The sequence below is a fragment of the Triticum urartu genome, chromosome 3A (assembly GCF_056163025.1).
Source record: "Triticum urartu cultivar PI428250 chromosome 3A, HENAU_Tu73, whole genome shotgun sequence".
Classification (NCBI taxonomy): Eukaryota; Viridiplantae; Streptophyta; class Magnoliopsida; order Poales; family Poaceae; genus Triticum; species Triticum urartu.
In genome coordinates, this window is record NC_141875.1 from 156,918,770 (window position 1) to 156,990,858 (window position 72,089).

Here is a 72,089-nt window from a genome sequence, read left to right on the forward strand (position 1 = left end):
AATCTGCCCAGATTCACGAAATAGCAAAAGTAGAGCTCGATTGACTCAAGCTAGTGTGATCCATAATTGCAAACAAAGAGATGGATGGATAGAGCACTACAAGATTAACAAAACATCCTTACTGATCATCCTCAAAAGAGGCATGGATCACTAGGAAAGAACATGAACATATGGCATATTGACATAAACAGATCAAGGACTTAGTGGAATTGCTAAGTCCCTGAAATCAGCATTAACGAATGCACCACTTTGCAAGCTTGTGCTAGTCACCACACACATAACAAAAATACATGGGTTGCACCTCTAGAAAGATGGCAAAACATATAACAAAACACATGTAGAGCTCAGGGGCATATCATGCACACATTAATCATGGCAAAAATGACAAATATCTAATTGGAGCAGCAGATCTGACAATTATCTCAAATAGCATTCTTCCAACAGCATTTCGGGCATCAAGATGAACTCAAATGAAAATGATGCAGTGTGACGAAATGATGTGCTCTCTGAGGCGAACAGTTTGATATGCTATATGCCCAAAACGGAGGTATGGATGCGGAGTTACGATGCGTCAAAGTTTGCCAAAAATCTGAGAAACTAGGGACTTAGAGAACATATACCCTCCGGATCTAGGGTTACTGTTCACCCGGATCCAGATCCAGATCGAGCAAGCATGAAAAACGAGGTCTGCCGGGGGCCGGCGCCGGAGTAGACGAGGGCGGCTGGAGCGAGGGAGGCCGGCGCCGGAGTGAGGACGCCGGGGCGGAGGCCCATGGCGGCGCGGGGCGGCGCTGCCGGGGTGGAGCGCGGCTCCTGCCGCCGAGGACGAGGCGGTCGCCGGTGGGGGCGCGCTGCGGCGCGGTGGCGCGGGCCGCCGGTGATGGAGGCGAGGCGGCGCTGGTTCGCCGCTGTCGGAGAAGACGAAGGCGCAGGCGGCGGGAGGAGATGGGCCGGGGAGGGCCCGGCTCGGGCTCGCGGGCCGGCAGCGCGGGAGGCGGCTATGTGGGGCGTGCGGGGACACGTGGCGCCCCAGGATTGGTGGCGGCAGGTGGCAGACGCGTCCGGCGCCGTCTGGATGTGTCCGGTGGCGGCGGAGACAATTTTTTTTAGGGTTTGGGGTGGAGGAGATCCGGGATTTCGAAAGGGGAAGGTTTATATAGACATAGAGGGAGCTAGGAGTGTCCAAATGAGGTGCTGTTTTCGGCCACGTGATCGTGATCGAACGCTCTAGATGATGGAGAGGGTTTTGGTGGGTTTTGGGCCAAAATGGAGGCGTGTTGGGCTGCAACACACACAAGGCCTTCTCGGTCCCTCGGTTAACCGTTGGAGCATCAAACGAAGTCCAAATGGTACGAAACTTGACAGGAGGTCTACCGGTAGTAAACCAAGTCCGCTTGGCAAGTCTCGGTCCAATATGGAAATGTTTAATCCCCACACACGAAAGAAAGGTAGAAATGACCACCGGAGGAGAACGAAGTGCCAGAATGCAAAACGGACAACGGGGAAAATGCTCGGATCCATGAGACAAACACGTATGCAAATGCAATGCACATGATGGCATGATATGAGATGCATGACAACGACAACAACACACGGAGACAAAAACCCGAACCCGAGAAAATAAAATAACTTAACGCCGGAAACGGCAAGAGTTGGATTACATATTAGGTAAATCATATCCGGGGTGTTACATTTTATTAAGCATTCTCAAATCTGTTTACCTTGTCGATCTCACAGCACACGATCTGTATAGCTAACTTTACTGCGATCTTCGACATTATTGCACACAGTTGGTTTCTTCCACCGTGTGCCCTATAGAGCGCAGAATAAATTATCGCACTTGAGTATCCATCATATCCCTTCTGTGTAACTTTGACCTTATCACCCACGGGTAAACTTATGACCGAAGTCATTCCACACACTACGTTTTTACATTGCTTTTTGCCAATAAACGCCCACAATTTGTCCCTCTTCTAGCGGACGTGTGGACAAACTAGCAGGGCGGGAACCTTGCGTGGTAAACTGCACGGTAGCGCGGGAACAGGCTCACCGACGATACATTTGGCGCCTCTTCGAGCCCACGCGTGCGGTGTAGTGTTGTCAAGCGTGCACTGGAAACCTCCACTATGAACGTCGTGACAAAATGTGATGATTACAGGCTGGCGGGCCCCCATTTATTACAGCGGGCAACCTGTCAATCGCGCCTCACAATTGCAATAAGCACACCCACCACGCGAAATTCTTAGAGGGTATCCTGCGCGACTCTAATGGCGCTCCGAGCGGCTGCCGATGATGAGCAGTAGTTCATCATGCATGGCATGGTGGACACCCACAGAAGGTTCATGGACCTCTCGATGGTGTACACCAACGACCCGGTCTAGGTGGAGCACTCCATCCACATGATGGAGATGTTGCTTGCCGAGGAGAAGTTGAAGGTGGTCGGGTTCGACCTCGAGTACACCCGCGCACGTGCCGGGTCTCATCCCAAGGTCATTGTTGCCCATATGTGTGTGCGCCACCACGTCCTCATCTACCACTACTGCCTGGCCACAAGGCCTTGCGAGCGTTTCGCTAGGTTTGTCAACAGCCCCCACTACATGTTCGCTACAGTGGACATCACCAACGATGTAAAGGCGCTCGAGAATTCGGGCATCGCCTGCCAGAATCTTGTCGACATCCAAGGCCAATACAAGATCTAGGGTAGCAAGGACCATGAGAAGGATTCAATGGTTCACCTCGTCGAGGGCATTATCAACCCCTACTACAGAGACATAAAGGATTTGTGCAACAAGGACAAGCGTGCCTGGCACGCGGCCTGTGTAACACCCCAAAAATTTAAACATGATTTGTTTATTAAAATTTTGCCATGAAATTAAATCTTTCATTTTATGGATTTTCTTTGATTTCAGAACCATTCTTTTCTTTGATATTGTGGAGTTTCTACCAAGTGGAAACTTTCCAAATGTATTGTTGGGCTTGTAAACCCTCTCAAGAAAAAAACATTTCCTTTATCAGTACAATTATTTATACAATTTTTTCCCCTGAGTTTTATTTCTTTAAAAAATGACTTTTCCTAAGTTTTAGAGCCTCTTTTGCACTGCAACCCTATGATAAATTTATTTAAAATTCCAACCAAAATTTGGGGATGTCATGTGATGTTTTAAAATCACTTTTATGCAAAAATATCTTCTATTCATTGGAGATTTTTAGCTCTACACCAAAATTTCAAATCTGGTCCAGTTTGCAATTTTGCACTACAACCTATTTAAATAATTCTTTAAATTTCTTTCTTGATGTTTGGAGATGACAGTAGATACATATAATTCATCTTTATGAAAAACCCACTAATGTTCTTTGTAAAATTTGAGTAAATCATCCTCATCTTCATTCTGGTCCAGCTTGGTGATTTGTACTGCAACCATATTTTAACTTGCCCTTTCTACTGTGATTCCTTTTCCTGCTTATAGACCACCCTACCAAACCCTTAAGTCCAGGAGGTTGGACCCATTGAAGCATTTTTGGTACATGAAATAATACCATTTTCTTTCTGTCCAGATTTGATTTTCTCAAGAACTTGCACTAACAAGTTTCTAGCTTTGACCAACTAACCTTGCCACCATCACCTACATCTAAAGAGACCCCAGTCTGGAGATTTTGGCCACCCCAAGAGATGCCTAGATGCCCTTGGCATTTCATCGAACAGGTTAGGAGCATGGCCAGTTTTGGCATGCTTTTAGGCTTGCATTAGGATGATGCTATAATGACCTTACCAACATGTCTATTAGCTCCCTTGTGATCAATAACCTAGTTATGTTTAGTTGTAGAGGCATCAGAGAGGCCTAGGGAGCGTTGGCATAGCATCGAGCACCTGGCGTGCGTGCTCTGGGCGCGCCCAGAGCGCAACGCACGCGCACCGAGCCGCCGCGTCTTGCCCCTGGCCTTCGCGCGCCCGCAGAGCCACCCCTCATTCCCGTCCACTCACCAGAACCCTCCAGGCCACCCTGGCGCCCTACAGCGCCACCGTCAGAGCCCCCTTGGCGGCACGCCGGAGTCCACAACACACCCCTACCGTGGACGGCGCCGCCCGAGCCATACACGCGTGTCAGCTCGCCCCCTTGAGCAGTAGGGAGCTCGTCAGGATGCGCCGACCAGCCCCAACCGCCTCCACATCGCCCTGCTGCAACAGAACGGCGGTTCGCCGGCGTTCTTATCCACGGCCATGGGAACCGACCTCTCCGGGCTATATATAGCCCTCCCGATCATGCCTAAGCTCGTCAGCAGCCTTGTTCGAGCAGTAGGAAGCCTCCCCTCCTCCCTAGTTGGTCAGAGGCCCCTCCCTTCCCCATCTCCGATAGGTTCGGCCGCTGCCACGCTCTGGTTCAATTAGTCGCAAGCAGAGCCTCCCCCGCCCACCAAGTGCCACCATCCTCTTCCCCTGGACCTTGCGGAGCCACCCAACCTCTCAAACGCGATCAGGAACCATCGTAGTTCAAACCCCCAATCCCTCCCGAAGCCATCTCCGCCACGAAACTCGCCGCCGTCGACTCCCTCCGTCCCTACCGGCCAGTCGACCACCGGAAGGACTTCCCTTAACCAGCGGATCCATCCCCGCCCTCAGAACCCCGCGGGGAGCCGCCGTTCGTCGACGGCGATCGCCGGAGCTCCACCTCGGCTCGGCTAGAGGAGAAAGAGGGCGCGGGCGACTGGTCAAACCTGACCAGTGGGCCCAAGGGACCCACTGTCAGTGACCCCGAGCTGGCCCGCGCTGTTTTAAGTGGAGGCGCATTTCACCAAATGCGCCTTCGCTAAGAGAGAATCGTAAGCCCCCCCGAAACGTTTTCTATTCTAATTTTTTTTACTAAAAACAGATTTTTGACTAAACTTTGACTGGCTATAACTTTTTAAATATAAATCCAATTTACTTGATTCTTTTTCTGTTGACCCTCAAATTTGATCTAGTTTATTTTCATATTTATTTGAAAATTTTCCAAACAACTTTTTTGTACTGTTTTGAAACTATGTGTTGATTTCAAATTTTCTTAAATGGGATTTTTGAAGAAGAAGGAAAACTTTCAAAAGTTTTGGAATGCACCCTGCCTCTCCACAACTTGAAGGCAAGCATCCTGAACCCTGGCATAATATGTTGTGTGTTGTTTGGCAACGGTTACACACCACCGTGACATGGAGCATTCATTATTTGTTTAGTGATGGTATAATCATAACGCATGGGTTCATAATGTAGATCCTTTGTTGTTGGAAATAGATATGCTTGTGATAGTAATCACCCTCGTGTGGCTCTCATGCCTACCGGATGGAAGCCGAGAGAGTCTCTGTCTTGGGTAGACACGAGCTTATCCCTAGTTCCCCGTCGAGACGGTTGTGTCCGGTATGGCATGATGAGGTATGCGGACCGGTGACTCTATCTGTTGGTTGATATATATTTGTTATGCTAATCATGCAGGGAATACCTAAACCTCCTGAGTCGACCATAGATCGAGTCTTGTTCTAGTAACCCCCATACTTGATTCATACTGCCACTTGTCCCTGCCATAGGTAGGGTACGGTTTAGTAAAATGTCAACCCCTTCCTAGCAGACACCGTACAGAGAGGCCATGGTGGAAGATACCAGCTGCATCCAGTAGGCATGCCACCAGGTCCGGGGGCATGGGTGTTTCGGTTGGAGCCGAAGGGGGTAGCTCCCCTAGTTTGTGCGCGTTATAAATTTTGTGATCCCATGCTAGTCGAGGTTTTAGCCTCCCCACTTAGAGTTTCGCTTAACGGGTGTCGTGGGTGATTCCAGACACCGGTAAGTTAGGCTGGTGTGTGCAGTCAGGTGTGTTTTCAATTAAAAGTCCATAGACGGAATTAGTCCCGGTGGACTAAAGGAATCCGTTACTCGTGGGTAAAGAGTACACCCTCTGCAGAGATTATATCTATTCGAATAGCCGTGTCCATGGTTAAGGACTACAGTCTGGGATGGGTCAAGTGTCGGTCTTCAGAGGAAAGATGGCTAAACCAAAACATTGATCATGACTGGTGACTTATGATGGTTATGATTATGATTACTGTGGACTAACCATTTGTATTATTTGGATTATTGAGTATCCCTGGGATGATTCTACCTCTTGGATATTCACTATAACTATTCTTATATAAGTCCTTTATGTGGTGTCGCTTAGACGCCCGACTATGGCATGCTTGTTATTTAATTTACTTATAAGCCCTTTATGTGGTGTCGCTCAGACGCCCGACTGTGGCATGCTTGTTATTTAATTTACTTATAAGCCCTTTACGTGGTGTCGCTCAGATGCACGACTTTGGCATGCTTGTTATTTAATTTACTTATAAGCCCTTTATGTGGTGTCGCTCAGACGCCCGACTGTGGCATGCTTGTTATTTAATTTACTTATAAGCCCTTTGTGTGGTGTCACTCAGACGCCCGACTGTGGCATGCTTGTCATTTAATTTACTTATAAGGCCTTTATGTGGTGTCGCTCAGACGCCCGACTGAGGCATGCTTTATATTACTATCCTTTCGGGGCATCGCTTCAGACACCCGATCGGTGTATTCTATTTCTACTCTCTGATTGCATAGTCATATTTGACATGAATAACCTGCTTGCATGCATCATGATTTTTATTTATGACTGACGTTGTGATCATAGAGAATTTCAGAGCATGTTTGTCTTTTTCTATATTATACCCGTGTTCATGATGTTTGCGAGTACATTCAAAGTACTCATTGGCTTGTCCCTGGCTATTGTCTCGGCCAGATTTCTTGCCTGGAGAGGAGCGTTGCGATCACAGCCCCGGAACATGCGCAATGGTGATAGCAGCCTCGCGAAGATAGGAGTTATCCCGGTCAGCTATTCTTGTGGGAAATGGAGTCCCATGGCCACCGATGAACCTCAAACTGCTTCCGCCATCAACCACTAGAAACCATCTGTTGTATTCATAGGCCAGAATGGCCTTGTACTTCAAATTCTGTACTTTGCTTGGAGTTTCTGTATCAAGTTGGTGCCTCATCAGCTAACAGTAAACCTGGGGCTGGTGAGCACAAGGGCCATTTTCTGGGAAATTAATATCCCGAAAATCCGGTCCTGATAGCCTGGATGGAGAAAGTCGACAAAGCTCACGTCGTGTACGCGGCCAAGGAGGTATACACGAGCTACGACATGTACAGGAGGATCGTTGACATTAGGAAGTGCCTCCTTCCCCAAAACGGACAGGGATCCAGCCGGAAACAGAGCAATGACAAGCGTCATCGCAACAATAAGTAGATGATTAGATCCTCGTTTCTCCTAGTTTAGTATGCATGTAATTGCTTACTTTGGTGTGTGGAAATGTTATGTGTGTAGTCAGTTGTGTAATTGTATGCTTAATTTGGTTATGCAATGCTGTATTTTTAAGTATATATGTTGATGCTCTGTAGAAAGAGTGTACATGTTGTGTGGACAAATAAAATCACATCGCACACGGACTAAACAATGGAACCCGTCGGTGATGTTTTCATCAATCACTCACAATTGTATACTAGCAATCGTTTGCTCACAACACACACGGCTTGTTAGCAGTAATCATCTATGTTGTTATCGGTGTTCGCACACGTTTCTGATTACAGGCCTGTCTGCCACGTATCACACACATCTTGTTAAGTTGAACCGTTTCTGTTCTCATGTCTCAACGCAAACAGTTCATCCAAGTGAACCGCATGTCGTATATTGCACACACCTTTGATCTGGCTGACCATTTCTTTTGTGTTGAGTAATCACAAATAGTTCATCTGAGTGAACCGTATGTTGTATGTCGCACACACCTTCATCTGGCTCCATGTTTCTTTTGTTTCTCCTCATCGCAAACAGTTAATTGAGCTGGACCGTATGCCCTGCATCGCACACGCAACTAAAATCTGAACCATGTTTGATGCATCCTCCATCACAAACGTTTTGCACCTTTTGACGGTTTTTACACCACCGTTTGTGATTATGGCATCACACACAGTTTCGTCAAAGGGTCTCTGATCGTAGTGTCGCGTTAGAAGCATCCTGCAGTAGTGATCAAGATCTATAGGGATAGATTAAGACGCTTAATAGAACTTTCACAAAACACATACCTTGATAAGATTTGAAGAATTTCAAAATGGTTAAGTCCAAGAAGGGGTTCTAGCCTGTATTACAAGGTGCGATGTTGACTAAGACTCAAAGCCCGACCACGGTAGAAGATAGATAGAGAATGAAAGTCATTCCCTATGCCTCAGCCATAGGTTCTATACGATATGCCATGCTGTGTACCACACCTGATGTGTGTCTTGCCACTTATCTGGAAAAGAGGCTACAAGAGTGATCCAAGAGTGGACTATTGGACAACGGTCAAAATTATCCTTAGGTGCCTTAAAAAGGTCTAAGGAAATGTTTCTCGGTTATGGAGGTGATAAAGAGTTCGTCGTAAGGAGTTACATCGATGCAAGCTTTGACACTAATCTAGATGACTCTAAGTCTCAATCTGGATACATATTGAACATGGGAGCAATTAGCTATAATAGCTCCATGCAGAGCTTTGTAGACATAGAAATTTACAAATACATACAGATTTGAATGTAGCAGACCCGTTGACTAAACTTCTCTCACAAACAAAACATGATCACATCTTATTACTCCTTGGGTGTTAATCACATGGTGATGTGAACTAGATTATTAACTCTAGTAAACCCTTTGGGTGTTGGTCACATAGCGATGTGAACTATAGGTGTTAATCACCTGGCGATGTGAACTATAGGTGTTATTCACATGGCGATGTGAACTAGATTATTGACTCTAGTGCAAGTGGGGGACTGAAGGAAATATGCCCTAGAGGCAATAATAAAGTTATTATTTTATATTTCCTTATTCATGATAAAGGTTTATTATTCATGCTAGAATTGTATTGATCGGAAACCTTAATGCATGTGTGAATACATAAACGTACACCGTGTCCCTAGTGAGCCTCTACTAGACTAGCTCATTGATCAAAGATGGTTAAGGTTTCCTAACCATGGACATGAGTTGTCATTTGATAACGGGATCACATCATTGGGGGAATAATGTGATGGACAAGACCCATCCTTAGCTTAGCATAATGATCGTTCAATTTATTGCTATTGCTTTCTTCATGTCAAATACATATTCCTTCGACTATGAGATTATGCAACTCCCGAATACCGGAGGAATGCCTTGTGTGCTATCAAACATCACAAAGTAACTGAGTGATCATAAAGATGCTCTACATGTATCTCCAAAGGTATTTGTTGAGTAGGCATAGACAGAGAGCACACAATCGATTTACCCAGGTTCGGGCCGCCGCGAGGCGTAAGACCGTACTACTGGTTTAGTGGATTGATGGAAGAATGAATGTGGTGGAGTGTAGTACACTTTCCCGGCAAGGTTTGCGCGTGGCGACTACGTGCGTGTGGTGGCTTGGGGTTGTCAACTTTTCAACCTTCTAACCCCTCCTACGAGTGCCATGGGCCTCCTTTTATAGACTAAGGGGTCACCACAGTGGCAAAGTGGTCATTATCCACTGATATGATAGCAAATAGTGCTATCATACGTAACTCTACGGGCTGACAGAGCGCATTAAATGCGCCGCTTAGTGTCACATCACTAGGCGCCTGGCAAGGCCTCTCGGGCTATCTTGCCAGCTCCGCTCCTGCTCTGTTGACACGTCGCAGGACGGGTGTCATCTGTAGGCTTCTCTGTAGGAAATGGCTGCCATGTGGCGAATGGCTACCACTTAACCATCTTGCGGCTTGACACCGCACTCATTGACGACATGAGTCGTGCTTGAGTGGTTGGTGGGGCGGTTCTGCCCCCGCGAGCCCCGGCAGGCTCTGCCAGGGAGCCTCGGTTGCTTGCTTCTGGTGGTGGCCTCGCCCCTTGCCGGGCTCGCCTGCCCGGCAAGGGAGGCCCTTCTCTTGCCGATATCCCGCTCCTTTGACTCGATCTTGGTCCTTCTGAGTTGCATGTTGGTTCTTCAAATCTCTTGGTTTTCCAACCTCTAGTTTAAGCTGGTGCTTCAACCTGATCTTGTGCCTGTGCACAGTTGGTCAACAGACCGCAGATTTGTTGCACCGACAGAAGCCCCAGGGGCCTCCTCCGAATGCGCTGTTGAGCGTCGTCAGGGTAGGGCCTAATAAGTGCACATGCAAGGTTCCTAAAGGGGTTGGCCCCTTAAGTTTTCCGTTGCTGCTTCATCAACCTTGATTCCAGGCCAATTTCTGGTTTTCCCGCGTGCGTTGTGCACGGCGTCGTGGAAGAACTTGGATCGTGGCCCGCGGACTCTCCTCACACCAAGATCATGGGGCGGAAACTGCTACTCCACTCGCCCCCATTCCGCACGCACTCTGCCACATGTCCTGCATGCATTGGGCGTGGTAGGTGGTGGATGCGGAGGACACGGGGGAGAGTGCCATGGCTAAAATCTGATCATCGACGGTTGGAGCAAAAGGGCAGTGTCGGTGTGAAAACCGGCGGATCTCGGGTAGGGGGTCCCGAACTGTGCGTCTAAGGCAGATGGTAACAGGAGGCGGTGGACATGATGTTTACCCAGGTTCGGGCCCTCTCGATGGCGGTAATACCCTACTTCTTGCTTGATTGATCTTGATGGTATGAGTAGTACAAGAGTTGATCTACCACGAGATCATAGAGGCTAAACCCTAGAAGCTAGCCTATGGTATGATTGTCTATTGTCCTATGGACTAAACCCTCTGGTTTATATAGTCCCCGGAGGTGGCTAGGGTTACACAGAGCCGGTTACAAGGGAGGATATCTACATATCCGTATTGCCAAGCTTGCCTTCCACGCCAAGGAGAGTCCCATCCGGACACGGGACGACGTCTTCAATCTTGTATCCTCATAGTCCAACAGTCCGACCAAAGGATATAGTCCGGCTGTCCGGAGACCGCCTAATCCAGGATTCCCTCAGTAGCCCCCGAACCAGGCTTCAATGACGATGAGTCCGGCGCGCAGATTGTCTTCGGCATTGCAAGGCGGGTTCTTCTCCAAATTCTGAATATCTGCTGAGTAGTGTCTGGCTCCCCATAAATGTTGCACTTCTTGGCTTCCACGCCCAATAAGGGCTATCTTCCACGTGTCGAGCGAATGCGAGGAGCCAGGGCATTTTTACATTCGCCACCCTAGCCATGTAAGTAAACCGTCTATTAAAGAGATGGGGGTTCTTATATCCAGATCACACCATCCTCCCACGGCGAGTATCCATCGGAGCGCGCTCGGAAAAATCCATTCCAACATGGCCGGCCATCGCAGCTCCTCCTCCCGCTCCTGTAGCCCTATGCCCGGAGAAGTTTTCCATCCCACACAACCAATTAGAAGAGTTACAGACCAGGTATTTCTCCCTCCAGTGTATATGGTCCCCGTTCGAGCCGGGCTCGCCACCTATAATGGCGGGGAGCAAGCGGAGAGCTTCCCCAATCCCTCCAAGGGGTGCGGGTATGCCTTGTCCCTTTTTTACTAAGGGGACTTGGATTTCCAATCCATCCGTTCCTCTGCGGGCTCCGGGAGTTTTATGGCCTCCAGTTGCATAATTTCACCACCGCTTCTATATTACACATCGCTGGTTATGTTGCCCTTTGTGAGCTGTTTCTGGGCTGCGAAGCTCATTTCGAGTTGTGGAAGAGGCTATTCTGCCTTGTGCCCCGTACACAGAAGGGGTCAATATATCAAGTGGGCGGAGCCGAAATATGGCGCATCACCGGGACCGGATACCTGTCCGGTACCCCGAAGAAGACGTCCGAAGACTGGCCTTCGGAGTGGTTTTACATGGAGGACGTCCCCCTTCCAGATCCCATTCGGATGGGTCTTCCTGAGTTCAACAATGCCCTTTTGAAGAAACTCCGAAGCTGGCGCCCATGGATCCCTCAGGAGGAAGATAACGGAGAAGTCCTTTACCTGATGGGCCGGATAAAAGTGCTGGCTCAATCAGGACTAACAATAATCAAGGTTATGTCAATATGTATAATGTGGGGGGTGCGGCCACTTCAATATCGAGGGCACCCAATGTCGCGCTTTAACGGGGAAGATGATGCCACCCGCTGTGGGCGTAAGGGACCGGACTCAGATGATGCTCTAGCAAAAAAATTTCCAATTTGTTCAAGGGAGAGGAAGAGTAGTTCATCCGTATTAAGACACGGGAAGGATTCTCCATGTACAACCCTCCAAGCTAGGTGAGCTGTCAATTTTTACTCCCAACCTTCCGGCATTCTTCGTCGTAAATACTCACCTTGTCGTTTCATGGCAGGAACTGCGAAAAGCCGTAAGGGAGGTCATCAGCCCACCTCCACAACTGGAGGACCCTGACCGGGCCCTCGATCCCGGACTCAAAGAGGATCTGGACATATTTGTGGAGCTGATCGACATGACATTCTATCAATTGAGCTGCGATGATGCCATGGTGGCCATCATAGCCGACTATCCTGGGCTACTCCCTTCGTCGCATGTAAGAAAAACCAGAGTCCCAACTTCTGAGAAGGATCCCCTTTTATGCACTTCACCTATCGTACACATATGGTGTTTTACAGGGAAGGCCCTCGGGACGCCATGCCGAACCCGCAGTGACTCACCAACAAGGGACACCGAAGCCGGGTAGGCTAAAAAGGAAGGCGGTCAGGACTGAGACGTCGGCGCAGAGGTATGATACAGAACCTTGGTCCGTGGTTGTCGACTTTCTTAAAATATAATGATGTCCATGTTTCCTAGTAGGAAAAACGCTCGCCGGACTATATCCGGAGAGGTTGCCGATCACGCTTCCACCAGTCGGGCTCCAGGGTCGGACATAGAGGCAGAAGCTAACACAGGGCGAACTCCGGATGCTCCTCCTACAGAGGATGCGGATAGAATATCCGCTACAAATTCCGAAGTGGAGAGCGCCATGAATCACATGCATCGCCGAGCCGTACTCCGTGACGCTTGTTTCTCTTAAGAGGCGTTCGATGCCTTCAACTCAGGAGACGCGTACATCTGTGCTGCTCAAAACGGTCTTGCCAGAGCCACAGACTAGTATGTAAAGGATATACGGGTAAGAAAATCTGACGATTATATATATCAGTATCCCCTGAGACTTGAAATAGTTGACACAACTGATTTAAGGATCATTATTTGTGCAGGTGCTTACAGAGAAGAATACCCAATTGTCTCAAGAGCTGGAAGAGTGCAAAGCCCAACTACGGGCCACGGTTGCCGTGTTGAAGGAGTCCGAGAAGGCCCCCTCTGGTAACACTTGTTTCCATTGCAAAGAATGACAGGTACCAGATAGTATGCGGCATGCATGCAGATCTAACAATAGATGTTGCAGATGACTTTGGAGTGAATCCGGAGGCTGTGCCGGAGAATGCGCAACGTGCTAATCGATAGCTAAATGCTAGCGAGCGTGTGCTTACGCGGGTCAGGCATGAGAAAAATAATCTCCAGGACGCCAATATCCAGCTGGGTGTGGAACTGAAAGATGTCCGAGCCTAGCTTGTGGACTCCGTGAAGGAGAATAAGCAGCTTCGACGCGGCATTTTCAGTAAGTGCTTGAACAAACTTTTGAGAGAGTTGGGCGAAGAATCCGGCTAACAGAGTTATGTCTACAGGTATGCTGACGGGTCGTCCCGCGGAGGAGATGCCTGGGTCTGCGGGTGATCTTCTACCAGAGCTCTCGCAACTGCACGAACAAGTTCGGTAGGTGATGCAGGGTATTGGCCAAGCCTTGTGGCCATCCGCCTCCCCGCTAGGAGGCATGGGGGAGCTTATAGAGAAGATCAAGGGAGCGCGGCGGCGCTTCCGATTATGGAAGATATCAGCCTGCCGACAAGGTGCAAGGGAAGCCTGGGCCATGGTGAAGACATGATATACAAAAGCTGACCCAAACCACATGGCCGAGGTCGGACCTGTGGGGCCCGATGGGAAAGAGATCCCCGTCAGTTTGGTGTATGACCAAGTAGAATTAGCCGCCAAGTATTCCCAACAGGATTGTAGGCTACACAGCCTGTTGGATGGTATAGAAGAAGAATTTAGTCAGTCTTAGTGACCGTGTACTTTAAGTGACATATATAATGTCCCTAGCCAAATTGTAAATCATTTGTCATGGTGGACCTTTTCACTTCGACCTCTGGACCCGATAGTCCGGAGTGTATTCGAATACCTGCTCAGTTATGTAAAAACCGGGGTATGCGTGGAAACTAGGAGTAGGGGTCATAAGTGCTTGAACAGACAAGTACCCAACTAGCTATGTTATATTACATGGATAGCAAGAAACATCTTCCAGGGAGGATAGTTCCGTTAAGGGTTCCTTTCCCTGGGTACGCATGCCCTAATGTGCATGTCCGAACTGCAAAAAGAGACGCAGGCTATAAACATCTGGGGGCATGTATCAAAATAAATAAAAGTCATCTTTTGTTCGCCGGCCGAATATTCCCTTAAGAACGCTAGCTTTCGGCTTCACCCAGTTCGAGGTACACATCCGGCTGACCTGGCAGTAACAACCGCAGAGGTGCTCCCCTTATGCCCTAGCCGAATTAACGGGAACGTAGGGCAGAAATACAAGAGTCAGGCAACCCAGCTTGGCCAAAACTTAAGTCATATCGATGCATATAATGGCGAAGAAAGGTACATGTGGAAGAATAACACATGTGTGGGGCGTAAAGCCCAGAAAAATAGTTATATTAAGCTTATGTATAAGAAGCCCCCATGTATAATGAGCGTGGTTAGCGCGTCAAGATTGTGTAGTCAAGACACTAGTTAGCCTTTTAAGGCCTTGAGGAGAAGAAAAAAAGAAGAGAGAAAGAGAGGAAAGACAGATAATAGATATGCAAAAAATTGACGGGGGTAAGGAGACGAACATAGAGTCCGGCACTAGGCGTAGAATCTTCGGAGTCTGGCCGTGTTCCATGGGTTTGGCTCGAGTCGATTGTCCGATGCATCCCGAAGACGGTACGCTCCACCGGTCAGAACCTGGTCAATAATGAAGGGACCTTCCCATTTGGGCTTGAGCTTGTTCTTTTTCTTCTCCGGTAGGCGTAGAACTAGTTCTCCAACGTTATAGGTTTTGGCCTGTACTTCTCTGCGTTGATACTTTCAAGCCTATTGCTGATAGAGTGCGGAACGGGCTTTTGCCACATCGCGCTGCTCCTCCAGGGTGTCCAAACTGTCCTGCCGATCAAGCTAAGCCTCTTTTTCTTCGTACATGCGCACTCGAGGTGAGTCATGAATTATGTCGCAAGGCAAGAACCGCCTGTGCGCCATACACCATAAAAACGGTGTGTATCCGGTAGTGCGATTCGGCGTGGTCCGCAGCCCCCATAGTACGGAGTCGAGCTCCTCTACCTAGTGTGTGTTTGATTCCTTTAAGGACCGCACTAATCTGGGTTTGATGCCGCTCATGATAAGACCATTTGCTCGCTCGACTTGACCGTTAGTTTGCGGGTGATAGACAGAAGCATAATCGAGCTTGATGCCCATATTGCTGCACCAAAGTTTTACCTCGTTGGCTGTAATGTTCGTGCCGTTGTTAGTGATGATGCTATGGGGGATGCCATAACAGTGTACAACCCCAGATATGAAGTCTATCACCGGTCCGGATTCAGCCATTTTAATGGGTTTGGCTTCTATCCATTTGGTGAATTTATCGACCATGACCAGCAAGTATTTTTTCTTATGGGTTCCCCCTTTGAGGGGTCCGACCATATCAAGCCCCCAGACCGCAAAGGGCCAAGCAATGGCGATTGTTTGGAGAGCGGTAGGTGGCATATGGCTTCGGTTTGCAAAAAGCTGGCAACCGACGCAACGTTGGACCAAATCATGTGCATCTTCTTAGGCCGTCGGCCAATAGAAACATGTACGGAAGGCCTTGCTTACAAGGGACCGGGTTGCGGCATGGTGGCCGCCGAGTCCAGCATGGATTTCTGCCAAAAGCTTCCGCCCCTCCTCTTCGGAGATGCACCTTTTAAGGACTCCGGTAGTTCTTTTATTATAAAGCTCTCCCTCGTGGACCTTGTAGACTTTAGATCGCCGCACTCTGCAGCGTGCCTCGTTTTGGTCCTCAGGTAGTTCATGCCTGGTTAGGTAGGCCAGGAATGGTTCTGTCCACGGGGCGATGACGGCCATTATCACATGGGTTGAAGGTGTTATTTCGATGGCAGTGCCTTCGATTGTGTCATAGTGTTCGGTATCTGGTGTTGTGGCCGGGTCCGGACTATGTTTACCGGTGTCCCCTTCCCATACCACGGATGGCTTAAATAGCCTTTCCAAGAAGATGTTAGGTTGGACAGGATCGCGCTTAGCGCTGATACGGGCGAGGATATCCGTCGCCTAATTGTTTTCCCAAGCCACATGGTGGAATTCAAGCCCCATGAACCGAGCTGACATTTTGAGGACGGTGTTGCGATATGCCGCCATTTTCGGATCCTTGGCATCAAAGTCTCCATTTATTTGAGATATTGCGAGGTTCGAGTCCCCGCGCACCTCCAGGCGTTGAATGCCCATGGAAACTGCCATCCGGACACCATGTAATAGGGCCTCGTATTCGGTTGCGTTGTTGGAGTCTATGTATAGTTTTTGGAGTACGTATTCGACTGTATCTCTGGTGGGGGATGTCAGGACAACACCAGCCCCCAGACCAGCCAGCATTTTAGAGCCGTCAAAGTGCATGATCCAATTGGAGTACGTGCCGTACTCTTTAGGGAGTTCGGCTTCTGTCCACTCGGCAACGAAATCGGCCAGTACTTGCGACTTAATGGCTCGTCGTGGTCTATATGATATGTCGAATGGGAGGAGTTCGATAGCCCATTTGGCAACCCATCCCGTGGCATCGCGGTTGTTTATTATGTCGTTAAGTGGTACTTCTGAGGCCACCGTAATTGAACACTCTTGAAAGTAGTGTCGTAATTTCCGGGATGCCATGAATACCGCGTATGCTATCTTTTGATAATGTGGGTACCGTGATTTGCATGGAGTGAGGACAGTAGATACATAATATACCGGCTTTTGAAGTGGGAATTTATGTCCGTCCATCTCTCGTTCGACGACGAGCACTACGCTTACAACTTGGTGAGTTGCCGCTATATACAACAGCATTGGTTCGCCGACATTTGGCGCGGCCGAGATTGGGTTGGTGGCCAGGATGGCTTTTATTTCTTCCAATCCGGTCGTGGCTGCGTCCATCCACTCGAAGTGTTTGGTGCGCCAAAGAAGGCGATAAAGGGGGAGTGCCTTTTCTCCTAATCAGGAGATAAAGCGGCTTAAGGCCGCCACACATCCAGTTAACTTCCGGATTTGCTTGAGGTCAGTTGGGATAGCCAACTGCGACAGAGCTCAGATTTTAGCCGGATTTGCTTCAATTCCTCTACTAGAGACGATGAAGCCCAGGAGCTTTCCGACGGGTACCAAAAAACGCATTTTTTCAGATTGAGCTTAACGTCGTATGTTGGGAGATTGTCGAATGTGAGCCTCAAGTCATCTATTAAGGAGTCGACGTGTTTGGTTTTAGTGACCACATCGTCTATGTATGCCTCCACTATTTTGCCGATCTGCTTTTCCAGACATGTCTGAATCATGCGTTGATACGTTGTGCCGGCGTTTTTGAGCCCAAAGGGCATTGTGTTAAAACAGAAGTGGCCATATAGAGTGATAAATGTCGTTGCGGCTTGATTGGACTCTGCCATCTTAATTTGGTGGTAACCGGAGTATGCGTCGAGGAAGCACAGTGAGTCGTGTCCTGCGGTGGCGTCGATAATTTGATCGATGCGAGGGAGGGGGAAGGGATCCTTTGGGCAAGCCTTATTAAGGTCCTTGAAGTCGACGCATAGGCGCCAGGATATGTCCTTCTTTGGTACCATTACCAGGTTTGCTACCTAGTCCGGATGTTTTATTTCTATAATGAATCCAGCCTCCGGTAACTTGGCTAGCTCCTCTCCCATGGCTTGTCGCTTAGGTTCGGAGAAACGCCGAAGAGTCTGCTTGACCGGCTTGAATCCCTTTAGAATGTTAAGGCTATGCTCGGCCAGCCTGCGTGGGATTCCTGGCATGTCTGAAGGATGCCAGGCGAATATGTCCCAATTCCTGCGCAGGAACTCCCGCAGTGCGGCGTCTACAGCGGGGTTTAACTATGCCCCGATGGATGTTGTTTTTGTGGGGTCCGTTGGATGGACTTGGAATTTGACTATTTCATCCGCTAGTTTAAAACAGGTGGACTTGGATCTTTTGTCGAGTATCACGTCGTCCCTATCCACTGTGGAGCGCAGCGCAGTTAATTCCTCCACCGGAAGGGCTTCGGATAATGCCTCGAGGGCCAGTGCGGCTGTTTTGTTCTCGGCGCGGAGTGCTATGTCTGGATCACTAGCTAGAGTGATGATTCCATGGGGCCCGGGTATTTTGAGCTTCATGTACCCGTAATGGGGTATGGTTTGGAAGATCGTGAATGCCTCCCGCCCTAGAAGGGCGTGGTATCCTCTACTGAACGGGGCCACTTGGAATGTAATTTCTTCGGACCTGTAATTCTACGGAGTGCCGAATACCACGTCTAGTGTGATTTTCCCAGCGCAACGTGCCTCCCGACTGGGGATGATTCCTCCGAAGGTCGTGCTGCTTTGCTCAATACGGTTTCTGTCTATTTCCATTTTTTGAAGAGTCTCCTCATAAATAAGGTTTAATTCGCTGCTGCCGTCCATGAGCACTTTAGTAAGCCGAAAGCCGTCCACAATTGGACTAAGGACCAAGGCGGCTGGTTCTCGGGCTGTTCAGAATTTAGGTTTTTCACTGGCATTGAAGGTGATACCCGTGTCGTTCCTTGGATTTATTGCTGCCATGTAGCAGACTTCGGCAAGGCTGTGGAGTGCTCTCTTACGCCTATTATTTGAGGCGAAGGTCTCGAAGACTGTCAGTACTGTGTTGTTATCCACGGGATGGTGCTCTGCGGTGTTTTGAATGAGGAGATCCTCGCCGCTCTTGGCCACCTGTCGGAGTACCCAACATGCTCTAAGGCTGTGTGTTGGTATGGTATCCACTGTACTATGAATTTTGCAGGGCCCGTTAAGCCATCCCTCTAATACGGTTCCACGCCCTGTAGTGGGCTTTTGCTTGTTTGTGATTGAGTCAGGCGACTTATGCGAGTGCACCATTTTAGTTCGGACTGGGGGTTTTGTCAGAGCCGGATTATCCCAAAATTTTGTTTGGGTTTTCCAGGCGCTTTCCATCACATAGTACTTCCGTACTATGGCCGCCAAGTCAGCGAAGTGTGCTATGTCACGGCGACTTATGGCGTTGAGGATTCCCTTGTCCATGCAATTGTTGCAAAAGAACAAAACTGCATCTTCCTCGCGACAATCCTTGACCTTGTTCATTACAAGGACGAATCTGGCCCAATAGTGACTACTGTCTCTTGGGCACTACAACAAGAATCCCCCTTTGGCAACGCATCAATGTGTTGTCGTATGTCCATATAAGCGTTGCTAAGGTCTACACCAACGGATTAAAATGCGTTGCCGTTGGTGGCGTTGTAAAGGTCTACACCAACATATATACATGCGTTGGTAAACGGCATAAATAAGTGTTGTAAGATAGCAACATATAGAGCTAGAGCACAACAACACTTCATATGCGTTGGTGGCTAGCCTAGAAAATGACCATTGTAATGCCTAGAAGAATTATCGTATTGCTTGGACAATTAATGGTATTTTGTATATTAGCATCCAGAACTTATTGCATTAATGTTGATAATGCATAGGAGACACAAACATAACAATGAGAAAGGTCACATATATTAAATCAACATGATTGCTTTACAAAGAACATGATACACAGATTACAATATGTGAAACTATCTAGTAATAGTCTGATTCTCAACCTTGCACTGAACGACTCAGCCATCTAAACACATAGTGTTTGAAACATTCACCCTAAAAATTACATTCCAAAACATAATCTGAAACTATCTAGTAGTAGCCACCTTCTCGATCTTGTAATCAACTTCTGAGCCATGCATCATCGATTTATCTTGGCAATCTACAACAACAAAGAAATGAGAATAGCAAGGTACCATCAAAGAAAATCAATTAACAGGGAAGTAAAATTTAAACAAAAGAGCAACATATAAAGGTTGGAGGACATGTGATAGTTAATCTTACTATATGACTAATAATTTTGTTTTAGTGGTTATGTCAACCAAGAAACAGTTGCTCCCGGAGGGAGTACCAAGTCAACACCCATAGTTTTTTGTTTTATATTATAGGTCAGTACTCTGGAGTGTAGCAAGGGCAACATTCTTCTTTGGATTTCCCAAGCTAAGCAGGAACTGCAATAAGCATTAATATTGAAAAAAGTATGAGCAAATAAATTGTTGCTCAGCCATATTGTATTCACACAATAGAGAAATGAGCATACCTTGTCTTTAGATGGATGATTGCATCTCCATATCATAGAGGAAGCTTCACTTTAAATGCAATATGTTGCTTCCCTGAACAGATTAGTTAAAGTTTCACTTCTCTGAACACCCAAGTCGAAGCAAGCACCAGAACAATATCCTTGTTTCGTCATCCAACATATATCATCACCTCTAAAGAGCTATGAAATATCATGATTTGATCACTTTTTACAGTCCCAGCCATAGCACTATGCTATATAGACGGAGAAAAGAGGGCCTTTTGAAAAGAGCGTCCTTATGTTAAACGAGTTAAACACCTTACAAAGAATATAATGAAGATACAGTGAGGTACATGCCAAAAACTATGTACATCGACAAATATAGCTTCCTTGATTGCAAACAAAGATCTGTAGTTCTCAAAACAATACATATAAATGTAGACATTTTCAAATTTCCAGAAGTACTTGAAGTTGAGAGCTACAAAGCATGGATACGGCAAAATCTGTCGATTTGATGTCCTAGTACAGCGGGATATGGTGACACGCCTGGATAAGCTGGGATACACGTATCCCGCAGCATCCCATGATTCCTGAATAAAAAAAATAGAAAAAAGCATTGATACGGCTGGGATACATTGAGGGACTCGGGAGGCCCAATAATAGCCTTGGCACAATACAAACTCTCATACGCACGCACGCCACATAATGAACGACCTGCTGCTAACAAGCAGCGAACGCGCCACCGCTACCTGGACTCGACCACTGCCCCCAGCAGCTTCTCCTCCCGGAGGCAACCACACTCGAGCAGGTAACCCCAAGGCCAGCAGCCTCTCCTCAACCTCTTCATCTTTGTGACATGATTTCCTTCAATTGAGAGGCTGCTAATTGCTTCCCCGTGTTGTGCTCGCTTGAATGATTTCTACTTGTTTCTAGGGAGCATGGCATCCGGGAGCGCCACCCCCGGGGCCACCCGTCCGTGGGTGAGATTAAAGGACAGCCTGGTCCCTGGTGTTCGTAGATACGAACTATCCTCTGTGGGATCCAGACCCAGCAGTTTCTCATTGTTTTTTCTGTTTTGACTCTGTATAGTTCTTATTTATTTTTTATATACTCACTGTATCCCCAAACGACTATTTTTGAAAAATGATGTATCCTGTGTCCTTGTATGCGTATCCCCGTCTTTCCGTCCCCGTGTCCGTGCTTTTTAGGTTGAGAGAACATAATTCCCACAAAGCTAAATCAGGTGGTTCTATTAAATGATAACAAGTATGTTTTCACATGATTTTAATTTATATAGATGCTTGGGAATAAGACAAATCTGAATTATGAATACACAAACTTTTTCAACCTCGGTTTTTAAATTACATTGCAGATAATGTCATGTAAATCACCTACACGTTTACTAGCCAGCTGGAATCATGCAGTCCTACCTCCTTTTGCAGAAGTAGCCCACTATATGCCTTGATCTTTCTCCCAAAGATGAATATGTAAGAAATTTTGGCACTGCAAAGAATGATGGATTTGCTTCATAAGTACTTGCAAGAACATTTAAGTTTTACATATCTAAATCAGTGGATCATAAGTCATACCATAAGCACTAGCTAGTATCATCATTCTGAACATGAGGATTTACGTGTTAAGAGAAAGAATAAACAGACAAATGTTGGCTGATGCGAAGTCAATTTCAGAAATAGCAAGGAGAGATGAAATTAAGGATTATAAAATAAAGATAGAGAGAAATAGTAGGACGTAGAGATGCATGTGGGGCTTATTCATAGATTATTACAAGGAAATAAGTAAGGTTTCATAACACCGATAAAAAGATATTTGTTTTCTTTCTCGAAAAAAAATCATGATGTTGTACATAATAGTGGTCACCTATTAAATGATACTAGAAGGAATGGTTTTGATAAATAGTCAGAAACTAACAGCTAGGATATCCAGAGATACTATCAACTTATTCAATTGACAGTCTAATCATCTTCATGGATATATTAATTAATTATCCACACACATAGCTACATGAAAAATTAAAATCTAATGTATCATGATAGAACTATTTAGAAAAAGAGAACGCACACATTTTCCTGAATCAACACATACAGCCATGTGGTGAATCACTAGTATGCGTACACCCAGATAACTGAATTACCCCTAGGTAGAAGTATTTCTGTGCACATATGAGAATAGTGAGGAATACAAACCATGGAGTGGTGTGGCTGTTGGTGCAAGCCAGCGCCCACAAAGGCGGATCAGCTAAGTGATAAGGCAGCATTAAACATTATCGTAATGGCCGGCAAAGAATTATCCATGGCAAGATGCCATGCCATAAAGTAGCGGTAGGGCAAGAGCAGAGGGGAGAGGTGCCTTACTGAACCGTCACATCGGAGTCGAGGTAGCCAAGGTGGAACAGCGCCATCGAGCCTAGCCGGTAGCCGATCGTGTGTGGAAGTGGGATTGCTGGGCCGAGCACATGAGCTACAACAATGAACCGTCGCGCCGTGCAGAGGCGTGGAGGACGTCGTGGCGGTGGGGTTGGGGGCAGGGCCAGAGGAGAACAAGAGGGGGGACGAGCTGGTGAGGCGTGGTGAAGGGGAGCACCGGAGTTTCCTCGAATCAGAGGCGGCGGCGGCGGCATTGTGGTGGAGCTCGTGTGGGAGATGTGAATCGGGGAGAGAGGTGGTGGGGAGATAAGAGATTGGGTTCTTTTTTTCCCTGCTTGGCTGCGTGTTGGTTGCGTGATATTTGGACCGAGGTGGATACAGGGAGGTTATCCTTCGTGGGGAAGTGGGAGGTTTGTTTAACTCAACGCATCTCGACTTTCGTTGCTAGATATGCGTTGTTATAGGTGGGTTTTTGTTGTAGTGGGGGCTCTAACCTAATGTGGGAAATATCATTTATATCTGGGTGTGTGGGTGGATTTAAGTCCAGACCTTGACCCAATCTGAGACCTAGGGGCGGGGGAGTTTCTGATCTTGGAAGTTCGGGCTTCGGGATGTTGCCCCGCTGGTTTGGCATGCAGCCTGATTCTAGGTTCAGGGTTAGGGCGATGTCCTCCCGTGGACGGGTATCCGGCTCGGAGAGCTCGGGAATCCGGACATATTTCGTCCTCAGGATAGAGGAAGAATCGCCGCATTGCTCCTCCACCACCGCTATCTGATGGGTGATCGGCGGAGAGTTAATCTCCCTTTGGTCGGGTTTAAGCCCAATCCGATCATAGTCCATAGCGACTCCCAGAACGGTGATGCGATCCAAGAGCTCGTTCAAAGAGGAGAGCTCCATTGGATCCATCTGCTCGGTGAATTTCGAGCCGATGTGGAGGCTATTTTTGATGACCCGAGAAGTCATCGTCGGCGCAGCGGCCGAGCGGGCGGTCATGACGAAGCTGCCTAGTTGGAGAGTTTGGCCTACAGCCAGGGCTCCCCCAGAGGTGATGTTGTTCTTGAGAACGAGACGAGCCATCCCTCCTTATGATGACAACACAGTGGAACTCTCAATGAAAGCACCAATGTCGGTGTCAAAACCGGCGGATCTCGGGTAGGGGGTCCCGAACTGTGCGCCAAGGCGGATGGTAATAGGAGGCGGGGGACACGATGTTTACCCAGGTTCGGGCCATCTCGATGGAGGTAATACCCTACTTCCTGCTTCATTGATCTTGATGATATGAGTATTACAAGAGTTGATCTACCACGAGATCGTAGAGGCTAAACCCTAGAAGCTAGCCTATGGTATGATTGTCTGTTGTCCTATGGACTAAACCCTCCGGTTTATATAGACACTGGAGGGGGCTAGGGTTACACAGAGTCGGTTACAAGGGAGGAGATCTACATATCCGTATTGCCAAGCTTGCCTTCCACGCCAAGGAGTCCCATCCAGACACGGGGCGAAGTCTTCAATCTTGTATCTTCATAGTCCAATAGTCCGGCCAAAGGATATAGTCCGGCTGTCCGGAGACCCCCTAATCCAGGACTCCCTCAGGCGGCTTCGACCCTCAGAGTCATAGTGGGTGAAGAGAGCACGTATTGGAGGAGAGGGGCGGCCGTTTCCCGTAGGAGGAACCAGCCCCCTGCCATGTTCCCCTATAAAAAGGGTCAGTGCAGTGTTCTCCTGCACACACTTCTCCTTCTCCTTCATGATTCTTCTCATCTTGCCATGGCGCGAGGCTGAGAGCATGGTGGAGTTCCGGTGGCAGCGACGAGGGCTTATTCTCGACAGCGCACCCCTCCTCCTCCGAACCCCGAGGCAGCGGAATCGTCTGCAAGGAGAGGAGGAAGGGGGCGTGGTCATGGTCGCGCGGTGCTCGAGGAGGAGGAGGAAGGGGCAGTGCCCTAGTGGCGACTCCACCGGCGGCTCCACCTCTGATGGAAGGCCATGTCGGGGACCAACCTTGAGAGTTCATCATCAGGCTGTACATGAGGGGGTGTGGGGGCGGAAGCACGAGGGTTGATGTTGACTTCCCCGCCCCTCATGTAATGTACCTCCGTCATGGCTGGAAGACCTTCGCCCATGCCCACAGCTTCTCGGGGGGGCACATTCTCCATTTCAAATTAATGGAGAGTGGCCTGCTCTCCGTCAAGATCTTCGAGCGTTCGGGAGGCCGCTTAGGGTGCTGCATGGAGAGCTCGGCCGATGACAAAAACTCCTCGGGCGAAAGCGACAAGGAGACAGTGACTGCGATGACGACGACAGTGGGCAAAGGAGCGACGACTCTGACTCCGGCTGATCGTCGCACGCACCATCTTCATCAGGCGGCAGCACCATCATCTGCTTCTGCGCCTCTTCCCCGGCAATGTGATTTTCCGAGGGGGTTGGATGCAAAAGTGTGGATGGTGCTGCCGGGCTCCTCCAGCAGTCTTCCAGCTGGATCCCGGCAGGCTTTCTCTCGAGCTGCAACTAAGTTAGCTCTGCCGAGTCCTGCTGGCCCTAGTGACGGTGGTTGAAGGGGCCACCTTCCGCTGTGCTCTCCATCGAGGCGTTCCCTCGCGCTTCTGTTCTCCCCGGGCTACCTCTCCTAGAGCCCGAGGAGGAAGGGTTGGGCCTCCGCCCAGGCGCTCCTTTTTCTCTCCTTGCCCTCGACGGCTATACCTAGGAGGAGAGGGACAAGAAAGGGCATTATGGAGAACTTATCTTTTGAATTCTTCAATCTTAAACTTGTAGGCAATTGCAAAATTTTAATTCAAATAAATTAATCTCTCGAGTCCATCTTTGTGTTCTGTAATGCTTGTACTTGTATTTGCATGTCAATGAAAGAAATAAACCTTGCCGAGAACTCGTGCATGTATACGTCCATGCAGAGGTGGAGTGCCTCTTTATTGTAGTTAAACGAGTTCTCCGGGCAGGATATCCTATCGGCACCCTTTTCGTCTGCCTGAGAACCATATCTGCTGGAGAACAGACCGAGGTGCCAGCCCCCCCCCCCCGCCCACTCCCTTTTCACCAAGGGCCACTGCGACTATCCAAGTCTAAGCACCATTCGAGCCAAGGATGGGAGCACCCTAGTTTCAAGAGAGCGGCGAGGTTTCTCTATGCACAAGTTATAGCTTACAGAACACTAATGGACAAGAGGTAAACTTATCTGTTTGGCTTGCCGGGGACCACGGTGCCGTGCAGTCTTCTCGTCCCTTGTTGGAGTCAAGTTCACGGTAGGAACCTCCACCTCCATGTAGATGAGAATGAATGCAGGATGCAGTCATATCTATATGCATATGCAAATTCTCATGAAATTCTTACGCAATGATCTGGATGTTCTTGTGTATGCATGCGATCTCGATCGGGGGCCCTCCACAGCGCTTATTTATTTTATCTTGCACGGGGTCATCGCCCTGGCTTTGTACAAGGGGTTACATGCAACTGAGGCAAGGCCTGTACAAAAGGGTGGCTGCCGGGCGGTGCCCGACAGCCTCGCGCCTTACAGGTAGTACTTATGGAGATGCTCAATATTCCATGAGTTTTGCAACTGTGTGCCATCTCCGGTCTCCGAACATACTGCACCAGGTCTGGTGACTCGTACCACCCGGTAAGGGCCTTCCCACTTTGGTGATAACTTGTTTGTACCCTTGGCGGACTGGACGCGCCTAAGGACAAGGTCACCTTCCTCAAAACACCGGGCATGAACCCTACGGCTATGATAGCGACACAGGGCTTGCTGGTAGCGTGCAGCACGCATAGCAGCCCGGAGACGGTTCTCCTCAAGTAGCACAGTGTCGTCATGCCAGTGCTGATCTTGCGCTACTTCATCGTAGGCAAGCACTCGAGGGGACCCGTAAATGAGTTCCGTGGGGATAACTGCTTCTGCCCTATAGATCAGGGAGAAGGGAGTCTGCCTCGTAGCTTGGTTAGGTGTCGTTCTGAAGGACCAGAGAACTACCTGCAGCTCCTCGATCCACCGCCTGCTGTGCTTCTGCACCGTATCGAAAGTTCTTGTCTTGAGTCCATGAAGCACTTCAGCGTTCTCCCTCTGAGCTTGTCCATTGCTCCAGGGGTGTGCCACAGAAGCGAATGAGATTCTGCATCTGAGGGTGTGAAAATATTGCATGAAGGTGTGGCATGTGAACTGGGTGCCTATGTCTGTGATGATCCTTGCCGGAACTCCGAGACGACACAACAATTCGTTCAAGAACTTGATAGCTGACTTTGTACAAGGGGTTACATGCAACTGAGGCAAGGCCTGTACACAGTCACCTTTCTCATGGAAGTCACATCCGGCCACTTTGTAAACTTGTCGATGGCAATGGACAAGAATTCAAAGTCCCGGGTTGCTCGGGGGAAGGGGCCAAGGATATCGAGCCCCAAGACCAAAAATGGCCATGATAGAGGGATTCTCTGAAGGGCTTGGGCCGGCAGGTGTGTTCTCTTGGAATGGAACTGACAGGTTCACATTTCGTGACGAGCTCAACTGCATCTTGGAAGGCTGTGGGCCAATAGAATCCTTGCCGGAATGCTTTCCCAACTAATGCTCTTGATCCAATGTGTGAGCCGTACATTCCTCTATGAATCTCAGCTAGCAGTTCCTTTCCATCCTCTTGGCAAACACACTTCAATTTCACACCGTTGGGCCTCCTTCTGTACAGAGTGTCATCGACAAACTGATACATACTGGCCCTCCAGGCTACTCTTTCGGCTTCATCATGATTGCCAGGGAGTTCTCCGGTTTGGAGGAAGTGGACAATGTGCCTTGCCCAAGTTGGAGCCTGAGGCTCGGCAACAAGGACTAGCAGCACCTCCTCGGTCACGGGAGCACCAGCCTCGTTTGTGGGGTCCATAGGCCCGGCTGGAGGGGGTGGTCCAGCAGGCTGCGAGGAGTTGTTTCCGACAGGGTCTTTGCCGGGAGAGGCTTACCTAGTCCATCTTTCTCCTTTTCCGGGCCATTGTGGCTGGTGATATGGAGGGTTGTGAGAGATAGAGAACAAAAGTTCCTGGTTCCACAGGAAGCTTTTGCGCATCACACTTTGACAGGTGATCAGCTATTCTATTTTCCGCACAGGGTACGTGCTCTATTTGCAACCCGTCAAAGTGCTCCTCCAATCTCCTTACTTCCTCAATGTATGCTTCCATCAATGGGCTTTGATAATCCTTGTTGAATTTTCTCACCACGAGTTGTGAATCTCCTCAAATGATCAGCTTCTTAATTCCCAACTCTGCTGCAATCCTGAGCCCGGCAAGGAGCCCTTCATACTCTGATGTATTGTTGGTGGCTTCTTCCCAGGCAAAGTGCATCTGGACAACGTAGTTCAAGTGCTCCTTGGAGGGGGCAACAAGAAGCACGCCAGCCCCTACACCTTGTAGGGAAAAAGCACCATCAAAATACATAATCCATTCTTGGGGTGATTCCTTGCCCCCTATAATAAGGAGATGACAAAGTACATTGGGTGCTGCACCACTTTCTTCCTTGCCGCATCCTTGGGGTTGCTCCCGTTGTCGTGCTCATCGCTGTCCTAATCCGTTTCTGACTCTGCCTTGATTTGGCCACTTTCTGCCTCATCCACTTCTCGCTGCGCTACCAAAGATGCACTAACCACTTGGTTGGTTGCCGCCAAGTATAGCAACAATGGTTCTTGGGGTGTGGGTGCAACCAATGTAGGCACAGATGATAGGTAGGCTTTCAATTCTTGTAGAGTTGCATCTGCTTCCGGGGTCCAGTTCATAGGTCCTGCCTTCTTCAAAACCTTGAAGAATGGCAGGGCACGCTCGGCAGACATGAAGATGAATCTGCTCAGCGTGATAACGCATTCTGTCAAGTGCCTCACATCCTTAATTGTCCTTGGCGCTTGGATATGCTCAATGGCCTTGATCTTGTCGGGGTTGGCTTCGATCCCTCAACGGGACACGACGAACCCAAATATCTTGCCTTAGAGAACACCAAACACACACTTTCTCCGGGTTAAGCTTCAAATTGATCTTGCATAGATTAGAAAATGTCTCTTCCAAATCCTGGATAAGGGTCGCCTTATCCTTGGTTTTGACCACGATATCATCCATATAGGCTTCTATATTCTTGAGCAACTGTGGCTCAAAACCAATCTGGACTGCCCTTGCAAAAGTGGACCCGACACTCTTTAATCCGAACGGCATGCAGACAAAGCAGTACGTACCACATGGAGTGATGAATGACATCTTGTCTTCATCTTCCTTAGACATGAAGATCTGATGATATCCTGAGTATGCATCTAGAAAGGAGGGCAAATCACATCCTGAAGTAGAATGCACGATCTGGTCGATGTGTGGCAAGGGAAATGGATCCTTCGGGCAAGCTTTGTTGAGGTCTATGAAATCAATGCAAAGCCTCCACTTCCCATTAGCTTTTCGGACCACTACCGGATTTGCCAACCATGTAGGATGCAGTAATCCTCTGACCAAACCAGCTGCTTCCAACTTCTTGATCTCTTCGGCAATGAACTGTTGTCTCTCCAAGGCCTGCTTCCGTACTTTCTGCTTGACGGGTCAGGCATGTGGGTAGACAACAAGGTGGTGCTCAATTACCTCCCTAGGAACACCGGGGATATCAGATGGTTGCCAAGCAAACACATCGATATTCGCCTGCAGGAAGGCAATGAGCGTACTTTCCTATTTGTCATCGAGGGTGGCGCTGATAGTGAAAGTACCATCAACGCCAGCCGGCACTGCCAGGAACTTCTTCACTTGGGGTGCAGCAACCTTGGATCTCTTGCTGTTGGAACACTCTGGCACGTCATCAATGGGTGTCGTGCACTCGGAGGGGGCACGCTTCCCAGACTCCTTGCCGGAGGTCCTACAATCCCTCTTCTTTCCCTTGCTTTCCTTGGTGTGAACTGCTGCCGCCGCAGCCTCTGCTACGACTGCATCCTGATACATCTTGTCGACACATATAATTGCATCCTTCTCATCTGACGGGATAGTGAGGACTCTGTCGGGGTTGGGGTTCCGGCAAACCCTTAAGTTTCGAACACTGGGGTGCGCGCGAAGTCTTTCCCTCCAACCGATCTACGCTCTAGCTCGCTAAGATCTTGCGGACGAATTCGACGAACTCACAACACAGGAGGACACAAGGTTTATACTGGTTCAGGCCACCATTGTGGTGTAATACCCTACTCTAGTATGATGGTGGTGGATTGCCTCTTGGGCCGAGGATGAACAATACAAGGGTAGAACGGCCTCCTAAGGTTAAGGCGTTCTTGTGCTCGGTGAGCTTGTGTGAGTGGGGGTGGTCTCTCTCAAACTAAGATGAGATCGTCCTCTCCACTATGGTGGCTAGTACTATTTATAGAGGCCTTGGTCCTCTTCCCAAATATCGAGCGGGAAGGGAGCCAACAATGGTGGGCTAATTTGAAGGGGGACAGCTAGTACAAGCTATCCTGACAAAGGTAGTGTTTGCCTGCACAAAGTTCTGGTGGTGACGCTGTTCTGGGCTCCATGGTGACCTCCGTCTTGCAGTCCATGGTCTTGGTCTTGTTGCACCGAAATGGCAACATTTGCCTGAGGCTGGCGCCCGCCTGGCGCCTGATACGTCTCCAACGTATCTACTTTTCCAAACACTTTTGCCCTTGTTTTGGACTCTAACTTGCATGATTAGAATGGAACTAACCCGGACTGACGCTGTTTTCAGCAGAATTACCATGGTGTTATTGATGTGCAGGAGCAAACTTTCTCGGAATGACCTGAAACTTCACGGAGCCACTTTTCAGAAAATAAGAAAAATACCCGCAAAAGATGAAGGCCAGGGGGCCCACCACATTTGCCACGAGGGTGGGGGCGCGCCAGCCCCCTAGGGCGCGCCCCCTACCTCATGGCCCCTTGTTGCGTCTCCGGCTCCAACTCCACCTCCATATATTGAGTTTCGGGGAGAAAAAAATCAAAGAGAAGAAATCATCGCGTTTTACGACACAGAGCCGCCGCCAAGCCCTAAAACCTCTCGGGAGGGCTGATCTGGAGTCCGTTCGGTGCTCCGGAGAGGGGAATCCGTCGCCATCGTCATCATCAACCATCCTCCATCACCAATTTCATGATGCTCACCGCCGTGCGTGAGTAATTCCATCGTAGGCTTTCTGTACGGTGATGGGTTGGATGGGATCTATCATGTAATCGAGTTAGTTTTGTTAGGGTTTGATCCCTAGTGTCCACTATGTACTGAGATTGATGTTGCTATGACTTGGCTATGCTTAATGCTTGTCACTAGGGCCCGAGTGCCATGATTTCAGATCTGAACCTATTATGTTTTCATCAATATATGAGTGTTCTTGATCCTATCTTGCAAGTCTATAGTCACCTATTATGTGTTATGATCTGTTAACCCCGAAGTGACAATAATCAGGATACTTACCGGTGATGACCGTAGTTTGATGAGTTCATGTATTCACTATGTTTTAATGCTTTGTTCCGGTTCTCTATTTAAAGGAGGCCTTAATATCCCTTAGTTTCCGTAAGGACCCGCTGCCACGGGAGGGTAGGACAAAAAAAGTTATGCAAGTTCTTTTCCATAAGCATGTATGACTATATTCGGAATACGTGCCTACATTATATCAATGAACTGGAGCTAGTTCTGTGTCACCCTAGGTTATGACTGTTACATGATGAACCGCATCCGGCATAATTCTCTATCACCGATCCATTGCCTACGAGCTTCCCATATATTGTTCATCGCTTATTTACTTTCTTGTTGCTATTGCTATCATCACTACAAAATACCAAAACATTGCTTTTACTACCGTTACCTTTTTCTACCGTTACCACTACTATCATATTACTTTGCTACTAAACACTTTGCTGCAGATATTAAGTTTCCAGGTGTGGTTGAATTGACAACTCAGCTACTAATACTTGAGAATATTCTTTGGCTCCCCTTGTGTCGAATCAATAAATTTGGGTTGAATACTCTACCCTCGAAAACTGTTGCGGTCCCCTATACTTGTGGGTTATCAAGACTATTTTCTGAAGCCGTTGCCGGGGAGCATAGCTCTATTCTTTGAGTCACTTGGGATATATATCTGCTTATCATTATGAAGAACTTGAGAGATCCAAAAAGCAAGATCTATCCCTCAACTACGAGGGGAGGTAAGGAACTGCCATCTAGCTCTGCACTTGATTCACCTTCTGTTTTGAGTAATCTTGCGACACCTACACCTACTTCTGCTATTCGTTCTGATATGTCGCATGTTATTGATGATGCCACTTCTGCTATGCATGATACTTATGATGAAACTACCTCTATGCCTGACACTACTATGCCGCTTAGTGATTTTCTTGATAAACAACTTGCTAGGGCTAGAGAGATTGAAAATATTGAATTTGATGATACTGATGAAAGTGATGATGAAGAATCACTTGTTATTCCTAAGGGTTATGTCTTCGATCAAGAAGCTTCCTTAGCTATTTTAGCGTGCCAAAATAGAACTGAACTCAAAAGATTATTAGCTAAATGGAGTAAGCAATATTTAAATGCTAGAATGAAACCTGGCCCTGCTTTTGCTACTTCACCTATATTTGTTACTGATAAGGATTATGAATTCTCTGTTGATACTGATATAATTACTTTGGTTGAATCTGATCCTTTTCATGGTTATGAATCTGAAACTGTTCACTAAAGATGAGAGAACTCGTTACTTTTACATCCTTAAAATATTTTCGTTCTCATTAAAGGGTGATGCTAAGATATGGTTTAGTTCTCTTGATCCTGGTTGTGTGCGTAGTCCCCAGGATATGATTTATTACTTCTCTGCTAAATATTTCCCTGCTCATAAGAAACAAGCTGCTTTAAGGATATATATAATTTTGTGCAAATTGAAGAAGAGAGTCTCCCACAAGCTTGGGGGAGGCTTCTCCAATTACTTAATGCTTTGCTTGAACATCCTCTTAAGAAAAATGAAATACTTGATATCTTTTATAATGGACTAACCGATGCCTCCAGAGATTACCTGGATAGTTGTGCTGGTTCTTTTTTCACGGAAAGACCACCGGATGAAGCTGAAATTCTAGTGAATAATATGTTGACAAATGAAAATAATTGGACACCTCCAGAGCCAATTCCCGAGCCTATTCCTAAATCAACTCCGAAGAAGAGGGGTATTCTATTTCTCAGTCCTGAAGATATGCAAGACGCAAAGAAATCTATGAAAGAAAAAGGTATTAAAGCTGAAGATGTTAAGAATTAAACTCCTATTGAAGAGGTACATGGTCTTAATTTACCGCCTGTTGAAGAAACATATAATCTTAATCCATTACCTATTGAAGAAACTCATGGTCTTGATAACCTGACACATGTAGTAAAGGTAAATTCTCTCTATAGATATGATAAAGTTGTAATCCCATTTACTAAATTTGCTAGCCCGTGCTTAGATGAGTTTGATAAATTTATGGCTAAGCAAGAAGACTTTAATTCTTACTTTGGTAGAAAATTGAAAAACAATTCAAATATTCTTGAACACTTGGGTGATTATATGGATAATGTTAAAGGTGAACTTAAACTTATTAGTAAACATGCTTCTATGGTTACCACTCAAGTAGAACAAGTACTTAAAGCTCAAAATGATTTGCTCAATGAATTGAATAGTAAATATAATGATTATGCTGTTAGAGTGGCTACTAGAACTGGTATAATGACTCAGGAACCTTTGTATCCTGAAGGCCATCCTAAGAAAATTGAGCAAGATTCTCAGAGAAATAATATAGATGCACCTACTTCTTCTAAAAAGAAGAAAAATAAAAATGATAAGACTTTGCAAGCTTCTAGTGATCCTATTGTTGAAACACCTGAGAATCCAAATGATATTTCTATTTCTGATGCTGAAACTCAATCTGGAATAAACCTGAAACTAGTGATAATGTTAATGATAATGTTCATGATGATGCTCAACCTAGTAATGATAATGACAAAGAAATTGAACCTGCTATTGATCTTGATAACCCACAATCAAAGAATCAATGTTATGATAAGAAAGACTTTGTTGCTAGGAAACACGGTAAAGAAAGAGAACCATGGGTTCAGAAACCCATGCCTTTTCCTCCCAAACCATCCAAGAAAAAGGATTATGAGGATTTTGAGCGCTTTGCTGAAATGATTAGACCTATCTTTTTGCGTATGCAATTAACTGATATGCTTAAAACCAATCCTTATGCTAAGTACATGAAAGATATTATTACAAATAAAAGAAAGATACCAGAAGCTGAAATTTCCACCATGCTTGCTAATTATACTTTAAAGGGTGGAATACCAAAGAAACTTGGAGATCCAGGAGTACCAACTATACCATGCTCCATTAAAAGAAACTATGTTAAAACTGCTTTATGTGATCTTGGAGCCGGTGTTAGTGTTATGCCTCTCTCTTTATATCGTAGACTTGATTTGAATAAGTTTACACCTACTGAAATATCTTTGCAAATGGCTGATAAATCAACTGCTATACCTGTCGGTATTTGTGAGGATGTGCCTGTTGTAGTTGCAAACGTTACTATTTTAATGGACTTTGTTATTCTTGATATTCCCAAGGACGATAGTATGTCTATTACTCTAGGAAGACCCTTTTTTAATACTGCAGGGGCTGTTATTGATTGCACTAAAGGCAATGTCACTTTTCATGTTAACGGTAATGAGCATACGGTACACTTTCCGAGGAAACAACCTCAAGTTCATAGTATCAACTCTATTGGAAAAATGCCATCGATTATATTTGGATGTTTTGAATTTCCTCTTCCTACTATCAAGAAGAAATATGATATTCTTATTATTGGGGATGTGCATATCCCCGTTCAGGTAACATAGTGTTATTCGAAATTTCTATGGTTCCATGTTATTCGGAATGAGTTCGTTAACAAGACTTGATCAACCTTGTTAGTGGATTCCTTTTGATGATCATGAGATGGATGAAACTAGAAGGCACAACCTTCTGTACCCCACTTTTACTTTCTGTTATTTATATTAAATAAAATAAAAATAAATATTTTTCTGTCTGTTATTTGATTATCAGTGCAATATAAAAATACCTCGAAAATAAAAGTTCTCCAAATGCCCTGAAAAATAAATATGATTTTTTCTAGAATATTTGAGGATTGATGGAACTGAGAACACACCAGGGGGGTCAACCACCTTGCCACGAGGGTGGAGGGTGCGCCCACCCCTCTAGGGCGCGCCCCCTGCCTTGTGGACCCACGGTGGCCCTCCTCCACTTATTCCTGCACCCACACACTTCATCTTCCTCCCACAGACACAAATATCCAGCTCAAACCCAAGTCCAAGCTCGTTTTGCTGCCATTTTTCGATCTCCTTGCTCAAAGCACCTCCCACAAAACTGCTTGGGGAGATTGTTCCTTGGTATGTGACTCCTCCATTGGTCCAATTAGTTTTTGTTCTAGTGCTTTATTCATTGCAAATTTGTGTTGCTTAGGTGACCCTGTTCTTGAGCTTGCATGTCAAATTTATATGGTCAAAAGTAGATTTAATGCATGATATAGGCCCTAGGCACTTGTAGGAGTAGTTACTATCAATATTATTGAGTTTGGTTTACTTTTATTTTGAAGTTACTAAAAATTTCAGAATTTTTCAGAAAATGATGAGGAGACTTTTGAGGGGCTCATCAAGCCAAAGCTCGAAGGAAAAGGCACCAAAGCCAAAGTATAATCTGCTCTGAATAGTTGAAGTGCTCTCAAACTTCAAACCAAAGCTAGATAACTCCAAAGCCCATTCCACTATTCTTCCAGTTGCATCAGGGTTTCAGAGTATCCTTTGCAATGGGAAACGAGTGACAACCGTGATCTCATGGGCTTGGAAGTAGTGGCGCAGTCTCCGTGAGGCCATAATGGGACCAAAGATCAACTTTTGCACGCCAGAGTACCTCGATCTAGCCCCCTGTAATAAGGAGATGACAAAGTACATTGGGCGCTGCACCACTTTCTTCCTTGCCGCATCCTTGGGGTTGCTCCCGTTGTCGTGCTCATCGCTGTCCTAATCCGTTTCTGACTCTGCCTTGATCTGGCCACTTTCTGCCTCATCCACTTCTCGCTGCGCTCCCAAAGATGCACTAACCACTTGGTTGGTTGCCGCCAAGTATAGCAACAATGGTTCTTGGGGTTTGGGTCCAACCAATGTAGGCACAGATGATAGGTAGGCTTTCAATTCTTGTAGAGTTGCATCTGCTTCCGGGGTCCAGTTCATAGGTCCTGCCTTCTTCAAAACCTTGAAGAATGGCAGGGCACGCTCGGCAGACATGAAGATGAATCTGCTCAGCGTGATAACGCATCCTGTCAAGTGCCTCACATCCTTAATTGTCCTTGGCGCTTGGATATGCTCAATGGCCTTGATCTTGTCGGGGTTGGCTTCGATCCCTCGACGGGACACGAAGAACCCAAATAGCTTGCCTTAGGGAACACCAAACACACACTTTCTCCGGGTTAAGATTTAAATTGATCTTGCGCAGATTAGAAAATGTCTCTTCCAAATCCTGGATAAGGGTGGCCTTATCCTTGGTTTTGACCACGATATCATCCATATAGGCTTCTATATTCTTGAGCAACTGTGTCTCAAAACCAATCTGTACTGCCCTTGTAAAAGTGGACCCGACACTCTTTAATCCGAACGGCATGCAGACAAAGCAGTACGTACCACATGGAGTGATGAATGACATCTTCTCTTCATCTTCCTTAGACATGAAGATCTGATGATATCCTGAGTATGCATCTAGAAAGGAGGGCAAATCACATCCTGAAGTAGAATGCACGATCTGGTCGATGCGTGGAAAGGGAAATGGATCCTTCGGGCAAACTTTGTTGAGGTCTATGAAATCAATGCAAAGCCTCCACTTCCCATTAGCTTTTCGGACCACTACTGGATTTGCCAACCATGTAGGATGCAGTAATCCTCTGACCAAACCAGCTGCTTCCAACTTCTTGATCTCTTCGGCAATGAACTGTTGTCTCTCCAAGGCCTGCTTCCGTACTTTCTGCTTGACGGGTCAGGCATGTGGGCAGACAACAAGGTGGTGCTCAATTACCTCCCTGGGAACACCGGGGATATCAGATGGTTGCCAAGCAAACACATCGATATTCGCCTGCAGGAAGGCAATGAGCGTACTTTCCTATTTGTCATCGAGGGTGGCGCTGATAGTGACAGTACCATCAACGCCAGCCGGCATTGCCAGGACCTTCTTCACTTGGGGTGCAGCAACCTTGGATCTCTTGCTGTTGGAACACTCTGGCACGTCATCAATGGGTGTCGTGCACTCGGGGGGGGGGGGGGGCACGCTTCCCAGACTCCTTGCCGGAGGTCCTACAATCCCTCTTCTTTCCCTTGCTTTCCTTGGTGTGAACTGCTGCCGCCGCAGCCTCTGCTACGACTGCATCCTGATACATCTTGTCCACACATATAATTGCATCCTTCTCATCTGACGGGATAGTGAGGACTCTGTCGGGGTTGGGGTTCCGGCAAACCCTTAAGGTTCGAACACTGGGGTGCGCGCGAAGTCTTTCCCTCGAACCGATCTACGCTCTAGCTCGCTAAGATCTTGCGGACGAATTCGACGAACTCACAACACAGGAGGACACAAGGTTTATACTGGTTTAGGCCACCATTGTGGTGTAATACCCTACTCCAGTGTGATGGTGGTGGATTGCCTCTTGGGCCGAGGATGAACAATACAAGGGCAGAACGGCCTCCTAAGGTTAAGGCGTTCTTGTGCTCGGTGAGCTTGTGTGAGTGGGGATGGTCTCTCTCAAACTAAGATGAGATCATCCTCTCCACTGTGGTGGCTAGTCCTATTTATAGAGGCCTTGGTCCTCTTCCCAAATATCGAGCGGGAAGGGAGCCAACAATGGCGGGCTAATTTGAAGGGGGACAGCTAGTACAAGCTATCCTGACAAAGGTAGTCTTTGCCCGCACAAAGTTCTGGTGGCGACGCTGTTCTGGGCTCCATGGTGACCTCCGTCTTGCAGTCCATGGTCTTGGTCTTGTTGCACCGAAATGGCAACATTTGCCTGAGGCCTTGGTACTCTACGGCTGCGCTTGCCCCCTTTGCACCAAAGAGGAAACAAGGACGCTGCACGCGCTGGCGCCCGCCTGGCGCCTGATACGTCTCCAACGTATCTACTTTTCCAAACACTTTTGCCCTTGTTTTGGACTCTAACTTGCATGATTAGAATGGAACTAACCCGGACTGACGCTGTTTTCAGCAGAATTACCATGGTGTTATTGATGTGCAGGAGCAAACTTTCTCGGAATGACCTGAAACTTCACGGAGCCACTTTTCAGAAAATAAGAAAAATACCCGCAAAAGATGAAGGCCAGGGGGCCCACCACATTTGCCACGAGGGTGGGGGCGCGCCTGCCCCCCTAGGGAGCGCCCCCTACCTCGTGGCCCCCTGTTGCGTCTCCGGCTCCAACTCCACCTCCATATATTGAGTTTCGGGGAGAAAAAAATCAGAGAGAAGAAATCATCGCGTTTTACGACACGGAGCCGCCGCCAAGCCCTAAAACCTCTCGGGAGGGCTGATCTAGTCTTTGAGTCTTCTCACCAGCGCGGAGCTAAGTGCTATCCACTAGGCGTGGGAGGGAGCCCGAGGGCCTGAGGCCGGCGCTCCTGAGACTCCGGGACATGTACAGCCCCAACTCATTATTACGTGAGAGTGTCACGGGCGGCGATTCTTCACAGGCACCGGGCCTTGCTTCACAGGCTCTGGGCCTTGCTTCATAGGCACTGGGCCTTGCTTCACAGGCTCTGGGCCATGCTTCTCAGGCTCTGGGCCTTGCTTCATGGGTAGAACTTCCGGAGGTGCTGGATGTTCCAGGCGTTATAGATGGGTGTCCCCTCTTGCATCTCCAAGCGCACGGCGCCAGGCCTGGCGATGTGAACGACCCTGTATGGCCCCTCCCACATGGGTGAGAGCTTGTGCAAGCCTTCCCTGGAGAGGACCCGCCTCAGGACCAGGTCACCCGTCTCGAGCATCCTGGAGCAAATGTTGCGGCAGTGGTAGCGCCGCAGCGCTTGCTGGTACCTTGCCGCTCTTAACGCAGCTTCGCGACGTCGTTCCTCCCCCAGCACGAGATCCATCCCCCGCATGGCATCCTGCTGCGTTTCGTCGAACACCAGGACCCGTGCGGAGCGATGCCTGACCTCGTGAGGGAGGACCACTTCAGCTCCGTAGACAAGGAAGAATGGAGTCTCGCCCATTGGCTTGGTAGAGGTGGTGCGGATGGACCACAGCACGGACTGGAGCTCCTCATGCCAGCCCCTGTTGCAGGCCTCCAACTTCCTCTTGAAGGTCCTGGTCTTGAGGCCCCTCAGGGCCTCAATGTTGGCATGCTCCGCCTGACCATTGCTCCTGGGGTGGGCTACCGAAGCGTAGCAGATCTGCGTTCCAAGGTTAGCACAGTAGGTCTTAAAGAGGTTACTAGTGAACTGCGAGCCGTTATTTGTGATGATGCGGTTGGGGACCCCGAAGCGGCTAACGAGGCGCTCGATGAACTTGACGGCAGAGCCGGCTGGAATGGTTCGAAGGCTTCCACCTCTGCCCACTTAGTGAACTTATCGATGGCAACGTAGAGATAGCAGTAGCCCCCTGGCGCTCGCGGGAACGGGCCTAGGATGTCCCGCCCCTAGACCGCGAACGGCCACGTGAGCGGGATGGTTTGGAGGCCCTAAGCAGGCTGATGGATTTGCTTGTCATAGAATTGGCAAGCTTCACAGGACTTCACCAGCTCGGCTGCATCGTTAAGTGATGTAGGCCAATAGAATCCGCTGCGGAAGTCCTTGCCGACGAGGGTCTGTGATGACGAGTGATGTCCATAGTCCCCGACATGTATGTTAGTCACTAGCTCCCTTCCTTGATCACTGGAGATGTAGCGTAGCATGACATCGTTCGGTCGTTTCCTGTACAACTCGCCGTCTTGAATGCAGTATGTCGTGGCCTGTCAGGACACGCACTCCGCGTCCTCTTCTTTCTCCGGTAGTATCCCGTGCATCAGGTACTCCCTGAACTCCTTGTTCCAGCACTCCTCCTGGGGCTCGAGCGCCAAGAGAAGCTGAACTCCTGAGGTTGGGCCGCAATCTGGGGCTCCCAAGGCCGGGGGCTGAGGGAGCTCCTCCCGAGGCTGAGTCGTGCTTGAAAGAGGCGGCGTAGCTGACGGCTTGAAGAGCCGCTCTTCGAAGACGTCGGGCTCCTGCAGTTAGCACTTGGATGCTCTCTTGGCGATGTCGTCGGCTTCCTTGTTGGTGCCCTGGGGCACGTGCTGCAGCTCCAAGCCTATGAACTACTTTTCCATTTTGCGCGCCTCAGCAAGGTAGGCCTCCATGTGCTCGTCCTTTGGCTCGTACACTTTGTTGGAAAAGATGACGAGGAGCTCCGAGTCGCCCTTGATGGTAAGGCGTCTCACCCCCATAGCCGCTGCAGCCTTCAGGCCGGCTATGAGGCCCTCCTATTCTGCGATATTGGTAGAGACCTTCTCGCCGTGCTGAAATCAAAGTTGCACGACGTAGCAAAGCTTGTCCTGAGTGGACGAGATGAGCACTGCTCCAGCCCCCGCGCCCTAGTGCACAAAGGCGCCATCAAAATACATGACCTAGCCGTCTGGCGCCTCGCTTCCTGGGGAAGTGGACCGGTCTTCTCCTTCCTCAAGAGCCGGGGCATCTGTCCATTCTGCCACAAAATCAGCAAGCGCGGCTCGCCTGATGATCCTGGTGGTGCTAAACTACAGCTGAAATGCTTGCAGCTCAATGTTCCATTCAGCGACCCTTCCGACTGAGTTTGGGCTCCTGAGTATCCTCTCCAACGGGTAAGACAAGACGACCTTGATGGGGAGCCCTTGGAAGTAGTGTCGCAGCTTGCGCGAGGCAACCAAAAGTGCGAGCAGGAGCTTCTGTGGCATGGGGTAGCGCGTCCTCGCGTCCCGCAGTACGGTGTTGACGAAGTACACTAGGTGCTCGACGAGGGCTGGTACACCGTTGAGTCTCGGGTCCCACGTAGATTGCGGCATATCCTGAGGTGATGGGTCTCCTGAGACCTGACCGCCCTCGGGAGCCTTCGCAATGTTGCTCTGCTGAGCTAGGTCTTCCACCGTTGATGGCTTCGCTGCACCTCTCCGGCCCGGTGCTGTATCAGCTCGACCCTTATCTTGACGCTCTTCCCGAACCGCCACCAATGCCGCGCTGGCAGAGTATGGGGTGGCGGCAAGGTAGAGCAAGAGAGGCTCGAGAGGCCGCGGTGCCACCATCACCGGGGGGCTGGTGAGGTATTTCTTGAGGTCTCGGAAGGCCTGGTCGGCCTCTAGGGTCCACTCGAAGGGGCCTTTCTTCTTCATGGGATTAAAGAAGGGCAGGGCGTGCTCGCCTAGCTTAGAGATGAAATGCCCTAACGCGGTCACCCGTCCTGCCAGTTTTTGCATCTCCTTGAGGGTCTGTGGTGGGCTCATGTCTTCGATGGCCTTGATCTTTTCCGGGTTCGCCTCGATCCCTCCGTGGGACACGAGAAGCCCTAGCAACTTGCCGAATGGGACGCCAAACACACACTTTTCCAGGTTAAGCCTCAAGTTCACTTGGTGCAAGCTCTCGAAGGTCTCCTCCAAGTCTTGAATCAACGTCCTTGCCTCGCGAGATTTAACCACTATGTCATCAACGTAGGCCTCTGTGTTCCTGCCGAGCTGCCGCCCCAAGGCGATGTGCATCAGCCGCTGAAAGGTTGCGCCCGCGTTGCGAAGGCTGAAAGGCATGCAGGTGTAGTAGTACACCCCACATGGTGTCAAGAAGGCCGTCTTCTCCACATCCTCCACCACCATCTTGATCTGATGGTATCCAGAGAACGCATCCAAGAAACACAGTAGGTCGCACTCGGCGGTGGAGTCGACGATTTGATCGATGCGCGGAAGGGGGAACGGGTCTTGGGGACAGGCTTTGTTTAGGTTGTTGAAGTCGACGTACATCCGTTCCTTCCCGCCTTTATTTGGCACTACAACGGGGTTCGCCAGCCATTCAGGGTATCGAACTTCCCGGATTGTACCTGCCGCCTCCAGCTTGCGTGTCTCTTGGACAATGAAGGCCTGCTTCTCACTGGACTGCCGTCTTGCTCGCTGCTTCACGGGGCATACGTTGGGACACACCTTTAGATGATGCTGGATTACCTCTCCCGGGACCCCTACCAGTTGATCGGGCTCCCACGCGAATATTTCCTTGTTCGCGCGCAAGAACCTCACCAAAGCTTCTTCTTGCTCCGGGTTAAGGCCAGTTCCTATGGTGAAGGTGGCTCCTGAAGACCCATCCTCATTGACCGGCACCTGCTTGGTCTCTGCCTTGTCTTGGGTGAACAACTGCTTTTTCTTGGTGGGTGCGGCCTCCTTGGCCTCCGACACACAGGCGCCCGTTGGCTGCGCTGCTACCGTGGTCTTGAAGGCAAGCCTGAGCGCTGTCACGGCCTCCTTAGCGTCCCCTTGGATGGTGAGGACGCCCTTGCTCCCTGGCATCTTCATGAGGTTGTAGGCCGGGTGAGTTGCCGCCATGAACTGAGCGAGGGCCGGGTACCCGAGGATGGCATTGTACGGGAGACCGATGCGGGCGATGTCGAAGTCCACCAGCTCGGTGCGATAGTTATCCCGCGTGCCAAAGGTGAAAGGGAGGCGGATCTGCCCAAGGGGTGACCAGCTCCACCGCCCACCCCTGTGAAGGGCTTGCTGAGGCCGAGCCGTTCGAGCAGCACAAGAAGAAGGCTGAAAGCTTCCACGGAGAGCAGGTTGAGACCAGCGCCGCCGTTGATGAGGGTCTTGGTGACGGCCATGTTGCAGATGGTGGGCGTGTAGAGCATCGGAAGCATCCCTGAGCCGGCGGTGGAGCCGGGGTGGTCTTTTGAGTCGAAGTTGAGGTCGGCTTCCAGCGCGGCCCAACCCGGCGGAGTCCCCGGGCGGTTGCAGGCGGCCCCAATCTGGCGGAAGAAAGGCTTGACGTGGCGATCTGAAGGAGGTGCTTGGGAGCCGCCCAGCAGTGCCGCGACTGCGTAGTGTGCCGGTGCTGCGTAGCGCGCAGTGAAGAGGTCGCAGAGTTCCCCCCAGGACGTCACCGTGGATCCTGGGAGGCCGAGCGGCCAGGCGCGCGGCTCACCGGCGAGGGCCAGGGGGAACAAGTTTGCCATGATCTTGTCGTCACCTCCGGCTTCGAGGACGGCCTCCTCGTACGCTAGCAGGAAGAGCGCCGAGTCTGTCGCGCCATCGTAACGCGGCAGCATCTCCGTCCTGAACTTGATCGGCCACTGCACCCGCCGGAGAGCGAGTGCCAGGGCTCGGTACCCAGACTCCCTGCTGTTGGCGCCGGCCGGGGAGGTCGGTGGCGAGGTACCTGCCATGGGAGCACGGTGCGGCGGTAGGGGGCGCTGGTTGATGGAGAAAAGCTCCCACGCACCCCCTTCTTGGTGCGCCAAATGTCGGGGTTGGGGTTCCGGCAAACCCTTAAGGTTCGAACACTGGGGTGCGCGCGAAGTCTTTCCCTCCAACCGATCTACGCTCTAGCTCGCTAAGATCTTGTCGACAAATTCGGCGAACTCACAACACAGGAGGACTCATGGTTTATACTGGTTCGGGCTACCATTGTGGTGTAATACCCTACTCCAGTGTGATGGTGGTGGATTGCCTCTTGGGCTGAGGATGAACAATACAAGGGCAGTACGGCCTCCTGAGGTTAAGGCGTTCTTGTGCTTGGTGAGCTTGTGTGAGTGGGGGTGGTCTCTCTCAAACTAATTAAGATGAGATCATCCTCTCCACTGTGGTGGCTAGTCCTATTTATAGAGGCCCTGGTCCTCTTCCCAAATATCGAGCGGGAAGGGAGCCAACAATCGCGGGCTAATTTGAAGGGGGTAGCTAGTACAAGCTATCCTGACAAAGGTAGTCTTCACCTGCACAAAGTTCTGGTGGTGAAGCTGTTCTGGGCTCCATGGTGACCTCCGTCTTCCAGTCCATGGTCTTGGTCTTGTTGCAACGAAATGGCAACCTTTGCCTGAGGCCTTGGTACTCCGCAGCTGAGCTTTCCCCCTTTGCACCAAAGAGGAAACAAGGACGTTGCGCGTGCTGGCGCCCGCCTGGTGTCGATCGTCACGGCTCACGTCACGGGAACCTCATGACGTTTGCCTCGCCTTGATATCTCTGCTCCTCGTGAGCCTGCCTAGCTAGGCCACTCTAGAGGAGGTCTTGCATCGTCCACCTCGCGAGGCTTGGCCCCTCGTGAGGGTCTTGGGTGCTTTGTTGGTGAAGATGGGTCGTACGGCCTGCTGGCTCAGCCACGTCGCGGGCCGCAGGCAGGCAAGTCTGGGGACCCCCGTTCCCAGAACGCCGACAGACTCCCAATGTCCCAGGCATTTTCAGGGTGTTGTAAGCATAGTGGGATGCTGCCATGAACTTGGCCAGGGATGGTCGTCCAAAAATCCCATTGTACGGCAGGGGAGATCAACCACATCAAACACAATCTTCTTAGTCTGAAAGTTCAGCTCTCCCCCAAACGTCACCGGCAATGTGATCTTCCCCTTAGGATGACTCATGCCGGGCCTAACTCCTTGAAACGTGTCGGTGGCCTCTAGCTCCTCTTCTCCTATTTGAAGCTTGCTGATAACTATAGGGGAAATCAGATTCAACCCGACCCCACCATCCACTAACATCTTTGTGACCTTGAGGTTGCGAATTGTTGGGGAGACCAACAACGGCAAACACCCTACCGCCGTGGTGCGGCAAGGGTGATCCTCCTCATCAAAGATGATGGGCGTGCGGGACCACTTGAGCGGCTTCCGGACCTCTGGCGCTGGTTTCACAACATTGACCTCTTGTGCCCATCGCTTGAGTTGGCGATGGGAGGTGTGCAAAGATGCACCTCCATCAATGCAAAGGGCGTCCGTGGCCTTCTGAAATTCCTGCTCACTAGTTTCCTCTTCATCCCCTCTATCACTGGCATCATCACATGTTTCCTTCTCTCGGCCCCGGGCGGGCTTTCCTTGGTTCCGAAAGGGCTTGTCGAGGTAATTTGCTTCACCGCCTCGGCCCTTACCGCCAGCAGCATTCTGACCTTTCTCCTTATAACGCTTATCATATTCTGCCTTCTGTCTCTTGACAAGCTGCTCAACCTGATAACACTCCTGAAGGTCATGGCCTTTGGTCTAATGGATCTTGCAGTACGGCCCATCACCTTTCCCAACTTTTCTCGCGGCAGCGGCCTCCCGGCAGGCAGTGCACATGGCAGCTTCCTTGCCGGGGGCCTCAGCCTTGGTCTTCTTGCCGGTACTACATGTGCCCGAACCTTCTACAGTCATCACTTCCTTATCTCTTGGCTTCTTACTACGTCTCTTGCCCTTCCTCTGACTGGTTGATTCATCCTCATCATCTGAATCAGCATTAATGCAATCTTCATCTCCGGGCAACTTCCTTCCTTCTTCCACCCGGGCACATTTATCCACTTGTGTATATAGTTCTTTCACAGTCTTGGGCAACCGCACATCCATTTTGGAACAAATGTGGCGGTTGTGCACATTGGACTGGAAAGCTGCTATAACAGCTGCTGGATGGGTATTTGGAATATTTCTATGAACTTTACTGAATTTCTGCAAATAATTGCGGAGGGTTTCTCCTTCCTTCTGCTGGAGAAGCTGGAGGTCGCTGGGCCTACCGGGCTCTTGGTAGCCACCGGTGAAGGCACCGATGAAATTGTGGCACAGGTCTGCCCATGAAGAAATGGAGTTCTCCGGCAGGTGCATCATCCAAGACCTCACATTGGACATGAGGGACAAAGGAAAGTAGTTGGCGGACACCTTCTCATCTCTTCCCTCGGCAGTCTGAACAACGATTGCGTAGATGCTCAGGAACTCTTCCGGGTTCAGCTTCCCGTCGTACTTCTCAGGTATCTCTGGCTTGAACATACGAACGGACGGCCAACAGACTTGTCGCAACTCTTGTGTAAAGGCTGGGCAGCCAACCTCGAAGGGTAGGCACCTGCCAACATCGAGCGCAGGCTCATCGACATTGAGACCGTCGCACCCGTCGGTCTGGCGGGGATCGTTGCGGCGTCATTCAGCGACGACGCGCGCGCCCCCCGTTGCCTATCTTTCAGGGTTCGACATTGACCTAGACGTGCTTGAGGGTCAGAAGAGGCCATTGAGATGTCGTCGGGGTCTTGATTCTACTGCGCCCTCGCTGGCTGCCGTTGCAGGGACTAAACCATAGGGATGGCCCCCTTCGTACGGCTAGCGGCGCGGGCGGTGGATGTTGCTTGGGGAGGTTGCAGTGGGCAAGCTCGTCATGGGCCCCCAGCTTTGGCAAAACCGAGCAGGCTTTGACTGGTGGTGCGCCACTCATCCATCTGCTCGACTGCTAGTGGGAACCTCAGTAATAACTAAGCTCGCGCCATGGCCTCCATGGCCATGCTTGGTATGGATGTTGATGACGTCGACCGCACCATCGCTTGGCTCCGGATGGTGCCAGTGGTGGCGGCAGTGGCGCCCCGCCCATGCTGCTGTGGGACGACCACCAGGGCAGCATGCTCGCATGGCAGTGGTGCTCGAAGATCAGCGGCTTCGTAAGCACAGCGGCCTGGTTGGATCGTCCGGGAGGAGGCGCATGCGCCGCAGCCGTTCTCATTATGGGGGCGACCGGAGGGCGATGGCTCTCCCTAGACCGAGCACTGTTGCTGTGCCTGTGCTCGTCGGCGAGAAGAGGGGGCGTGGACGGAGTGACCCCCTCACCCGCATATTCCACAGCTTGACCATCGAGACGCTGCTGATGCTATTTTCCTCTGATAGCTCCGGCCCCCGTGTCGGCCGCGGGTCGGTGGTAACGGTACCATCTGCTCTAACCATGCCCTCAGCTGCGTCCATGTCCTCGCGAGCACCCGTGTCCGCCACGACGTTGGAGGTCGCGGGTAGAGGGGCATTCGAGGTTGATGGATGGGCTGAGGTCTCTATTGCTAAGTTCTACTTGACCACTAGACTGTGGATGATATGGAGATGCAATTCTATGATTAACATCATACTTAGCAAGCATTTTATAAAAAACACCATGAATAAAATGTGAACCACCATCAGTCATTAAGTATCTAGGGACTCCAAACCTCAGAAAAATATATTCTTTAAGCTTCTTAATAGAGGTGTTATGATCAGCACTACTAGTTGGAATAGCTTCTACCCACTTAGTAACGTAATCAACAGCAACTAAAATATGTGTATACCCATTAGAGGAAGGAAATGGTCCCATGTAATCAAAGCCCCAAACATCAAATGGTTCAATAACAAGTGAATAATTCATAGGCATTTCTTCACTTCTACTAATATTACCAATTCTCTGACATTCATCGCAAGACAAAACAAATTTACGGGCATCCTTGAAGAGAGTAGGCCAATAAAAACCAGATTGCAATACCTTATGTGCAGTTCTATCTCCAGCGTGGTGTCCTCCATAAGCCTCGTAGTGGCACTTGCGTAGAATCTGTTACTGTTCATGCTCGGGTCCACAACGTCTAATAACACCATCTACTCCTTCTTTATAAAGATGTTGATCATCCCAGAAGTAATGTCTTAAATCATAGAAGAAGTTTTTCTTTTGCTGGTATGTGAAACTAGGTGGTATAAATTTAGCAACTATGTAATTAGCATAATCAGCAAACCATGGAGCAGTACGAGAAGAATTTATGACAGCTAATTATTCATCCGGAAAGCTATCATCAATAGGTAGTGGGTCATCAAGAACATTTTCTAACCTAGACAAGTTGTCTGCAACGGGGTTCTCAGCTCCCTTTCTATCAATAATATGCAAATCAAATTCTTGTAGTAAGAGAACCAATCTAATAAGTCTTGGTTTAGCATCTTTCTTTTCCATAAGATATTTAATAGCAGCATGATCAGTGTGAATAGTTACTTTAGAACCAACAATATAAGGTCTGAACTTATCACAAGCAAATACAACTGCTAAAAATTATCTTCGGTAGTAGCGTAGTTTCTTTGAGCACTATCTAGAGTCTTACTAGGATATTGAATAACATTTAGTTTCTTATCAACTATTTGTCCTAGAACAACCCCTACAGCATAATCACTAGCATCACACATAATTTCAAATGGTAAATTCCAATCAGGAGGCTGAACAATAGGTGTAGAAATCAAAGCTTTCTTAAGTATTTCAAATGCTTCTACACAATCATCATCAAAGACAAAAGGAACATCTTTTTGTAAGAGATTAGTCAGAGGCCGAGAAATTTTAGAGAAGTCCTTAATGAATCTCCTACAAAATCCGGCATGACCAAGAAAACTTCTTATACCTTTAATGTCCTTAGTACACGTCATCTTTTCAATAGCATCAACTTTAGCTTTATCAACTACAATACCTCTTTCAGAAATTTTATGCCCCAAGACAATACCTTCATTAACCATAAAGTGGCATATCTCCCAATTCAAGACAAGATTAGTTTCTTCACATCTCTGCAAAACTCGATCAAGGTTGCTTAAGCAATCATCAAAAGAAGTCCCATAAACGGAGAAATCATCCATGAATAACTCAACAGTCTTTTCACAAAAGTCAGAGAATATAGCAGTCATACATCGTTGAAAAGTAGCAGGTGCATTACATAAACCAAAAGGCATACGTCTATAACCAAAGGTACCGAAAGGGCAAGTAAAAGTTGTCTTTTCTTGATCCTCTTTTGACACAGGTATTTGAGAGAAACCAGAATAACCATCTAGGAAGAAAAACTGTGTATGTTTGGATAATCTTTCTAGCATTTGATCAATAAAAGGTAACGGGTAATGATCCTTTTTAGTAGCTTTATGTAATTTGCGGAATTCAATTACCATTCTATAACCTGTAACAATTCTTTGTGGGATAAATTCATCTTTATCATTAGGAACAACAGTAATACCTCCCTTCTTAGGGACACAATGGACATGACTTACCCACTGACTATCAGCAACATTATAAATTATACCTGCCTCAAGAAGCTTTAGTATTTATTTTCTTACCACTTCTTTCATCTTAGGATTTAACCGTCGTTGGTGATCAACAACTGGTTTAGCATCTTTCTCCAGCTTTATTTTGTGCTGGCATAGAGTGGGACTAATGCCCTTAAGATCATCAAGAGTATATCCAATAGCAGCACGATGCTTCTTCAAGTTTTCAATAATTTCTTTTCTTCATTCTCTGAAAGGTTAGCACTAATAATAACAGGATATATCTCTTTCTCATCAATATAGGCATATTTAAGAGTATCTGAAAAAGGTTTAAGCTCAAACATAGGATCACCCTGATGTCTAGTACACAACCTTCTTCTTGTAGACGTTGTTGGGCCTCCAAGTGCAGAGGTTTGTAGGACAGTAGCAAATTTCCCTCAAGTGGATGACCTAAGGTTTATCAATCTATGGGAGGCATAGGATGAAGATGGTCTCTCTCAAGCAACCCCGCAACCAAATAACAATGAGTCTCTTGTGTCCCCAACACACCCAATGCAATGGTAAATTGTATAGGTGCACTAGTTTGGCGAAGAGATGGTAATACAAGTGCAATATGGATGGTAGATATAGGTTTTTGTAATCTGAAAATATAAAAACAGCAAGGTAACTAATGATAAAAGTGATCGTAAATGGTATTGCAATGCGTTGAAACAAGGCCTAGGGTTCATACTTTCACTAGTGCAAGTTCCCTCAACAATAATAACATAATTGGATTATATAACTATCCCTCAATATGCAACAAAGAGTCACTCCAAAGTCATTAATAGCGGAGAACAAATGAAGAGATTATGGTAGGGTATGAAACCACCTCAAAGTTATCCTTTCTGATCGATCTATTCAAGAGTCCATAGTAAAATAACACGAAGCTATTCTTTCCGTTCAATCTATCATAGAGTTCGTACTAGAATAACACCTTAAGACAAAAATCAACAAAAACCCTAATGTCACCTAGATACTCCAATGTCACCTCAAGTATCCGTGGGTATGATTATACGATATGCATCACACAATCTCAGATTCATCTATTCAACCAACACAAAGAACTTCAAAGAGTGCCCCAAAGTTTCTACCAGAGAGTCAAGACGAAAACGTGTGCCAATGCCTATGCATAAGTTCATGAGGTCACAGAACTCACAAGTTGAGCACCAAAACATACATCAAGTGGATCACGTGATATCCCATTGTCACCATAGATAAGCACATGCAAGAAATACATCAAGTGTTCTCAAATCCTTAAAGACTCAATCCGATAAGATAACTTCAAAGGGAAAACTCAATCGATTACAAGAGAGTAGAGGGGGAGAAACATCATAAGATCCAACTATAATAGCAAAGCTCGCGATACATTAAGATTGTACCACCTCAAGAACAAGAGAGAGAGAGAGATCAAACACATAGCTACTGGTACATACCCTCAGCCCCAAGGATGAACTACTCCCTCCTCATCATGGAGAGCGCCGGGATGATGAAGATGGCCACCGAAGAGGGATTCCCCCCTCCGGCAGGGTGCCGGAACGGGTCTAGATTGGTTTTCGATGGCTACGGAGGCTTCTAGAGGAACTCCCGATCTACTCTGCTCCTCGATGTTTTTAGCGTATATGGACATATATAGGTGAAAGAAGTCGGTTAGGGGAGCCATGAGGGGCCCACGAGGTAGGGGGGCACGCCCCCCCACCCTCGTGGTGGCCTCGGGACTCTTCTAGCCCACCTCTGGTACTCCGTGGGCTTCTTCTGGTCCAAAAATGATCACCGTGAAGTTTTAGGTCAATTGGACTCCATTTGGTTTACCTTTTCTGCGATACTCAAAATCAACGAAAAAACAGAAACTGGCACTGGGCTCTAGGTTTATAGGTTAGTCCCAAAAATCATATAAGATAGCATATAAAACATCCAAGGTTGATAATATAATAGCATGGAACAATCAAAAATTATAGATACGTTGGAGACGTATCACACCCTTAGGTGGAGGAGGATCCCCTAGGATTTCAACAGGCAAGTTGTGTTTCAAATAGGTCCCTGTTTAAAGAATACTTCATCTATTTCCCTTCTTTTATTCATAAACATATCATTTTCATGGTCTAGCAAATATTGTTCTAAAGGATCACTAGGAGGCACGGCAATAGAAGCAAGACCAATAATTTCATCTTTACTAGGCAATTCTTTATCATGAGGTTGTCTACGAAATTTAGCAAAATTAAACTCATGAAACATATCCCCTAAACCAACAGAAACAATATCCTTATTGCAGTCTATCTTAGCATTAACAGTATTCAAGAAGGGTCTACAAATATAATGGGACAAAAGTCATCTTGTGGGGAACCAAGAACAAGAAAATCAGCAGGATATTTAACTTTCCCACACAAGACTTCAACATCTCTAACAATCACAACTGGTGAAATAGTATCTCTATTGCCAAGCTTAATTGTAACATCTATCTCTTCCATCTCCGCAGGTGCAATATCATGCATAATTTCTTTGTATAAGGAATGAGTATTGCACTTGCGCTAGCACCCATATCACATAAGCCATGATAGCAATGATCTCCTATTTTAACAGAAATAACAGGCATGCCTACAACAAGTCTATGTTTATTCTTAGTATCAGGTCTAGCAATTCTAGCAGATTCATTGCAGAAGTAAATAACATGCCCATCAATATTATCGACCAAGAGATCTTTAACCATAGCAACACTAGGTTCAACTTTAATTTGCTCAGGGGGTTTAGGTGTCTTAATATTAGTTTTGTTAACCACAGTTGAAGCTTTAGCATGATTCTTTATTCTATCAGGGAAAGGTGGTTTCTCAATATAATCAGTAGGAACAACAGGATCATTATAAGTGATAGTCCTTTCTTCAACTTTAATAGGTGCAACTACTTTTACTTAAAATGGGAGGATTATATTTAAACCACTTCTCCTGAGGGAGATCAACATGAGTAGCGAAGAATTCACAGAAAGAAGCTACTATCTCAGAGTCAAGTCCATATTTAGTGCTAAATTCACGGAAAGCATCGGTATCCATAAAAGATATAACACAATCAAACTTAGGTGTTATACCTGACTCCTTACCTTCGTCAAGGTCCCAATCTTCAGAGTTGTGTTTAATTCTTTCCAATAAATCCCATTTGAATTCAATAGTCTTCATCATAAAAGATCCAATACAAGAAGTATCGAGCATGGAGCGATTACTGAGAGAAAGCTGAGCATATTTTTTTGAATAATCATTTCTTTGGACAGCTCATGATTGGGGCATGAATATAACATTGAATTAAGCCTCCCCCAATCTTGAGCAATTATTTCTCCTTCGCGAGGCCAAAAATTATATATATAATTATTATCACAATGAACAAGATCCATAGGATAAAACTTCTGATGAAATTCCAATTTCAATCGGTTGTAGTTCCATGATCCCATATCATCACATAGCCTAAACCATATCAATGCATCTCCCTTCAAAGATAAAGGGAACACCTTCTTCTTGATAACATCCTCGGGCATACCTGCAAGCTTAAATAATCGGGATGTAATGTTCCATCACCTGTGAAAGGATTAGCTAGGAGTTTCTCTAGCATACCTAAAGGAATTTCAAAGTAAACATTTTCAATAGGTTTAGTAGGTTGAGGAGCAACTCTTTTCTCTACTGGTCGGGGTGAAGATACCCTAAACAAGCCCCTCAAAGGATTATGTTCCATAGTAACAAGTGACAGTAAATTTCAGCACACTATATGAATTTTTCCTTACCAAATTCCACCTACCAAAGGCGCTTCACTCCCCGGCAACGACGCCAGAAAAGAGTCTTGATGACCCACAAGTGCAGGGGATCTATCGTAGCATTTTCGATAAGTAAGAGTGTCGTACCCAACGAGGAGCATAAGGAAATGATAAGCGGTTTTAAGCAAGGTATTCTCTGCAAGCACTGAAATTATTGGTAACAGATAGTTTTGTGATAAGGTAATTTGTAACGGGTAACAAGTAATAAAAGTAAATAAGGTGCGGAAATATGGCCCAATCCTTTTTGTAGCAAAGGACATGCTTGGACAAACTCTTATATAAAGGAAAGCCCTCCCAAGGACACATGGGAATTATCGTCAAGCTAGTTTTCATCACGCTCATATGATTCGTGTTCGGTACTTTGATAATTTTATATGTGGGTGGACCAGTGCTTGGGTACTGCCCTTACTTTTACAAGAATCCCACTTATGATTAACTCCTATTGCAATCATCTAGAACTACAACAGGAGTATTGAGGTAAACCTAACTAGAACATGAAACATACGGATGCAAATCAGCCCCTTACGAAGCAACGCATAAACTAGGGTTTAAGCTTCTGTCACTCTAGGAATCCATCATCTACTTATTACTTCCCAATTCCCTCCTCTAAGCCCAAACAATGGTGAAGTGTCATGTAGTCGGCATTCACATGAGACCACTAGAGGAAAGACAACATACATCTCATCAAAATATCGAACGAATACCAAATTCACATGACTACTTATAGCAAGACTTCTCCCATGTCCTCAAGAACAAACATAACTACTCACAAAACATATTCATGTTCATAATCAGAGGGGTATTAATATGCATAATGGATCTGAACATATGATCTTCCACCAAGTAAACAACTAGCATCAACTACAAGGAGTAATCAACACTACTAGCAACCCACAGGTACCAATCTAAGGTTTGGATACAAAGATTGGATACAAGAGATGAACTTGGGTTTGAGATGAGATGGTGCTAGTGAATATGTTGATGGAGATTGACCCCCTCCCGATGAGAGGATCGTTGGTGATGACGATGGTGATGATTTCCCCCTCCCGGAGGGAAGTTTCCCCGGCAGAACAGCTCCGCCGGAGCCCTAGATTGGTTCCGCCAAGGTTCCGCCTCGTGATGGCAGAGTTTCGTCCTGTAAGCTTGCTTATGATTTTTTCCTCGACGAAAGACTCCATAAAGCCAAACATGGGCATCAGAGGGCCACCAGGGGGCCCACGAGGCAGGGGAGCGCGCCCAGGGGGGTAGGGCGCGCCCCCACCCTCGTGGACGGTGGGTGGCCCCCTTCTGGTACTTCTTTCGCCCAATATTTTTTATATATTCTGGAAATAATTCCCGTGGAGTTTCAGTACTTTTGGAGATGTGCAGAATAGGTCTCTAATATTTGCTTCTTTTCTAGCCCAGAATTCCAGCTGTCGGCATTCCCCCTCTTCATGTAAACCTTGTAAAATAAGAGAGAAAAGGCATAAGTATTGTGACATAATGTGTAATAACAGACCATAATGCAATAAATATCGATATAAAAGCATGATGCAAAATGGATGTATCAACTCCCCCAAGTTTAGACATCGCTTGTCCTAAAGCGAAAGCCGAAATCAAAAATATGTCCACATGTTTAGAGATAGAGGTGTCGATAAAATAAAATACGGACATGAGGGCATCATGATCATTCTTAGAACAGCAACATATATATATATATATATTGGCATATGATCTCTTATGCTAAAGTAACAATTCATTCACATACTCAATTATGAATTAGGAATTCATTGAAAACTAACAAACTATAATCTCAGTCATTGAAGCAATTGCAATTTATCATAACATAGGAAAGAGTCAAAATAAGAGCTTCTCAGCAAGTCCACATACTCAACCATCATTTAGTCTTTCAAAATTTCTAACACTCACGCGATATTTATGGTTATGAAGTTTTAATCAGACACAGAGAAAGATAGGGGCTTATAGTTTTGCCTCCCAACTTTTTACCTCAAGGGTAATGTCAACAATAATAGTTCATGAAAACTCACATCCAATTAGCTATATAGACCTGGATCTTTCCAACACATTGAGCTTGCCAAAGGATAAAATATAAAAAGGAAAGGTGAAGATCACCATGACTCTTATATGAAGTATAAGACAAGAATACTAGATAGGCCCTTCGCAGAGGGAAGCAGAGGTTGTCATGTGCTTTTATGGTTGGATGCACAAAATCTTAATGTGAAAGAACATCACTTTATATTGCCAATTGTGATATGGACCTTTATTATGCAGTCCGTCGCTTTTATTTCTTCCACATCACAAGATCGTATAAAGCTTATTTTCTCCACACTAATAAATCATACATATTTAGAGAGAAATTTTTATTGCTTGCAACAATGCCAACTTACTTATAGGATCTTACTAAATCCATAGGTAGATATGGTGGACTCTCATGGCACAACTGGGTTTAAGGATATTTGGAAGCACAAGTAGTATTTCTACTTGGTGCAAAGAATTTGGCTAGCATGAGAGGGAAAGGCAAGCTCAACATGTTGGATGATCCATGACAATATGATTTATCTCAGATGCAAGAAAACATAACCCATTACGTTGTCTTCCTTGTCCAACATCAACTCTTTACCATGTCATATTTTAATGAGTGCTCACAATCATAAAAGATGTCCATGATAGTATATTTATATGTGAAAACCTCTCTTTCCTTATTATTTCCTATTAATTGCAACAATGACCAAAACTATGTTTGTCAACTCTCAACAACTTCTATTCATCATACTCTTTATATGTGATGTCATTACTCTCCATAAGATCCATATGATCTCTTTATTTCTTTTTATTTTTTCTATTTTATTTTATTCCCTCAAGATCATAGTAAGATAATCAAGCCCTTGACTCAACACTAATCTTTATTATATAAAGCTCACGGACTCGATTACATAGAACGATCATAAAGAAAAACTCACAACTAGATCATACTAAAACTTTATTCTACTAGATCAAGATATTACCAAGAGGATCGAACTAAGAAAAATGGTAAAGATAAAAGTGTGATGGTGATACGATACCGAGGCACTCCCCCAAGCTTGGTAGTTGCCAAGGGGAGTGCCCATACCGATGTGTTTATGTCTCCTTCTTTGGGGGTGGTGATGTGATATTCTTGGCAATGATGCCCCTCAGGATACGATTCTCTTCCTCGAGCTTATTGACTTGCTGCTTGAGGTCCATTATTTCCTTACGGAGCTTTCCCTTGACTGCTAAAGCTCCTTTCACCCAAGGATGTTGCATAGCTGCGGGAGAACAAGTAACACTCTTTTTCATATTTTCATAAGAAAGAAATCTAACATTGGAAGGGATGACCGAGTTCGGAATAGCTAAGCTCTGTAGTTCCCCCATTGTGAATCCAGCTCAGAAATGAGAAGTAACTTCCTCAGCTCATGGCCCAAAGTGGTCAGCATTGTTGTTTGCTCTTGGCCCCGATGTCGGATGAGACACCCAACTCTCCCCGACTGACTCTTGAGAAGACATCTTGCTCTAAATCTACAGTAGAAACAACTCAAAACAAAAACAGAGGATATTTGCGTGATACGGTGGTCAACACCTTTGGGAGATTATATAATGAATTTTTACCGACCGAAAGAAGTACCGTGCAAGAAAACGGAGTCCGGAGAGCACACAAGGTGTCCACGAGGCAGGGGACACGCCCTCCACCCTCGTGGAAGCCTCGTGTCCTTCCCGGACTACTTCTTATTTTCCTATTTTCTTAAATATTCCAAAACAGAGAAAAATTGCTATTAGAACTGTTTTGGAGTCGGTTTACTTACTGTACCTCATACCTATTCCTTTTTGGAGTCTGAAACATTCTGGAAAGTGTCCCTTATGTATTCCTCTAGGGTTACAGTTTCAATAACATTAGTTTCAACATTTATGGGATTACCTGAGATATAATGCTTCATTCTCTGACCGTTTACCACCCTCGGATTTGTGCCTTCGAAGTTGTTGATCATTATGGCACCGAAACGATAGACCTCCTCGATGATGTAAGGACCTTCCCATTTAGAGAGGAGTTTGCCTGCAAAAAATTTTATACGAGAGTTGTATAACAATGCATAATCACCTACATTAAACTCACGTTTTTGTATCCTTTTATCATGCCATCTTTTAACTTTTTCTTTAAACAGTTTGGCATTCTCGTATGCCTGGGTTCTCCATTCATCAAGTGAGATAATGTCAAAAAGCCTCTTCTCACCGGCAAGTTTGAAGTCATAGTTGAGCTCTTTAATAGCCCAATATGCCTTATGTTCTAGTTCAAGAGGTAAGTGACATGCTTTACCATAAACCATTTTATACGGAGACATACCCATAGGATTTTTATATGCAGTTCTATAAGCCCATAATGCATCATCAAGTTTCTTGGACCAATTCTTTCTAGATCTATTGACAGTCTTTTGCAAAATTAATTTAAGCTCTCTATTGCTAAGTTCTACTTGACCACTAGACTGTGGATGATATGGAGATGCAATTCTATGATTAACATCATACTTAGCAAGCATTTTACGAAAAGCACCATGAATAAAATGTGAACCACCATCAGTCATTAAGTATCTCTCCAAACCTCGGAAAAATAACTTATGTAAGCATCTTATTAGAGGTGTTATGATCATCATTACTAGATGGAATAGCTTCTATCCACTTAGTAACGTAATCAACAGCAACTAAAATATGTGTATACCCATTAGAGGAAGGAAACGGTCCCATATAATCAAAGCCCCAAACATCAAATGGTTCAATAACAAGTGAATAATTCATAGGCATTTCCTGACGTCTACTAATATTACCAATTCTCTGACATTAATCGCAAGACAAAAGAAACTTATGGGCATCCTTGAAGAGAGTAGGCCAATAAAAACCTGATTGCAATACCTTATGTGCAGTTCTGTCTCCAGCGTGGTGTCTTCCATAAGCCTCGGAGTGGCACTTGCGTAGGATCTGTTCCTGTTCATACTCAGGTACACAACGTCTAATAACACCATCTACTCCTTCTTTATAAAGATGTGGGTCATCCCAGAAGTAATGTCTTAAAACATAGAAGAACTTTTTCTTTTGCTGGTATGTGCAACTAGGTGGTATAAATTTAGCAAGAATGTAATTAGCATAATCAGCATACCATGGAGCAGTACGAGAAGCATTTATGACAGCTAATTGTTCATCAGGAAAGCTATCATCAATAGGGAGTGGGTCATCAAGAACATTTTCTAACCTAGACAAGTTGTCTGCAAGGGGGTTCTAAGCTACCTTTCTATCAATAATATGCAAATCAAATTCTTCTAGTAAGAGAACCCATCTAATAAGTCTAGGTTTAGCATATTTCTTTTCCATAAGATATTTAATAGCAGCATGATCAGTGTGAACAGTTACTTTAGAATCAATAATATAAGGTCTGAACTTATCACAAGCAAATACAATTGCTAAAAATTCTTTTTTAGTGGTAGCATAGTTTCTTTGAGCACTGTCTAGAGTCTTACTAGAATATTGAATAACATTTAGTTTCTTATCAACTCTTTGTCCTAGAACAGCCCCTACAGCATAATCACTAGCATCACACATAATTTCAAATGGTAAATTCCAATCAGGAGGCTGAACAATAGGTGCAGAAATCAAAGCTTTCTTATGTATTTCAAATGCTTCTACACAATCATCACTAAAGACAAAAGGAACATCTTTTTGTAAGAGATTAGTCAGAGGCCGAGAAATTTTAGAGAAGTCCTTAATGAACCTCCTATAAAATCCGACATGACCAAGAAAACTTCTTATACCTTTAATGTCCTTAGGACACGACATCTTTTCAATAGCATCAACTTTAGCTTCATCAACTTCAATACCTCTTTCAGAAATTTTATGCCCCAAGACAATACCTTCATTAACCATAAAGTGACATTTCTCCCAATTCAAGACAAGATTAGTTTCTCCACATCTTTGTAAAACTCGATCAAGGTTGCTTAATTAATCATCAAAAGAAGTCCCATAAACGGAGAAATCACCCATGAATACCTCAACAATCTTTTCACAAAAGTCAGAGAATATAGCAGTCATACATCTTTGAAAAGTAGCAGGTGCATTACATAAACCAAAAGGCATACGTCTATAAGTAAAGGTACCGAAAGGGCAAGTAAAAGTTGTCTTTTCTTGATCCTCTTTTGACACAGGTATTTGAGAGAAACCAGAATAACCATCTAGGATGCAAATATGTGTATGTTTGGATAATCTTTCTAGCATTTGATCAATAAAAAGTAACGAGCAATGATCCTTTTTAGTAGCTTTATTTAATTTGCAGAAATCAATTACCATTCTATAACCTGTAACAATTCTTTGTGGGATCAATTCATGTTTATCATTAGGAACAACAGTAATACCTCCCTTCTTAGGGACACAATGGACAGGACTTAACCACTGACTATTAGCAACGGGATAAATTATACCTGCCTCCAGAAGCTTTAGTATTTCTTTTCTTACCACTTCTTTCATCTTAGGATTTAACCGTCGTTGGTGATCAACAACTGGTTTAGCGTCTTTCTCCAGCTTTATTTTGTGTTGGCATAGAGTGGGACTAATGCCCTTAAGGTCATCAAGAGTATATCAAATAGCAGCACGGTGCTTCTTTAGAGTTTTCAATAATTTCTTTTCTTCATGCTCTGAAAGGTTAGCACTAATAATAACAGGATATATCTCTTTCTCATCAAGATAAGCATATTTAAAAGTATTTGGTAAAGGTTTAATCTCAAACACAGGTTCACCCTTAGGTGGAGGAGGATCCCCTAGGATTTGAACATGCAAGTTGTGTTTCAAAATAGGTCCCTGTTTAAAGAATACTTCATCTATTTCCCTTCTTTCATTCATAAAATATCATTCTCATGGTGTAGCAAATATTGTTCTAAAGGATCACTAGGAGGCACGGCAATAGAAGCAAGACCAATAATTTCATCTTTACTATGCAATTGTTTATCATGAGGTTGTCTACGAAATTTAGCAAAATTAAACTCATGAGACATATCCCCTAAACCAACAGAAACAATATCCTTATTGTTGTCTATCTTAGCATTAACAGTATTCAAGAAGGGTCTACCAAATATAATGGGACAAAAGTCATCTTGTGGGGAACCAAGAACAAGAATATCAACAGGATATTTAACTTTCCCACACAAGACTTCAACATCTCTAACAATCCCAACTGGTGAAATAGTATCTCTATTGGCCAAGAGATCTTTAACCATAGCAACACTAGGTTCAACTTTAATTTTCTGAGGGGGCTTAGGTGTCTTAATATTACTTTTGTTAACCACAGTTGAAGCTTTAGCATGATCCTTTATTCTAACAAGGAAAGGTGGTTTCTCAATATAAAGCAGTAGGAACAACCGGATCATTATAAGTGATATTCTTTTCTACAACTTTAATAGGTGCAACTACTTTTACTTCAATGGGAGGATTATATTTAAACCACTTCTCCTTAGGTAGATCAACATGAGTAGTGAAGGATTCATAGAAAGAAGCTACAATCTCAGAGTCAAGTCCATATTTAGTGCTAAATTCATGGAAAGCATCGGTATCCATAAAAGATTTAACACAATCAAACTTAGGTGTTATACCTGACTCCTTACCTTCGTTGAGGTCCCAATCTTCAGAGTTGAATTTAATTCTTTCCAATAAATCCCATTTGAATTCAATAGTATTCATCGTAAAAGATCTAGTACAAGAAGTATCGAGCATGGAGCAATTACTGAGAGAAAGCCGAGCATAAATTTTTTGAATAATCATTTCTTTTGAGAGCTCATGATTGGGGCATGAATATAACATTGACTTAAGCCTCCCCCAAGCTTGAGCAATGCTTTCTCCTTCACGAGGCCAAAAATTATATATATAATTACGATCACAATGAACAAGAGGCATAGGATAAAACTTCTGATGAAATTCCAATTTCAATCGGTTGTAGTTCCATGATCCCATATCATCACATAGCCTAAACCATGTCAATGCATATCCCTTCAAAGATAAAGGGAAGAACTTCTTCTTGATAACATCCTTGGGCATACCTGCAATCTTAAATAATCCACAAACTTCATCCACATGGATTAGGTGCAAATCGGGATGTAATGTTCCATCACCTGTGAAAGGATTAACTAGCAGTTTCTCTATCATACCCGAAGGAATTTCAAAGTAAACATTTTCAGTTGGTTCAGTAGGTTGAGGAGCAACTCTTTGCTCTACTGGTCGGGGTGAAGATACCCTGAACAAGCCCCTCAAAGGATTATGTTCCATAGTAAAAAGTGACAGTAAATTTCAGCACACTATATGAATTTTTCCTTACCAAATTCCACCTATCAAAGGCGCTTCACTCCCCGGCAATGGCGCCAGAAAAGAGTCTTCATGACCCACAAGTGTAGGGGATCTATCTTAGCCTTTTAGATAAGTAAGAGTGTCGAACCCAATGAGGAGCAGAAGGAAATGATAAGCGGTTTTCAGCAAGGTATTCTCTGCAAGCACTGAAATTATTGGTAGCAGATAGTTTTGTGATAAGGTAATTTGTAACGGGTAACAAGTAATAAAACACCTCTCTGGTGCAGCAATATGTCCCAATCCTTTTTGTAGCAAATGACAGGTATGGACAAACTCTTATATAAAGGAAAGCGCTCCCGAGGACACATGGGAATTATCGTCAAGCTAGTTTTCATCACGCTCATATGATTCGCGTTCGCTACTTTGATAATTTGATATGTGGGTGGACCGGTGCTTGGGTACTGCCCTTAGTTGGACAAGCATCCCACTTATGATTAACTCCTATTGCAAGCATCTGCAACTACAACAGGAGTATTAAGGTAAACCTAACCATAGCATGAAACATATGGATCCAAATCAGCCCCTTATGAAGCAACACATAAACTAGGGTTTAAGCTTCTATCACTCTAGCAACCCATCATCTACTTATTACTTCCCAATGCCCTCCTCTAGGCCCAAACAATGGTGAAGTGTCATGTAGTTGAAGTTCACATGAAACCACTAGAGGAAAGACAACATACATCTCATCAAAATATCGAACGAATACCAAATTCACATGACTACTTATAGCAAGACTTCTCCCATGTCCTCAGGAACAAACGTAACTACTCACAAAACTGTGGGGACCCCGACTCATAAGTCATGATCACCGAATGCACGTGTACAGTGATCCCAGAGATCAATGCTCACTAAATACACAGAAGCTGAATAACAAGAGTCTTACATCCATACATATTGTCTTACACAAATTATGACCATTATGGTCAAGTCTTACATAGATAAAGCCACAAGGGCTGAATACCAAATAAACTTTAGCAGCAGAAATCTTCGTCGATAAGTAGAACCCATGCCATCTGCCTTAACCCCACAGGCATTCTGACTGGGAAATGTCCTAGTTCGCATATTCGTCTCCAAAGAACTCTTCTTCAAACTCCTGTTCTTCCATGCCTGGCCAATTAAATAAACATTGGCAAGCCAATGAGTACTTTGAATGTACTCGCAAGCAACCCATGATTGGAACAAGGCACAATAATGCAATGATATAGCACTAAGTAGGTAGTTTGTAGAAAGCTAGTTTTGAGTGCAATGACATGATTTATCAACATGTAAAGTATGCATCATGGGAGTACAGATATCCGTATGGACAAGTTGCAGATATCATCATAAATAGAGTTGGACACCAATCCAACTTAATCATCGTGTCAAGCCATCTGACTTAACCCAAATAGTTTTATCAACACACACACACGGTTTGTAAAACTCTAGATGTAGTTTAAGCAGCACCGCCCAACTGTCCTTGACCATGGACATGGCTATTCGAATAATTTTACACTCCGCAGAGGTTGCACACTTTACCCACAAGATCCGGGGAACTTCCGTGTCATCCACGACCGGCGATACCTCAAGTACCCGGGGTAAGCACCCGATCACTATCTTTCCCTAGACGACACTAACATAGAGTCCACTCGATTGGTAGTAACCCCCGTGCACAGATAGATCGATTTTGCGGATGAGGTTTTTAGATCCTGTGGAAAAACCATTCATCTCTCGGATGACACGAACCATTTTATTATGGTTGTGTCTTTTAGCAGACATAGATTCCGTCTTGATGAGGATTCGGTGGCGGCGGCATTGGAATGTGCAACTGGAGGATCTGCAATCGATCTATCTGTGCAACTCATTGCGGATAAGGTATTCTCATTTATGGTATCTTGCAAACGTGTTGGCATGTTTATTCTCCATTTGCGATCTTTCGCGTGCCCGTAATTCAAATGTTACTTTCATCTGTGGGGAAATGGCGGCCCTAATTGGAAACGTGAATTTACTATTTGGAAGAAAGAGTGTGATGCGGAGTGGATTATCATCAGTCCATCTAAGAGGCATGCTTCTATTGGTTTGCTTGCTATGCATAAGCCTCCTTCCAAATCTGCATTACGTTCGGGTTCTAGGCCTCCGAGGAACATTTCTTTCGCTACTTTCCAACAGTACGATGCCTGCAAGGGATACTCTTATCCTGCTTCGCCAGGTCTTGTTGATCTGGTTTCAGATGCTGGGTACGCTTTGCTGCCTCGTGAGAGAGACATCGTGCCTCCACCGCCGGTGACTGAACTCCGATGGACGGTGGCAGAACCACCCATTATTTTCGGAACAGTCAACGTCCAAGCTATTTCCTCGGTTGGGATTTCTAATCTAGCCATTTCGGACGTGAATCTGCATGTGCATGGGAAGGAACGGGTTGGTCCGGCTGCGGCCCAGGTGACCTCTTCAGCCCAGCTTAATACCCAGCCCCAGGAGGTTTCCCCGGTCCAGTTTGATTTGGCCCAAGCTGCATCCGGATCTCAATCTACCCCTCCACCTGTTATTGCAAATGAGGAGTTTATTACTCCGAGGGCATCAGAATCACCTGTTGATTATGACAGATTTAATGATTTTGTGGATGATATGATTTTCAAAGTTTGGAAATGTCAAAATTGTTTGTCCATGAGGCATTTATCCAGCGCGTGCACCAGCAAGGTTAGGTGCCATAGATGCTTTCGGTTGGGGCACCGGGCAAAGGGCTGTTCCGATTCTAGTTTATCTCCCTCTTACAGGTGGGTCCCACAGAGCAAATCCACCGTATCTAACCGGTCTACTAGTTTATCAGAGCGGGACTCCTCGATTTCTCCCATAGCTAGCCCGGAGGGGTCTATGCCCAGTCCTATCAAGCCTGCCACCCCGTCCATCCCACCATTGCCAGTTGAGCCACCGCCCGCAATGCCTCTGCCGCCCACCTCACCGCCGCCCTCAATCGTCTCGACTCCGACTTTGGATCACCCCTCCCCAGCTCCGGCAATGGCCAACTTTCCGCTGGACCCGATGGATTTCCTCCCGCATGGCTTCGACATCATTGATGGAGGGAAGCTGCGCCTGCCTCGCACTTTCTTTGCGTTGGCGGTGGCTCCGGATCGACAGCATGAGGAGTATGCCATCGCCATTGTCGAGCCGGCTCCGCTACCTGAAGAAGTTGCCATCTTCCGGAACATGGTCAGTGATTTTGTCGTCAATAATCTGCAGAGAGCTGTGTTGGATGCCCAGCCGTGGATCCAAGGGGTTGGTTTGTTTAGATTGCGTAGTGCTCTGGCCCGCCAAGCATTAGTTGATCATCCTCCTTTCAACTTGGGCAACGATAGATTTGTCAGGTTTATTCTGCATGATGAAGGTATCAACTACAGAGCTGCACAGGGTTTTAGAAGGGGATGAGTTATGCTACTAGGCGTTCCTTTGGACTATAGGCGCTCTCAATATCTTGCAGATGTTATCAGTACTTTTGGTCGCTTCCACCATTGGCACCAGGATGATCCGATGATGGTCCGATCATTGGTCTGTGTGTCTTTTCCTGCACCGACTATGGTTCCGAGATCAGTGACATACAGAGAATTTGCAGACTTTGGAGGGGTTCGGATCTCTTTGTCTGCACCAGTTTATATTCTATCTACGGACTTTGCTGATATCCTACCTGCTGATGAGGACCCAATGCCCTTCAATGGCAATCCCCACCCTCTCCCTGGCAACATGCAGTTCAACAACCATAACTGGGTCTTGCCTGAGTTCCCAGAACTGGGCTAGAACGATGTGCCTGCACCTGACAATGGGCAGCCATAGAATGAGCCCCCACGGTTTCAGGAAGTTCTGCGGCAGGATAATGTTGAGGAAGTTCAGTCTCAGGATTCCATCGTGCTCCAGCTGTCTGAGGATTCAGTTAACAATGTGAATGATGCTGCTGAAATGGCTGTTCTCCAACACCCAATGGGACTGCAGCAGCCTCCTCTGATGATCGGACAAGTTCTAACTACTTTTGGGCCTGTTCTGCCCCCTTTCATGCAGTGGAAACGTACTTTTGAGAAGGTACTGCCGCTTATGGGGATCTCCGATATCCCAAAGTTTGGCTTCTGATCTGATCTTGGTGCTTTTCTGAACAAGCAGTCCTGGGCGACTCTTTTCAACACTCCATCCCCAAAATTATAGCTTCTGCCTGCACCTGTTTCTGTGACTCAGTCTATGGAAGTGACACCTGTTAAACGGCCGGTAGCTCGAGCTCTCTGTTTTGATGATATTGATGAACCTGTTGCTGAAGCATTTGAGTTTACGGCTGTTTCTAAAGTTACTCTGAAGCGTGGGAGAAAGCCCAAGGCCTCTCGAGTTATGGTGGATTCTGAGGTGAGGCGCAGTGCTCGTCTTAGTGCGATGCGTGATGGATATCGTCAGGTAACTTCTGGCACATCTTCTAGGAGGCCGCACACACTGAAGAAGCGCAAATCTATGCCTTCCCAGCCTGAGGAAGACTCTACAGTGCCTCCTCTGATGTCCATAGTCGATCTTCAGCGAATTGGTACTCGTCTTCGCATCGCGCCGGAGAAGATCACGACGGATAAGCTTGCAGCTAATCCTACCCCCTCCAACAAAAGTGCAAGTTCAGATGATTTGTTGCTTCATCCAGGGTTTAGGTCCATGGCATACCATAATTGCCATTTATATGTTCTTACCTATTTGGAACATTGTTGTTTTCGTCTGTTTAGTGGGTTGTAGGCCATTGCGTGGCTTACTTTTAATTGTGTGCTCTTTTGGTTTGTAATGAATCAAACTTCGTTTAGAGAGTGGAAAGTACTTTGTTGGAATGTTAGGGGTTTGAATTCTGAAGCGCGTCAGCTCGCTGTTAGGCAAAAGATCAATGAAAGTGGGTGCTCTGTTGTTTGCCTCCAAGAAACCAAATGCATGCATATTGATCAACACTTCATTAGGAAATTCTGTCCTCGGCGTTTTGATAACTTTGTTTATGTTCCATCGGTTGGGGCATCAGCTGGTATGGTGGTCATATGGAATTCATCCTTCTTCACAGGCAATTTAATTGAGGCTAAGTCATTTGGTATTATTATGAAGTTTCAATCTAAGCAAACATCAGAGACTTGGTCTCTTGTCTCAATTTATGGTCCGTGTCAAGGACCGGCGCGTGATGATTTTGTACAGTGGTTATATAATCTGGATATTCATTTTGAGGACAATTGGCTGCTTTTAGGCGATTTCAACTTTATGCGATCGCTTGAGAACCAAAATCAGCCAGGTGGTGATGTGAATGATATCTTTTTGTTTAACGAAATAATCGGTCATTTGGGTCTTGTTGAGCTGCCAATCAAGGGCCGTCAGTACACATGGTCTAATATGCAAACCACACCTCTGCTAGAACAAATTGATTGGTTTTTTACATCTGTGGCCTGGACACATGATCACCCCAACACAATGGTCCTACCGCTTGCGCGCACTGCCTCTGATCATGTTCCGTGTGTGGTTTCCATTGCCACTTGTATTCCCAAGGCAAAAGTTTTTCGCTTTGAAAACTATTGGGTTGATCTGCCTGGTTTTATGGATTGTGTATCTGAGGTTTGGAACAGACCTGTGGATAGATCTTCAACTGCCTTAACCATTTCTACTAAATTCAAAACTCTTCGTTATGCTCTTAAGAAATGGCATCTCAACCTATCCACAGTCAAGGCTCTCATTGCGGATTGCAACAAAGTAATCCTGTTTTTGGATAATATTGAGAAATTTAGGCCCTTGAGTTGGCCGGAGTTCAATTTTCGCAAGATTGTCAAATTACATCTTGAAGATATTTTGCACTGGCAGTTCATTTATTGGAAGCAACGTTGCACGATCAGAAATATCAAAGTTGGTGAGGAAAATTCAAAAAATTTCCATGCTATGGCAACGGAAAGGTATCGGAGAAACACCATTTCCTCGATCAAATCTGTGGATGGGGAGGTGATTTCTGACCATCAACAGTTAGTAGGGATGTTTTGGTCTGACTTCAATAGTAGAATGGGCCAGGCAAAAGGTATTCAAATGGGTTTTGACCTTGACACATTACTTACGCGGATTGATGGTCTGGAGAATTTGTCCTTGCCTTTCACGGACTTCGAGGTGGATACGGTGATTAAGAACATGCCTTCTGACCGCGCTCCGGGACCTGATGGGTTTACTGGTCTTTTTCTCAAGAAATGCTAGAATATTCTAAAGCCAGATTTTATGAAGCTGGTCAAGGAATTTTATGAGGGAAAGTGTGACCTGGAGTGTCTAAATACATCTCTCATTACCCTCATTCCCAAGAAGTTGAGCCCGGAGTATATTGGTGATTTTAGGCCCATTTCATTGACAAATACTTGCCTCAAGTTTTTAACTAAACTTTTGGCAAATCGTTTACAAAGTGTGATCTTAAAACGTATTCACCGCAATCAATATGGGTTTCTTCGCTGTAGATCCATTCAAGATTGTCTCACATGGTGTTTTGAATATATCCATCAGTGCAAGGCATCCAAAAGGCCTATAATACTACTCAAGTTGGATTTCACGAAGGCGTTTGATACCATCGTGCACGAGCTGATTCTCAGGATCCTGAAATGTAAGGGTTTTGATGATCGCTGGACAGGTTGGATTGAGAGCATCTTGTCCTCTGGATCCTCTTCGGTTCTTTTAAATGGTGTGCCTGGTAGTCATTTTGTCTGTCGTTCGGGTGTGCGTCAAGGAGACCCATTATCCCCTTTGTTATTTGTGATTGCTGTGGATTTATTGCAGTCTGTGGTTAATGAGATGTGTGCAAGGAACATTCTCACACTGCCCATACCAACCTCTTCACGGGACTATCCGATTGTGCAATACGCTGATGACACATTAATTGTCCTTCCTGCGGTGGACAGCCAGCTCATTGCTTTCAAGGATATGCTTGAGACCTTTCCTAAGTCTACGGGTTTGCGGGTTAACTTTAGTAAATCCTCATTAATCCCAATGAATATGTCAGATGAGGAGGGTAAACGTGTGGCTGCTTTGCTTGGGTGTGATGTTGGCTCCATGCCATTTACTTACCTGGGATTGCCAATGGGTACTAGTAGACCCACAATTTATGACCTGCTTCCCTTAGTGGACCGCATAGAGAGAAGATTGTCTGCCTCCTCTTGTCTGTTGAACCAGGGCAGCCGGCTACAGCTCTTGAAATCTGTTCTTTCATCCATGCTAATATATTTCTTGTGCACTCTCTCATTACCTCAAGGAATTTTGAAGCAGATTGAACGCATCATGCGGCAATGTTTGTGGCGAGGCAACTCTGATACACCAAGACAATCATTGGCAGCTTGGGAGTTAGTATGTCGGCCCAAGAGCCATGGAGGACTTGGGGTTCTGGACCTGGGCATACAAAATGATGCCTTGTTGATCAAGCATCTCTTCAAATTTTTTAACAAGTTGGATGTACCTTGGGTTTCTCTTATCTGGGACACATATTATGCTGCTGCACCGCCCCAAGTAACTCGAAGTTGTGGTTCTTTTTGGTCGCGTGACGTGATGAAGCTGTATGATAAATTTTGTAAATTGGCTGTCCCTCATGCACGCTCTGGAGACTCGGTGGTTTTTTGGCTGGATCGGTGGCAATTTAATAACGAGGTGGTTATCATGCAACAACGTTTCCCGAGGCTCCACTCTTTTGTGATTGATGACACGCTTACCATTAAGGATGTGATGGAGCTGCCTGACCCGACCGACAATTTTCACCTGCCTCTATCAGTTGAAGCTTTTGAGGAATTCAACCAGCTTCAGGCTTTAATGCCTCTAATAAATTTGCATGAGGGAGTTAATGATGTCTGGAAATGGCCTTCAAGGACTGGGGATTATCGATCCAGGATCTACTATCTGTTTTGTTTTTCCGAAGTTGTGGTTGACCCCATATTTGGGTGGATCTGGAAATGTTCTTGCACTCTCAAGCTCAAGGTGTTTGGCTGGCTCCTTTTGATGGATCGTCTAAACACTAGGGATATGATGCAGTGACGACATTGGATTATTCAGGATGGTACATGTGCTATGTTCTCCTCAGGTTTGCGTGAAGATAGAGCTCATCTCTTCTTTGCTTGCAACTTTAGCCAACGTGTCTGGAATTATTTGGGCATCTCATGGAGTGTTCACCCTAACCAGAATACTTTTGAAATGGCTTGCGTGGCCAGGAAGGAATTTGGTCAGCCTTTTTTCACTGAGGTAGTCTTTACGGCTACTTGGAATATTTGGACCCAAAGGAATGGAAGGATCTTCAGAAATGAGTTGCCCACTTTCAGATCTTGGTGGAGGAATTTTATCCATGATATTTCTCTTTTAGCTCATAGAATCAAGTGTAAATATAGAGATAGACTAACCTCTTGGATAGCTTCCCTTCCCTAATCTCTCTCTGTAAGTAGCCTTTCTTTGCTCTTTGTAATTTTGTACAGCATACCTGTTGTTTTAAATAAAGGGCTGTGAGGCTGTTGCCTTGCAGTATATAGTCAAAAAAAACCCCGTGCCCAACATTTCACATCTTAAAATTGTAGAGCCTTGCTCCCATATTCATCACATACCACAAGCATGAGGTACCAACGATGTGTCTGGTGCCATGTGAAAACAGTCATGGCCGCCCTACCTACCACGACCCCGTCCCGAGAGAGTGCAACAACGACTCTCCCGTCACTAGTAATGCGGGCTCCAAGCTAGTATGGGCCTAGGTAATCAATAATGCCCTTTCCCATATAAGGGTAGAGTGGTTGCACATGTAAGGTTGGGACAGTCAACAAATCTTAAATCTAATCCATTTTCCAAAACAACACACACACTTGCCTTGGTACACTACTTTGTCATCAAGTGGTTACCCATCTCATTACCACCCTCGGGCATAAGTGGAACCCGACGGGGTTTTCAAAAAAAAGTCTTTTGAAAATACTTTGCCTTCATCACCATGCATATCCCCGTCCCTTTTTGCATAGCAACTACTCCAGCATCCTACCTACTCCCACCGGCATAACCCTCATAAGGACGTAGGGTCATGCACCATGCAAGTATCAATGAGGAAAGCAACTGAGGCAAACCACCTCAAGTGGTCACCATTTTATCATGATTTTGATGCAAGCAATGAAAGTGCCATACGACATGCATAAAAAGGGTTTCTTAGATATGGTCAAAGGGTTGCTTGCCTAGCTCAGCAAAGTCTTCTGGGTCTTCAAAGTCTTCTAGTCCAACTCCTTTGTCAGCAACGCAATCTATCGTCGCAAAATAATAATGGGAAAATAAGGCAATAATAAATCAGAAAAACCAAAGTGCTCAGAAAAATGTCAACTCATTTTTGTTAAATACTAAGGTGAAAACTAAGAAGGGGAAAATTCCTAGTTTTGGACTTGGAGTAGCAGAATAGATGAAATGGATTTTCAGAGGGGTTTAAATATATTCAAATTTGAATTTGAATATGAACAGTACATAAAAGTTGGTTGGACATGAATGAAAGTTATACCATTAAATAGGTGGTATTTTTACAAGATTTTAGGAACTGGAATTATTGCATTTGGATTAATATTTAATCCTGTGGAATTTTTACAAGTTTGACAGAAAAGAAAAAGGAGAAGGGGCACTGTGCCTGCTAGGCCAGAATAGCCGCAGCGCAGCAGGCCTAGCCAGAGAGGCGGCCCAGCGCACTAGTGCACGCGCGCGCCAGGTTTAAACCTGACAGGCGGGGCCCAGGCGTCATCGAGCGAGAGAGGGGCGATGAAGAGGAGAGGCTGACAGGTGGGGCCCGCCTATCATCTCCAACCTCACGACCATAGAGGTCGGCGAGCTCACCGGCGACGCTACAGGACACGGCAGGTCGAGCGGGTGGCACAGTTGGACTCAGGGGGATGTCGCCGTTCGGGTGGTGGTGGAACTGGTCGCCGGGGTGGCCGGGTTCGTCGGCGACGAGGTCACGCAGTGGAGGAGCTTCGGGTGGCAGCGGTTTCAGTCGTTTCCGGCAGCTACAGAGAGGGGAAACATGGGGGAAACGATCAGTGGTATTCGGGGGTTCCAGATCGAGGCAGAGGAGGAGCGGGGAGAGCTTCTACCGTGCGGACGATGGCGAGCCTCCGCGGCAGAGCTCGAGCTCGAGAGCTTCTGGAGAGGAGCGGTGGTGTAGGGGGTGATTAGGGGAGTGAGAGAGCGAGTGGTGAGGAGAGGAGGGTTCAGGGAGGCCCTTAAATAGGCGAACGGCAGGGTGCCGTGGACCCGTGTGCCGGCAAGCTCCTGCTCGTCGCCACAGGGCTCAGAAGGAGCTGGCGCCATGTCTGGGGTATTGTTGGGCGTGGACTACGCCGAGGGGAGCTAAGGGAGAGAGCGGGGTAAGGCCAGAGATGCCGCACGTGTGAGGCCGCTCATTGGAGCTCTCGGGCGGCCGGCGCGCGTGCGAGTTGTGGCAGCAGGAGGGAGAAGGAGGAGGGGGACTAGGCCATAGTGTGTTGCGGACGCCTAGGAGCATCGTTGGGCGCGCTGGGGAGGCCCAAGGTGGCCGGAGGTGCTTGGCAGGGGGCGGCTACAGAGCGCACTGTAGCATGCTCCAGAGCGCCAAATGGCCGGCATGGCCATTTTCTATGCAATGTGGGCGCGGCCAAAGGTGTCTGGTAGCTCTAGGGGGAAGTAAAGAAGTGGGCTATGGCCTTGGATGCTTTGGGTGGCCAGTGGGTGAACAGAGAGGAAGGAGAAGAGTGGAAATGGGGCTGTCCAGAATAGAAAATTGGTGGTTTCATCCCCTTGATCAATGAGCATTGACTTGTGCTAAATGACAGAGGTAGAGGGAGGTTAGGGGCAGTTGTGGTACAAATTTGAGCCCATGGAGATAAGTGGAAGAGGTCTAAATGGGATTTTGATGAAGTGGCAGAAGGTGTTTGATATTGGTTTGGGCAAGTAGGTGATTTCCATTTGTCATGAGACTCCAGAGCGTGAAGTGGCACATATAATTAGGGCCTTCCACCAATTTTGAGCTCATTTGGGCAAAGTTGCCAATGCAACTTTTGTAAACCCTAGAAATTAGCAGAAATGAACTTGTGTAGATCTAGTTGAGAAAATCACTTCCCCTTGATGCACCACTTGGTGTAGTGGCCTCATTTGGTCATGTGAACATGCTCACAAAATTTGGGGTCAAGGAGAGA